This window comes from Vanessa cardui, chromosome 20 (genome assembly GCF_905220365.1).
Source record: "Vanessa cardui chromosome 20, ilVanCard2.1, whole genome shotgun sequence".
In the NCBI taxonomy this organism is placed as follows: Eukaryota; Metazoa; Arthropoda; class Insecta; order Lepidoptera; family Nymphalidae; genus Vanessa; species Vanessa cardui.
Genome location: NC_061142.1, coordinates 10,451,940 through 10,524,028, shown reverse-complemented (window position 1 = coordinate 10,524,028; position 72,089 = coordinate 10,451,940). Strand labels below are relative to the sequence as shown.

At 32.6% G+C, this 72,089-nt stretch overlaps 1 protein-coding gene across 1 annotated transcript; it reads left to right on the top strand.

The window, feature by feature from the left end:
- Positions 1-30,404: 30,404 nt before the first annotated feature.
- On the top strand, positions 30,405-65,739 carry LOC124538562. The gene is made up of 2 exons (XM_047115652.1): positions 30,405-31,298; positions 65,668-65,739. The coding sequence occupies exons 1-2, from the start codon at positions 30,405-30,407 to the stop codon at positions 65,737-65,739; spliced, it is 966 nt and encodes a 321-aa protein (XP_046971608.1).
- The last annotated feature ends 6,350 nt before the right edge of the window (positions 65,740-72,089 follow it).

Genomic DNA, 72,089 nt, shown 5'->3' with positions numbered 1-72,089 from the left:
TTGCTATTAATTTACAAATATTAGTAAGACTAGTTATTGACTATAAGCACTTAATTAAGTTCTGCGGTCGCACTCCAGTAATAAGTAAAGCAATAACACTACTTGTATAGTCTAGGAGCTAACTTCCAAAAAAATATATATATTATTTAAGAATATACACGTGATATATAGCCGTGATGACCCAGTGGTTAGAATGCGTGCATTTTAACCGACGATCGCTGGTTCGAACCCAGACAAGCACCACTGAATTTTCATGCGCTTAATTTGTGTTTATAATTCATCTCATTCTCGGCGGTGAAAGAAAATATCGCTAGGAAACCTGCATGTGCCTAATTTCATAGAAATTCTGCCACATCCAGTCACAGTCCAGCAGTGGGAAATTTGCAGGCTGCTGATGTTTTATAGATACATTTTTAACTTTACCCATCAATAAATTTCAATTTTATTATAAAAAAACGTTAATAGATAAAATATATTATGAGATAACTATTGATTAATATAAATTCGGACTCCTAGACTACACAAACCGCCGTGCCGTTCATTACCAGAGCAAATGGAAATGTTCATTTAACTTACCCGCTTGAAGCACGTGAATCGATTGCAACTTCGCGTATGTGTCGGGAAAGTTTTAAACGTCAAAAAATTCCACATTCGATTTTCAAAAATTTTTTCCTTTTTAATTTTAATATGGCGTTTAGTATAATTCCAGCTAAAAGGTTAGAAATTATCATAAAGACCATATTCATTATATGAGTTTATTTTTTTTATCAAAATAAAATAAGCAATGTATAAAATAGGTATTATAATAATGGCTTCATTGTATTAAAAAATATATATTATATCAGGGGACAAAAACATAGAAAACACTAAAATATATAATGATAATAATAATAAAGCTTTATTTAATTCCACATCCCACAATTGGGTTATCAATTATTAGTATTCATAAATATTATTTTTTATCTATATTACTAAGATGACTTTTTTAACTTTTTCCTCCTACCTTATTCATTCATCGGTCCATCTAGCTCCTAAAACATATAGAATTGCAAAATTATTAAAAAACATCTGAATAATTAACCTAGCTTAGTAGAACAAAACTCATTAATAAAATTGATAATCAACCAATTGATTTTTAATTCAATAGTAAGATACAACGAAACGCAATAAAAGCTTGTTAAATAGCCTCCAAACAACCTCAATCATGTCTGAACATTAAGCTAATCGTACCACTTAAATTAATTCACCTTCTTTCTTTTAGATTACCGCCTCAGCTAGGGCAATAACCTCATCCACTTTTTCCCCCTTATAATTAGAAACAAGTAATGTCCATTTTTTATTTTATTTTATTCAGCTTATCAACACAGACAAGCCAGTAGCTCTTTGTGTTTTTTCTATTCTCTTGGAGTATATACCTGCGCTATATTTCTTTTTCATTACTTCATATAAATGTGTCCTTCCATGTGTGTGTAATTTTGGATCGTTTGCGATGACTGTTTTGACCAGACCATGTAGAGCTCTTGGTAGTAAGGTCCTAATTTTTGGACAGAGTCGGTACAAAAAACTAGTTTAGGCATATAAGTATTTTTTGTTATTTTCTTTCACATTTTATCAAGAAAATGTGCAAGTCAAGCTTGGGAATTACAAATGTAAACCGAATGTTTATTATTAGGTACCTACCCTATTTCTCGGTGTAACTTTCTTAGTATATCTATCTTTATAGATGAACAAGTAAACCTTTGGCAAAGTATTGGTAAAAAATATTTTTTATTATTTTTCAAATGCCTTGTATTGTCTAATTTTGACTTGAATACTGTTATGAATTTAATAAACTTATTTAAAAAGCCCCGGATCGAATTTCAATAGTGGCGGTCAACCTTCCATTCAACAAATATGTAGATGACATGAATATACACAGATATTTAAGACAACATAATATACACAGACATGTACATTCTCCTCATCATCATTTCCGAATATCATATTTAAAAGTGGATACATAAATCCACAGATGCGTCACTTTTCTAGTCTGATGGTTTTACAGGAAAGCATTCTTACCCGACCAATGAAAAAATGAAATACTAACTTTTAACTATAAATGGATTTCCTTGATACAACAAATATTATTTGGAAGCGCAAACCGGTACTCAAACTTGATCCTTTCAAATCAGTAGCCTTCTACACTAACCGCTAGGCTAACAAAATACCTTTATATAGAAAAAGTCAGAGTAGCTTTTTGTATCAAATACATTCGCGGTCAGGCCGAGTCAAGACTTACTAACATGCTAATTCTTATCAGACGTTAGTATACAGCGAGCTATTTAGCAACAATTAATGTACAGTTGACTTCAAGAAATATTTACAGAAAACAAATCTCTCAATCATATTTCTATCACTTTAAATATTATTCTCATTACAAGACTATATACAAAACGAAAGATATGTATATGTCACCTTAAGATTACAAAATTCGTTAGATTACAATCTAACTAGACGAATATTTTGGTTATGTTAGAGTTTTTATAATTTAACTGAAATAAACTTCGATATAATGTAAACTACGGAATCATAACGGTGACATATGATCGGTTGCTTTTAAAATAAGACCGGCCAATCAGGAAGAGTTTGACGTTTGAAAATTTGACGCAGGACAGATTGTAATCTAACGGTCTAACTTCGATAGATTACAATTTTTCGTTAGATTAGAATCTGTCTCGTCATATTGTAATCTAGCGAATTTTGTAAGCTTACGGTGACATATATTTTTATGTAAAACAAGTAAATTATTAATTTGTTTCAAAGGTGAAAAATTGTCTATACGTGCCAAACACTATATCAAACTTTATGCAGAGTTAATTAAAAGTAGGTCTTGAATTGACTGTTGTATACTGTTCATATATTATAAAAAACTCAATGAACTTGTATCCTTTTTTCATGTTTGACTGTACCTCGACGAAAAGTCGCCTAAATTTCAAGAAACTAATGTAAGTAGGCAAGACTACTGCGTGTTCAAAATCAACTTCCATAAAGTAGTCCTACACAACTACCGCGGTCCATAACTTACGTTCATGGTGCAGTGCTTGAATAAATGGATAACAACCATTAACCTAATTTAAACTGGCGTATAACCTAGCCGATTTATCGGCTGGCTAATTTATAGCCAATTCGCAAACGAAACTCTTAAGCCGTATTATCTTTTTGTATTTCTTAACTTTCATGTATGTATGAGTTTCGTACTCATATTGCTGTTTTAGTCGGAACGTATAGAACTTGGCCGAGAAATAAAAATGAATCGAGAAGGCTGTTTTTTGTATATGTTGTGGCTTATAAAAGCTTTACTTGAAATTGTTGACCTCAATTACATGTATGTTATATTTTTTTATTATATTACTAGATTTTCCCGCGACTTCGAACGCGTTGTAATTGAACATCCTAACTAAACATATAATAAAATTGACATTGATGTGTGACTTTGTTATAACTTTATTATACTTATATAATTCTAAAATAAATGTAATCTAAGTTACTAATTACATCAGCAGCCCGTGAAAGTCCCTTCAAAATCTGTTCAACCGTTCCAGAAATAAGCCGAAACAGTCAGACAGTCAAAATCTAAAAGAAATGTTATTTTGGTATATGAGTACTCGTATGTGTGCTTGCTTCCTTTAACTCGGCTGTGCGTCGTGATGTGAGAATTATGATAGAATACTATCTTGTTACTTCGTTTACGTTGTAAAATTTGGTTCCTAAAAAATTGTAACCTACCGTTAGTGGTTGTCGAGATATCGAATGCGAACCGATTTCAAGCCAAGTTTTTCTAAGCCCCCTCTACGATACATCCATTGATCAGTTTTCGGTTTATTCGCATTTTCAAAAATATGAAAGGGCTTTTTTGAATTTATTTATATGTCACCAGTAACATTGTTCCATTCAAGTTCTAAATTAAAAAAAATAATAAAACTAAGTAGGTGCCATATTTCTTTCAAAAGAGGTATTATGTAAGAAAAAAATTTGAAACTCACCGTAGAACACGATGGATTACGTCATAATGTGATATGCGGCATATAGGTACTATAATAATTGTAAAATGTAAAGGATACGCAATCCAGATTCTACCTAAAAGATATGAAAAGAAATTATAATTTAATTCTCGTATAAATTATTTTTATATGTCCTATATAGAATTGATAGAAAACGATTTCCACGCTTTTACATCAGCTAAATATTATTGTCGTGTAAAGTAAGCCTTATCTAATAAATTTTATTAATATTAAATTTGAATTTATTAATAGGCAAAGTTAAGAACTCAAGTTAATTAACTTTAATGAGCTAATAATATTCCACGTATTAACTTTTTGCTGATATATTGGACTATACAATATTTTCACTAAGTTATAAAATCATTAATTAAAACTTTTCATAAAAATCTTATATAAAAAAGTATCAGTATTAGTTATTCTGAAAAAAGTTATTCTTGATTATGGTATTCTTCGAAAATAATGCGATGAATTTTAGAAGACAACGATTCCACAAAAAACACCAGTTATGTTGGTAAAACTTTAACCATATTTAATTTGTAGCTATAATACTAGTATGGTATAGATATTATATATAAGGTTCTATCGAGGTTCTATTAATATAACTTCGTACTTTGAATCTGGAATGTTCTATAAAATCTGAAGTTCTTGGAATTCTGGATTATGTAGATAGTTCAATGAATAAAGCCAGTGTTATGGGTTTTTATAGTTCTAACTTATGTTATAAATGCTAGAGTGAGTTTTTTATACATATTTACTTAGTAATCATTATATATTCTACCGCAAAACAGCAATTCTCATTAATATTGTATTTCAGTTTGAAGGGTGAGTAAACCACTGTACGATAACGCGTACATCTTAACCGATGACTGCGGGCTCAAACCCACCTTCGTGGTCGAGTAGTTTACACCGGTTTTCATGGGTACGCCACTCTGAGGTCCTGGGTTCGATTCCCAGCCGAGTCAATGTTGATTATCATTTGTTTTCTATATTGTCTTGGGTCTGGGTGTTTGTGGTACCGTCCTTACTTCTGATTTTCCATAACACAAGTGGTTTAGCGTAATGTATGTGATGTTGTCTCATATTTATTTATTAAGAGTTACCTTCTATTTGTGTTTATAACTCACACTGAAGCAGTGTGGTGGAATACGATCCTTACCTTCTCCTCAAAGGGAGAGGAAGCCTTAGTGGTGGGAAATTTACAGGCTGTTACTGCTACTACTAAAATAATATCAATAGAGATTATTTTTATAAATTAACGAGTAAGGATGAAGATAGTACTTCGAGGAATATTTTTAATGGAATTGAAGGGATATTAGCATCAGGAGTTATCTGCCGTAACCCACACACAAAAGCATCAATGATTAATTTCCATATATTGGAAGCTTAATTGAAATCAGAAATCGGTGCTACAGTCCGAACAAAAGTGTCCCATAAATTTGATATTCGATCTTTGCCCCGGCCACAACCCACAGACAGCTTCATCATTTTAAAAACATTATTATAATATAATAAGAAAGTTATATCTTTAACTACTCAATTATTATTTTTTTACTTGTAACAATATTGATCGAAACATGTTTTGTATATTTGGTTTAGCTTCTATGTTAAACACAATACTTTTGATATTAAATTGATGCTTATTTTATTTGTGTGATGAAACTTTCTCCTATTGTTGATATTTTGGGATATTTGGGGAAAAGTTTGGTATAAAAAAGGTAGGAAATTTTGTTCTCTACAAAAAGATTTCTTCGGTTTTATACGTGAAACTTACCGTTTCCGAGATATATGCGAAAAAACGTTTTCCAAGATGGCGGCTAACACTCGCGGTTTCGGACGACAGAAACTCGGTTTTATACTTGGGGGGCACCCTCCGACATAATCCAATCGAAAAATCACGTAGAAGGATTTTATGTAGAGCGGACCGATTTTTGGTGCTAAAATTCCTAGACTAATGAATTATAAACACAAATAAAGCACACGAATATTTGGTGGTGTCTACCTGGGTTTGAACCCGCAATCATCGGTTAAGATGCATCAGTTCTAACCACTGGGCCACCTCGGCTCTTCACCAAACCCAATCATTCATCAGATATTCGAATGCTAGGTTGCAAAACTTTGTATATCTGTATTTCGATTTGAAGGATGACTAAACCAGTTTAACCACTATCTCTATTTCCAATGTTTTAAGAATAGATAAAATGTCCGCAAGTGCATTGGCAGTGGTACCCACTTGCCATCTATGCAATTACCTTTCCCCTATGCAATAAATAAACAATATAAAAGTCTGCCCAATTTAAAAAAAAGACTGAAATTTTACGAAAAAACATCTTTAATTGAGTGAAGCATGTTTTGATCTGAATGAATCTATTTGAAAAATGCTTGTTGTACCACTATTGTAATTTATTATAATAAATCTAATATACGTAAATAAAATATACGTATTATATTTATTTGTGGACTTATGACGTAAACTCAAACTCAATCTCTTTGTTTTTAATTATGTTAATTATAATACGTTAATGTACGCGTATGAACACACACACACATGGATCTTCATATATCTACATAGTACATATAAATACTCGATGTATACGTGTGCTTTTTAATGTAGTTGCATATCCGAGTATAAATTACGCGCCTGTATGTTCTATGTGTGTGAGAGTGTATTTAATTGCGTAGGTTAATGCTTCCTTAATGCGTATTAAAGTAGCCGTTTCATTAAAATAGGTAGCGAAATAATTACCATAAATATTTAACTTTTAATGAATTGATACATTCACTCAATGACTACCGAACGCGTAATGAGATGGATACATATTGCAAATTGGAATTGAACTTTGTCACAAAATACCATTTGTATTAATGGTTTTCGTCCTACATATATGTGTTGTAGAGAGTTCACCTGATGGAAAGTGTCTAAAGCCGCCCATAGACATCTGCAACGCCGGGGGCTTGCATGGGCCGGCCTTGAATCATCTTCATAAAATATATCTCGAAATAAATACTTGCACGAACTCTTAAATATAACAGTATTATAACAATGTTTATGGCAGTTACTATGAATATGATCAGATTCGTCTTGGATATCATTGACATTCTAGTTATTCTACAACAAATATAATTATATATGTGTTGTAGAATAACTAGAATGTGTTAATGACATACTACATATTAATATAGTATGTCATTAATACATTTCTGTGCACCAATTTAAATAGTGCCTAATAATCATCTGTGCTTACAATAAAATTGGAGTTTCATTTGTTATATTAAGTTAACGGCTTTTTACTAAATGCATATGTATACACGGTATATATGCCAAAATAACACTGTTTACAAATTTTGTCTGTCTGTCAATTTTTTCGGCTTATCATTGGAACGGCTGGGCCAATATTGACGGTACTTTGGCATATAGCTGATATAATAAGGACTAACATACTTGTATTTTAGAATTATATTTTTTTTGTGGTATATATAAATGGTGGGCGGAGAAGCAGATGGGCCACCTGATGGTAAGTGGTCACCATCATCCATAGACAATGACGCTGTAAGAAATATTAACTATTTCCTTACGTCGTCAATGCGCCACCAACCTTGGGAACTAAGATGTTATGTCCCTTGTGCCTGTAGTTACACTGGCTCACTCACCCTTCAGGCCGGAACACAACAATACTGAGTACTGTTATTTGGCGGTAGAATAACTGATGAGTGCACCCACTCATCAGTTATATAATATATACGCACCGCCTGTGTACGTACCATCGTACGTATCCAGGCGGGCTTGTACAAAGCCCTACCACCAAGTAAAAAATAATGTTACGCAGCAATTTCCAAATACTGTCTAAGTACCACGACCCGCCCACATGCTGTTACGTCGGGTACCTCCTACCATCGACTTAATATCACAAATGCTAATACAGAATTAATAAGTTTTAGTAAAACCTGCTAACTGAACAATAACTTTTCTATTAAATTAAAACGTGTACTAAGTACCAGTTAATCTACTTGCATATAAAGTATTTACAATGTTGTATATTTTCCTTTCGTACTGATTGAAAGTTTTGCGCAGCAGACGCCATTGTAGCTTTTATGAGGGAAAATATTTCAGATATATATTATAAGATCAGATAGATTCAGATCAGATCATAAACTAACCATCTGTGTGAGTAATTGAAAATAATGCATCTGTAGTAATTTTACTATTTGGCAAGTTTTCACGAGTATTGGTAAAATGTATCCTACCGCCGAATAGTAATTATTTGCATTTTTTGGGCGGAGGGTAGGTACCCCACTACACGCACAAGGGACGTAACATTTCAGTCCCTCAGGTTGATTTCAAATTCGGGCAGTGGTGAGAACTTATAATCGGCCTCAATAGCTGAAATGCTTGCTTATCCATATCCTACACAGATAGTTAGTTAATGAGTCGATCGTAGTCGAAGTAAGTCAGAAGCACAACAACAACAACAACAACGGCCTGTAAATTTCCCACTGCTGGGCTAAGGCCTTCTTCTGAGGAGAAGGTTTGTAAAACATTCCACCGCGCTGTTTCAAAGCAAGTTGGTTGAATACACATGTGGCAGAATCCCTGTGAGATTTTAAAACATACAGGTTTCCTCATGATGTATTCCTTCACCGCCGAGCACGAGATGAATTATAAACACAAATTAAGCACATGAATATTCAGTGGTACTTCTCTGGGTTTGAACCCGCAATCATCGGTTAAGAAGTTAAGAAGTTCTAACCGCTGGGTCATCTCGCCTCAGAAGTCTGAAGCAAAGTTTAATCTTAAAGACTAAACATTAAGTGTCTTGTAATATATTGAATATTGTTACAAGAACAACAAACTATTTACATAACCCAAAATAACCTTAATATTATTTGCAATATATACTAATCTATTTCAATCCAAGATTACAATATTCTTATGAGGAAAGCTATTTTAATATTATCTAATACAAATCAAAGAACGCCCACTAAAGAAAAGTGTACAGATGCGAACGCTTTTATTAATTTTAATACATCCAAGGAATAATAACATTAGTCTCGTGGCTATAAGGGATATTATCCTTTGGATTAATAAATGTTAGTCCTGCGGTTGTAATGGGTAGATCAATAATATTTGCCCGTATCTCAAGTTTATTGCTCCAATATCTATGTGGTTGCACAAACAAGCTATGCATTACGCATGTATGGGTTACATAAAATTTTATTCATTTATATTAATATAGTTCATGGATTATTATTTATATCTTTTTCTTAATAAAATCCATGAAAGAAATATTATCTTACAAAATTGAAATTTCCCCAAAAAATTTACATTCATATAAATTTAAAAATGTCGTTCTGAAATTTTGAGATAGATTATGATTTTTCACCTTATCAATTTATTATGATAGTACAATTGCAGGCAAAAAAATTATTTGTATTGCGTGGCATATTTTTAATGGTCAAGTTATGTTAAATAGTCACCACATACATATATATGGGGCTGTAAGAAATGTTAAACATTTCTTGCATCACCAATGCACCATCGACATTGGGATCTGAAATATATACCTACATACTCATATACAGTAACAGTATTCCTCTGGCTCACTTACCATTCACAACGAAACTCAACAAACCTTATTTATTAAGCGGTATCTACCTAGGTAGGCTAGCAATAAAAACTGTAAAAACCGTCAAAAATAATCTGAACCTTTCTTTAAAGTATGTGGTAAAATTTACGATGTAGGGGCTTGAATCGTGGACGGTCATGGATTATACTGTCATACAAAATATATATAATGTTTATAGGAATGTTTGTAGTGCATTTCATTATACTTCCTTATACGAGATTTTTCTGGTGAGTTGTGAGAGTGAATTGCTTTCATTTCAGTATATAAATAGATAAGAGTTGATCAGTGTAATTCTTTTAGAAACGTCAACGTTTTACAACTCAGAAACTAAGTGAACTAAACCACCTCATGTTGGCACTCCATTTTGATACTTGTTTCCTGTATTTTGTAATTATTATAGTCCAAGTTGGTATTACAGTCACATTCTGACATTTCATGCTATGATATGCAGTGAATTTCAAGTTTAGTTTCTAAAGAATAAAACCCCTACAGGTCAACAAATATGGTCAGTTGGACTGCTGTTTGTGCAAATACTTGCTGACTTCCAGGCAGCAAGTGACTTGGTATTTTTAAATGTTGAAAAATAGTTACTATTGAATTTCATGCTGGTATAATCTGCATTCCAAATTGATGATAGGTTTACTTAATATAGTTTGTTAAATGACGATTAAAAAGTGCTAGTAAAAGCCTACTCGAAAAAAGTAAATTTCGTATTGATTTACGAAGAAAATATTTCTAAAAACCTCCAATAACGATCAGTGTATTAAAATGAGTTAGCGATTTTACGTATAAATGTCTTTTTTATACCAAATCGCTGATTTCCGAAAGAGATAACATAATATTTAACAAAACATCTGCTAATCAAAGTTTATAAGGAACGTCAGTCATTAAAATATGATAAATTTCAAGAGTATTTTATAGCGATCGTAAAATGTAATATTAAAATCAAATTAATGAGTCTTTACGAAGTTCTTGAAAGTCAATATTTTTTGTTTATGGTGAAATAATTTTACGCTGATAGTACATTAACGAGCATCTCCTATGTGTTTACGTTAATTTAATAACATCGCTTTGATAAATAGTAGTAAGAAGTAAATGACAATTATCTTTCAGAATTTCTACTTGTAAATACAAGAAATTCCAAAGATGAAAATCTACCTTTAATTCAAAAAAATAATTCCAAGGAGTCTTTACATTTTTTCCAGCCTCGATTGTTCTCGAAGTTAAAGTAGGTTTAGAGAATAAGCAACAAAATCAAAGGCTTTTATATATTGAATAAATATTCCGACTCGACTATTTTGCCATTGGATAATGTGTAACACAATTTATCATAAAAGAAACTTCGCTCTCATAACCCAACTAGCGCTGTAAATCCAGCCACTTGATCGCTCATACGCCAACGCTTCAGCGTATCATTTCACCACAAAGCGGCTGATGGATCTAACAGAGTGGAATATTGTATAACAAAATCTACCCTTAGAAAGCTATCCGTAACCAAACCAAATTTGCATATGACTTGACGCGTAACCCTTCTATCGGGTGAAATGAACTAGACGATTTGGCGCGTGTTTACTTTTTATTTAAGAATATAACATTTTGAAGACATTATAACTTGGACGAATGTTTTTCATATTTTTATAGTAAAACAAGCATTAGATATAGATTCAATTTAATTATATAAATCAGTAATAATAATTACAAAAATATTACAGATATTAGATAAACATTTTAGAAAAGAAATACTAAAAGTCCCAAACCCTAGTTTTCCTTTAGATGATTTGTTTGGTATGATACTTCTATTTGAAAAGCATTACTTTCCGGGAATCCATTCGATATAACGCACAGACATTCTGCAGTTGATTCTACTATGAGATCCGTATACAACCCTCGATACAGTCTCCATTGTATCAATGTAAAGCGCGTAAACTCGTTCACGCGAAAACGAATCTTCTTATCTGGAGAGTAGAGGCAGTAATACATTGACCTGGTTTTCGATATTTGGTGTTATCGTGGATGAGGGTTCATGGTATTCATGGGCAAATGTGAGCGGACACAATAGGTTCTCAGCTGCTTCATATCTATCGATTGTTTAGACAATCTCTGGGCGTGGTGTTCAAACTAGTTTATAGTTCGGCTTACGATATGCGGGAGGAATCGTTCGATATGTACACAATTTGTATGATTCTTTCGCTGGAAGTATGTTTGGACGCGTATAAGTCGATGTATCCACAAAATTGTTTTTTTTTTCTCATTCATCATATTGGATACAGATTGATTAAATCTAAAATATATGCATCGTACTGGTAATTATTTATGTTTGTATTTGGATAAGCTTAAGTACAGATACAAGGGTTGTTTTGTGTCATCTAGAACATGATAGATAAAAATCACTATAAGATTGCAATTGAGATTTTGAACTACATTTTGAACCTAACTATTAACCAAGAAATAATATGTACTTATACCATAAAACTAAAGATGTATACTATACTTAAACGGGTTTATCTTAAGAATCATCAATCAAATCAAATTCAAATCGTTCAAAAGCGTTCAAAATCAAAATCAAAGTATACTTTATTCAAGTGGGCTTTTACAAGCATTTTTGAATCGTCATTTTACAATTAAGTGAAGCTACCACCGATTCGGAAAGTAGATTCTACAGAGAAGAAACTCAGTAGTAAAAATACAAAATCAAGTTAGTTAAATACGTAATAAATTAATATATCCTGCTTGGAAGTAAACAGGTATTAACTCCACGCTTTTTTATCATCTATAAAATCTTGTATCAATGTAATTAAAAAAAAAATTGACGTCAGATTTTGGTATACGATAACATTTGACCTAAGTAAAGGCACATGTTTATCATAAACTAATCTGGCAATTCATATTGACTAAGAAATTCTAAAACTAAGGAAGGAGTCACATTACATTTATTACATGTAGCTATTGTTAAGAATATAATACCATATTAGTAAAAAACAGTAAAAACTATTCATATCCATCGCATTGTCTCTGATTTGATTAGCCACGCCAGAGCGCTATTTTGAAGTAAGATGGCGGAGGCCTTTGTTGTAATCATCAGTACATTATAATATGTAAATAGTAACTAAACAAGAATAAGAACTGATACATATACAGCAATAAAAGTCGGATGCTTTCTGTTAAGTCAGTTATTTAACAATAATCAGTCTTCTTGATTTTCTTTTTTATAATATTAATATTATTAAGTCTATATATCATATGTCATCTTGATAAAATTCAAATAGAATATATAACTTATAAATAATGTTTTGATACACGATAAATACCAACAAACTAGGGCTCCCCTTAAATTGATTATGATAGAATTAGTTAATTATTTCCAAAGATTACCTCGCCATAGACACAGACAAATTTGAATGATGTATACTTTTAGTATTTAAACAAATTACAGTACCCTACAATTGTAATTCTTTACGACTACCGTAAGTTTTATGGTGTTATTTGTCCTGTGTCCATTAGTTTAGTATTATACTATGATTGCACCAACATTATATAGATATTTATGTATTAGACAAATGCAACATAACATAACATCCAGAAAATTTGATAAGGCTCAGAAATGGATGGTGAATAAAATAAAATAAGTCATTATTAACAAAAATGATTTATGTAACTTTTGTAAAGTAAAGTAGTAATGCATAGTTATATTTTTTTCATGATAATTCTTTAAAATTAGTAAAATATCATCTCGTAAATGTACAACTGGTAGGCTTAAGTTGTACTTTCCTTTAATCAGAAGGTTTGAAGATCATTTCATAACACTACTCAAATGCGAGAGCTATATACACATGTGGTAGATTGTCATTGATATTAGACACGTGAAGATTTCCTCACGATGTTTTCCTTTACAAACAAGTACAAGGAAAGCTATAAACAGAAATGAAACACTTGATCATCTCATATACCTGTATGTGTTGTTCAGATTTCAATATCCAAATAATTGCATCATTAGTTCCTGAGATTATCGTATTAAAAAAAACTAATTTTACTTATTTATAATATTAACATGGATATAAAGCAGGACTAAAAGCTGCATAACTATGATATACATAAAAAATTTTTTGATAAAAAATCTAAATTACCGAGAAGAACCGGCAAGAAACTCAGTAGTTACTCTTTTTCAACATTTTAAAAATGAATATAGCATATACATACATATAACAAATCAAACATACCGTTATATAACCTAAATCGAATCTCACCCAATTTAAAAAAAAAAAAAATTTCGAAAAACATAATCATACTTATAAAAATATATCACCTTTATTCTTCTAAATCAGAGAAAAACATAAACGCCCACATGGGAAATACTTAAATAGAAAACTATGCAAAGTAATTACATTAGCGTTCATGATATCTGTGAACTAAAAAAAACAAGTATAAATAACTGAACAAAAGTGAAACACACACTTACCCTTTTTTTAAATCGGTTGAAGGTACAGATACAATAGCCTACACGTGAATTGTATGGACGATTCAAAACATCCAATGCACAGCCTTGTTATGCGAACGGATCCTGTATGTGACATCTTCAGCGTAATAGAAAGTATTAGTGCTACAAATTTCGACCTTACTCATATATATTTAAAGAACATTTTGTAATTTATCGTCCAAACAGCAATAACGATGGTGCAAGTGAAAAAGTCGCAAAGAATTTTGAAATTCAATGAATTTTATTTTATGAATATATTTTTCTTTAAAAGTTGTGTTAGAAATGAAAATGTTTTACGAAATAGTAAAATATGTAGTTCTCTGTTTTAAAGACGTTTTGTGACTTGATATCAATGTCAAATATGTGAGTAAGGAATTATTAAATTTGATGTACCTATTACAAATGCTTTCGAAGAGAATCTCAATAACGATAATGATCTCTCAATATAGAGTATAAGCCGTTGGTTGCGGGCTGCAAAAGTCCGGTCGTTGTGGCAATCTTTGGGGAAGACCTATATCCAGCAGTGGAAGTTTATCGATTGAAATGGTGATGATGGTGATAATAATGATTAGAAAAGGATAGGTTTGATTGTGTTTCAATATACTACAATAGATACAAAAGAGTATTTATTGACCTAATAGAGACCGCTTTGCTAAAAACACACTTGTATTTTTAGGATCGGAAAGGAGTACTATGGAACAGTTTGCCATTATCGTGATACGCAAAACACATATTATATAATTATTGAAATTCCTTTTCAATAATTTCGGAAACCCATTTAATAAATATGTTATATCATTATTTCGCTCCATTGCGTACACATTCGAAATTAATTAATTAATTTTCCTTCCAATATGCAATCCTCTGTTTTGGTCAGCATCTGTCCGTCCCATTCAGGACCTCGAGTGGGTGGGACGCATGCGCAGGAAACACAGAAATTAATATTAAGAAAATATTCAATTTCGCTAACCCTAGATGGACTTATAAACATAAGAGTTATTTTTGATGTTCTGATTGCACATGTCTGTTTAGTCCTGTAATTAGTCCATGAAACATTTTGTCATTTTCATCACGGCCAATTTCAGGCTAATCTCCATTTAATTTTGCGCAGTACCCATAATTTATTGCTAAAAATTTCAATCTTGTTTTTAACGCATTGATTATGACTATTTTTAGAGTAGCAATTATTAAAAGTATGATTTTCATGGCATAATTTTTACAAGTATAAAATTGGTGTGAAAAACGTTAAAACATATTTTTCTGAAAAATGCCACTATAGGACGCCTTTTTTGGTTAATGTAGCCTAAATTCCTGCGAAGTTCGATCAACAAGTATTATTAAGCTGATGTATCATAATATTTTAAAGGAGAGCACAACAAGGAAATACCCACACTGATAACAAAAGCCATCACTCAGAGGAATCGCATGTCATCGTCAAAAAAATAGACAAAATTCTCGAATACAATAGCACATTATTGTCAAGTGACGTTACATAATGCCCGCGGAGTGAAAATAAACGCAAGCTATACATGCGTGAAAAATTGCCCCCTTCAGTCCATTGTCCTGGACCACTCTATTGGGATTTTTATTTTTCTGTTTTACGGCTTCGTCGGCTTTTAGATGCTTTCGGGGAAAACGGTCAAGTTTCCGTCGAGAACGGTTTTACTACCGAGTTTGGACGTATTTAAAATAACTTTTTACGATCGAACGGTATTCGTCACCCGATCACCTGACGACGCGGATTGTAGTTTTTTGACATTGGTTTATATGACTCGCATATCTTTCCCAGCATAGTAACATAGCAAAGTAAACGTAACTATAACTGGGTTTAAAAATTTATATTATCTGTAAATTTTAATTAATATATGTTTACGTGATTCAAAAGTAATGTGTATCCGCAATTAACTTACTCTTCTTGATATAATTATGTATATCATCTGTACTTCTAATTTTGTTTTCGTTTTTGGCATTTTGTTTTGTTTCTCTTTGAGTGGTTTACATTCAGGTCAGTTCCGATTGAACCCGTTCGCTTACACAACAATTTATATAATAAGATTTTACCACATAAAGACTTATTAATCTGTTGCAATAAAATATTCTTGTAATAATAAATGTTTATAGTCTGTAGAACATAATATCAAATATTAGTAAGTTATTTGTGGGTTGTTGGTATTTGGGAGATTGAATAAACGTCAGACATGAGGAAAGCGATACCAAAATAGAGATTACCATCCGACAGACCCTCTGAGTCCGTCAAAGCTTGTTACTAGATAACAGTTGCATTCGAATACGATAAAACCCTTTGCTGGTCCAAAACAAAATATTAACATTTATTCCTGATAATGTTTGAATGTGAAATTTGATGTTGTTTTTATATTTAAGTGATTGAAATAAGATTAAATTGAGTTCTGATCAAATGATAAACTAATATTCGAAACTGGCTCTATGGAAACTGATATCTAATTTATTCAATCTTTATACATAAATATACAGTTTTTTTTTTAAACGAACGTAAAATTGATAACTTGGTATACAGTAAACACATTATTTTGGGTTTATTTCCATTGTACTAGGTTTGTACTGGTCCATGTATCCAATCGAATTTAGAATCCTGTGGTTAAACTTCAGTGAAATATAAATATAGCTTTAACTTTAATACAGTTTTAATCATTACATTAATTATGATATATGTAATTAATAGTGATGCTATTAGTAATGGATATTATTGTCCGAATATCCGATTTTTGATTTAAAATATATAATTAATATGAGAAAATTATTTACTAAAGTTATATAAAATAATAGAATTTAGTATTTTCAAATAAACCACAATGAATTTTTAATAGCAAAACTTACTGTTCCGAATAAATTTTTCATCATTCAAACTATGTATCATGAAATGTGCCTAGTGATGAAAAAATAATTAGAAAACACGATTTAGCTGCAATTGGTGATTGCGATCGATTAAGAAATATTTGACAATTCATTATTAGCTCGAGGAAAGTCACTAAATGCGCGAGGGATTTTTTGAGACTTATCCAAAGCCTTTGATTAAATTTAATACACATACATATGTGGCCAGGAAGCTATACTAATGTGGTATTAGAGAATGTGCACTCGACTTTTATCTTAATATAATTCAGAGGGATGTCGTTGAAGTAAAGTGGTATCCTGAGGTCTCATTTGGTGTGGGGGTTCCTCAAGGAACGATTCTCTAACCATTTATATTCCTCATGTATACAAATTATATCTTGTGGGGAACAAAGTATTTATTAATCACAAATTAAAATACAAATAAGCTTTAATTTTTCATACATACAGGTTTTATAATTATATATAAGCACGGAAACATAACATTTGTATAAATGTATAATATTATTTTTTATCCAATAATATATTAGCAACAAAAACTTCAACCAATAAAAAAAAGTATATTTTCTTACTTCCTGCTATTTCTATGCACACAGAGAACCGCAAACTTACTTATAGATCCGGACAGGATGCTAGTATGGACCAACGATAGGAAACGTTAGATCGTAAGGTGGAACAACGACCTTTACGAGTTTCCCGGTAAAAGTATTTTACAAATATTTCATAGAAAGCATATCCGTTTATAGATGTTTTTTTCATACGAAGTATTTATCTACGGGAACACAATAACCATATTTTTTTATACATGACAAGATTCTTTTTTCTGCATTTCCTATTTAAACGGATACAAAACAAGACCACTCGATTGGATAAATTATTATCTCCAAAAATTATTACGTCAATATTCCTTTAAATTTCGCTTGGTCATGAAATACAACAATGCTTTATAGTGATGTGAAAAGTAAATAAAATAAAGACGCCTTATCTATTGCTACGCATTGTTGTGCGGTATTCCATAGAATAGTCTGTGTACGTAAATAAAAATTAAAAATGTACGACAGTGTATCCCATTCAGTAATTGCAACAAAACGTCGCACGAAAAACTTACACCGACAACAGTGACGATGTGGCGGCAAAACTATTTTGTTTTATATTATTTTATCATTTATTTAGTAAAGCATTTTATAACTTTAACATAGATTAAAAATACAGCTACATTATTAAGTTTTAAAAATAGAACAACAAAACAATCTGCATGTTATTTTCGACACATTATTTGCAGAATATTTCTAATAAATAAAATTTTAACAAAAAGAAAAACCGACTTCAATCAAAACACTATTTTAAAACAAATGAATATGCACGAAAAAGTAATAAAAATAATTGCGTATTCAACATATTTTTTAGAGTCTTCCTAAGTTAAATGAAATGAAAAATATTAGACTACTTAAAAGTCGATTAACGATTATATCATGTAGTTATAGTTATTGGTATATTTGGAGCCGGTGTCAGCCACGGTGCCCTTGCCCCAACAATCAAAAGAAAGAAGCGATACGAGCCCCTTGATTGATCCAGTATATTATTGTGTAAAAGGTAATTTGTAAAAAACATATTTGTTAACGTATTCTCGTATTGTTTTTTGATAGATATACTGTAGGGTTTTATTGGCTGACACCGACTCCAAATATAACAATAATTATAACTACATGATATAATCGTTAATCGACTTTTAAGTAGTCTAATATTTTTCATTTCATTTAACTTAGGAAGACTCTAAAAAATATGTTGAATACGCAATTATTTTTATTACTTTTTCGTGCATATTCATTTGTTTTAAAATAGTGTTTTGATTGAAGTCGGTTTTTCTTTTTGTTAAAATTTTATTTATTTTTTGATTTTAAGTGAAGCTGATGTTGACTAACTAATTTTTTTTAATATGGATAGATTAAGCGTTCCGTTTATATGAGTCAGAAACTACTTCGAGGACAATTTCAAAGGAAACTTGCGAATAAAGCAAAAATAGACTTTCGAAAATGCGGATTTAATACGTCACGCGGCGTGAACTACAAGGATCCCTCGAAAGAGCTGTAATCGAACTCAGCAAAAAAACTTTGAAAAAGACCAACTATATTTCGTACATCATATGACATCACATCACATACACAAAATTTGATTAAAGATAGTAAGAAATTCTGCCCCATATCGCACCCTAACTGCGAGCCGTATAGGAGTTCCATCACTACATAGTATAAAACAAAGTCGCTTTCTCTGTCCCTATATCTTTAAATCTACGCAACGGATTTTGATGCGGTTTTTTTTAAAAGATAGTGTGATTCAAGGGGAAGGTTTGTGTATATAATACATGAACAATATAGCAAAGAAACACTGATAATTTTAGAAGTTTGCGATGTGATGTCGTATATAAACAAATTCTGTAGTATATTTAGTATCAGTATTGCACCCGTGCGAAGCCGGGGTGGGTAGCTAGTTGATTATAATATTCGACTATGATAATTACATAAACATAACCACATTACGGAAGGTGACTCAAATATCCAAATAACCTATAAATAAAAGATTCGACCGAGTATCGCTAACGTGCTCCTCAGAATTGTTCCGTTCCCTTCCGTTCCGTCACTTTGTCATGGATCCTGTGCTCAGAACCTCACCAAACTTTAACCAAATTACCCTTGAAGTATATATTTTATAATAAAAAAAGAATTATCAAAATTGGTTAACGTGATTTTCAGTTATTCACCTATTTGTCGCGCATATACATAACGCAAATTTAAGACTTATGTCGTTTTCACATGGATACCATCATCGGAAAAAAAAATAAAAAAAATGGGACCCCACGGGAAGCACTACCTTTCAAACAAAAAAAAAATTATCAAAATCGGTCCACCCAGTGAAAAGTTATGAGGTAACAAACATAAAAAAAAAAAAAAAAAAAAAAAAAAAAAAAAAAAAAAAAAAAAAAATACAGACGAATTGATAACCTCCTCCTTTTGGAAGTCGGTTGAAAATTTGGTATAAAAGTTACGTAATTATGTAACTTTATTTATCAAGACACGGAGTAAATACACAAGCAAACTATATTACGATGGCAATGTCTGAGAGCTTCCGGATATCCGGTCGGCCATCTTGGAGCCGGATGTAGCGAGATCCCCGATCCCAGGGGAGAGGCTAATTGTTGTTAATGACTTGTATATTGGTGTTGCAAATGTTACATTTCTGAGAATTTATTGGAGTAATATAAGCGAGGATACATGGTGGGATGTTAAAGTACATGATTTATCTAGAGGAGTCTTATATTCTACTTAATTATCCTCTTCCCTTGTTATTTCCTTTTTTTGGGTTAATCTTCAGAAAGGCTCTCGAATCAGATACACTATGAGATCATTTTGATAGAAAGCGCCTGGAGCCATTTTCCTGTTCGCTTGAAGTTGTAGCACAGTGTTTTCAAAGCTATACTACTGCCCTCCTGAAATCCTGATTTTTAATGATTTCGGAAATATCTGAGACCGCGTTTTCAATCACTTGCACGAGAAAATCGTGAAGAAATTGCCAGATTTTCTGACTAGTATAATGTGCTATGGGATTGTTGGAAGATCTCTTCTTTTAATAATGAATGATACAAAAGGCAAGAACTATTGCAGGCCGTTCTAATTTAAGTCATGTAGACCTATCATTAACTTTACTATTCCAAACAGCTACGTCTAGTCGTGGCGTGTTACAACATGATATGTGATCAGCAATTAACAATCCCATGGTTTACAATTCACTCGTAACAAAGACAACAATTACTGAATATATTACCATTATTTATCTGTCCGATTTTAATATAAAAAGTCAAACAAAGTCAACTTGTACATGAAATTTTATTTCGATATGGTCCCTGTTTTTAATTAAGCCATGGGATAATTCATAGTTTTACTTGATATTTTTTATTCCAGGAATACTCTTGTATGTAAAAATGAATGCTATTTTTGTTCGGATTTTGAGCACTCATATATCGTTCATCCGATCGAGTTTAAAACTTTGTACAGTTGTTGTTGGATATATTGTACGGTTTTTGGCATAATACCATCATCATACAATAGGCGACGTGCATTGGATCTGATATTTTACAAAAGATATAAAGGGGTTTCGCATTACATGCTAGATTTTAGTAAAATATATTTTACATAATTATGGAGATGGAGTATAAATTCTGACAATTCCTTTATCCATTCAGACTAACATTATAACTACGAATATCTATTGTCTATCTGTTGCACAGTTAATCCACTAAACCGAATATGATGAAATTTGTTCCGAAGCAAACTTGAAACTTAAGTCTTAAGTGTATATGTTTCCAGTTTTACACACAGTTGCTTTGATTGATTTGAATATTTCTTGATATATTTAAAACGTTACACAAATAAATATTATTAATATAAAGCAATACAATAATTATCAAATAAACAATTCAACGCACCTGTCTAAATACCGCGAACCAAACAAATTGCAATTAACCGATAATCATATCCCTGCATAAGTGGTCAAACGCTCGATAATTCATTGAGGCATATTATGACGTTATTGTTTCACGAAATTATGTCGCATAAATTTTACTACGATTTCATTGTATTGTGATAATTATTATATCAAGGTGGGCATAGGCTAGATGGTATTTCTAAATTGCATATCTTATATTAGTATAACTGAGATAAAAATGTAGATTCAAGCAATCAGATGAATAGCACTACGGCTTTCCATCATCATCCTGCCCTTATCCCAATTTTAGTTGGGGTCGGCGCAGCATGTCTTCTCCTTCCATACTTCTCTGCCAATTCAAAATAAAAAATAAAGTTAAAAGTGATACTTCTTCGTAGTATGAGTTTGTTAGTTTAGTACGTGAGATATTACTTTAGATTGTCTTCCATACATTTACTATCAGTCTTTGAAGAATAAACATACGTATATATTTAGCTTCGCAACTAACCTGAGGTCAATTTATGACGTCATTTCCGGGTTACCGTAAAATGTTACTCTCAATGCGTCTGAAGAAGTATAACCTGAAATATTTATATAAGAACGTTTTCAGAGGCAATATAATAATAGTTACAGCCTGTAAATTTCACAGTGCTGGGCTAAGGCCTCCTCTTCCTTTGAAAAGAAGCTAAAAATCGTACAAGTATGTTTTATTCAGTGCGAAAATATAATTTGTATCAATTGTTTTAAGTTATATATAAAATACACAATTATATAACTCAATAAAATTAAAATACCTGTTTCTATCAGAATATTTATAAATACCAAGTTATTCTGCACTTGATACTGTGTGAAATGTTTTTTTTATTCGATACATCTGCCTAGATCTAGCAGATCCATAGTAGAAAATTTAAAATAATTGACTTGAAAAATACATAGTAAAAGGGCTTTAGTATGAGAGCGATTATACCCGCATGAAATATCCTCCGATTGCTAAACAGAAGCCGTCAAAAACAAACCAAAGTGATCTGCAGTATGACTATTCGAATTTCGATGTTATTACTATTATGTATCAGAGATTGGAAAATGAGACAAAGCCCTTATTTTATTTACCAAACTTGTTTACATACTTTTCACAGCTCGACTCGAGTTTTCATAAGTTAATTTTTTTTTAATGAAGTCACGTGACTACGAAGCATGCCACTATAGTTTGTGACGTCACATTGTTAAACTACGAACAAAAAAAAAGACTATTATAAATCATACATTATGCGATTAAAGGTAAAACACATATTATGCGTTTAATTTCTGTTGCTGAACGATCAGCACTAAATAAAAAATAAGATAATATTATCTATTTTTATATTTTCCGGTAGGCATATGACTGCACTCCATCTGATGGTATGTGGAAGTGGAGTCCAAACGCGAAGACGACCAGTACAGTCAGTAAGAATGTGTTGCACTAGTCGCCGTCGCCATGCCGACCCGCAAGAGGTCCGCATCTTCACGCTTCGTTTGAAGCCAGCCAGGGTATAAAAGGAGAGAATCACGTATTTTTAAAGAAATAAACAAATTAATATTGAACAACATCACATACATTACTCTGATTTCTAATGTAAGTAGCTAACGCACATGTATTTTGGAAAATCAGATTAACGACGGCACCACAAACAGACCCAAGAAAATTTATGAAAATTAATTAACAACATCGACTCGGTCGGGAATCGAACCTGATGAAATCAACCTGATGAAAATGAAATCGACTTCGGATTGGCGTACCCATGAAAACCGGTATACATACTACTCGACCTCGGAGGTCGTCAATTAATATGATTTAAATGGATTTATTACTACGTATAACTTAAATACACGATTCACTATAAATAAACCAGGATGTACTACCGTCAGATTTCAGATTCAGAATTACAATTGTAACGTCAGTGTTCTCTGGAATATTGGTTTTTAAATTATTCCTGTTTTGAATTAATGCAAGTCCAATCTGTTTTTAATACAAAAAATAGTTTTCAATATGAAATAGGGACGCAATTCCAAGACTTATATTGATTTGTAATTCAAATGGTATACAATATATTTGATATTTTACAATGTGCCTATATAGTGGTTGGCTTTACAATAGTTATTTAACAAATATAAATATCAAAGGGCCAATCGTTATTGCAACCAGTGGAAATGATTTTTAAGGAAATTATGTCAATAGTAAAATCGATAAAATTTATCTCGTATATTAATAAACCCGCTTACGAATACAATAGAAATATATTAATCTATTTTCGTTTCGCGTCGCTGATGTAAAACTAAATATACATCTCCAATGCGCTTCTAATTCAGGAAGAACTAAGTTATGATGACAGGCCTATGCCTGTTGTACTGTCTAGCAAGCAACACATTACTCGAAGTATTGCTGTTTGCGTAAAAATTTGATGGTACCTAGTTAGATTCGTTTATTACGAAGTCCTGCCACAAATAATAAAAACAACAACAACACGTAAAAATGCCACTGCTGGGCTAAGACCTCCTTTCTCCTTTTGAGAAGGAGGCTTTGAACATATTCCACCACGCTCTTCTAATGTAGGTCGTGGAATGCACATGTAGCCGAATTTCTATGACATTAGACACATGCTGGTTTCCTCATAATGTTTTCCTTTACCGTCGAGCACGAGATGAATTATAAACACAAATTAAGCACATGAATATTAAGTACCTACAACAAAGTCACTACTGAAATTTAATTAGCTAACTTCTAACTATTTTATCATAAAGTTTCACACGATATCCTCTCGACCTAGTTATTAAACTGCAATCCATCGAAGAGGTATACTCAGAACATCAAAGAATCGTATTGTTGCTAAGGTGTCACAAAGAACGCCTATATCTAGGGCGTCTTGCTATGACCTGGTTATATTTTCTGTCTCTATTTGAATATTGCTTGGATTATTTAAAATTAAATATTACTGAGAAATACTTTATTATTCATAGGTACATTTTTTTTATATAATTGCTCGATTTTATCGATATTTATATTCATATTTCAATACATTTTCAATATAGTAACAATTTCGAATTTCATCTTGATTCTGTATTTCGTGTTTTTGTTTCGTTGTTCTTTAAATCCTGAATCTAAAATAACAAATTAATATTAATAATTTATTTAGTGGGTTTCGCTTTGTATAGACCAGACAAGACCACACCATCTACCCAGACGCTACAAATTACGTGGACGTTAATACTCACTCATCATTTATTATACCATAGAGTCTCAATACTATTCTTTTCGGACACAGGGCATAACATCTAAGTTTCCGGGGTGGCGCATTAGTGATGTAAGGAGGTTATATAAAAAAACTGTACTTGATCATTACTCGATCTGTCAATTATTCTAAATATGTAAATCATAGACAAGATCAGTAGTGCGTTAACTAATCTTTCGTGTTCAAATCGCAGAAAATATCATGAAAAAACCTGCATTCAAAATCAAAATAAACTTTTTTAGAGTAGGCTTTTACACGTAGTTTTGAATCGTCATTTAACAACCACATTAAGTGAAGCTACTACCAATTCTGAATGTAGATTCTACGGAGAAGAACCGGCAACTATCCAAAGAAGTCCATAAACTATTGTGACGTTTCCAGGCAAATACTAAAGTAACAAAATATTATCAATAACTCATATTGATTTAATAAAGACAAGCGTTCCACGTTCTAGCAATAATTTCAAATAAACCTATCACATTATCTATGGATGCATATCTATCAGCTCATTTGTTAGCAATTAGTCACTAATTTGCCAGTATTAGCTTAAAAGTAATTAATATGCAACTTGTGTTCCGATCGAACGAAATATAATATAATGATAATTTCTGATGGAATGCGTTTGGTAAATATTTACTAGGGATTTAATATTGGGAAATTTTTGTTTCATGTTGTTCACTTACAAATCTTTTTTTGTTTACCATTCGTACTATAGTATTTTACATTTTTTACTTTGCACAACAACCAAGAACCAGTGCGACTTAGGAACCTTCAAGAAAAGAGCGCACTTCTTCCTTAAAGGAGGGCAACACACAAACAAGCCCCATGGTGTTATAGATGTCCATGGTCGGGGGTGGTCACTTTTCATCAGGTTTCCACTTATGACATATATATTATTATTTATTTGATATTCATAATTAATTACAGTCAGTAACAGCAATATATTATTGCTAAATTATTACACAAATAGATTTAAACAATGTGTACACAGACAATTTCATTAAAAACTATACTCATAAATAAAAATAAGTCATTTAAATCTGTACAATATAAGTAACGATGTAAGTTGTGAAATATATGGATATTATTAGTCATGATGCATTGATATTAAGTCTAACTTTAATTTGTTATGTAATTAATCGTCATAAAAGCAGATAAATTCTCAGCAATAAATAAAATGTTCCATTCACTGCTCATAATGTTATATTCATAGCGCAATTGCTTTCATAGTAAGACCTAATTTGAATTGAACTTTCTTTAAAAAAGAAACAAATTAATATTTTATAAGCTATTGCATATTAACAGAAATTCATTTTAATTTGAAAAATCTATTTTTAAAAAGTCACTAAAATATTCCAATTATAAAGCGAGATCATCTCTGTCTAGATTTTTATCCAATCTAATGGAAAAAAAAATAGATTTTTTAATAGTAATTCGACATGGCAATTTTTTTTTTTTATGATATATATGGCAAAGGAGCCGGAGGCTCACCTGAAGGAAAGTGACTACCACCGCCCATGGACATCTGCAACACCAGATAGCTTGCAGGTGCGTTGCCGGCGTTTAAGGAAGGAGTAAGCTCTTTTCTACATATATTCTTTATTATTATCTATACATTTAAATTTTCGTACATATTCTTTATTTCGATTAAACCATAAAATTATCTTTATCAACCAAGTTGAAGCAACATATTTCATTAAATAATATTACCATGCACACAAAATTTTGATTGAAAAAGATTTTAAAATAAAACCAATAATACCTTCTAAATATTTAACGATAAAAGGATGAACCTTACACGAAGAGTAACCTAAAAGTGAGTCCACCTATGCTACTATTACGTTATTTTCCAGCAGGGCCGTATGTGGTGCTATCACACCAGAATATCTTAAAAATCTGAGGAAGAAGCGTCAGCCATTGATGCTGGTATCGCACCATCCATGGTCATCATCACCACACCACATTACGTTTTACCACAATAAGTTGGCGCCCACGTGGCCAGTCTGAACATTTCGTAGTTTCACCAATAAAATCGATGCCATCCGAAAATGTTTCGATAAAACATCTAAATTTTGTCTTCATTTTTTAAATAATGAGCTTATAATTTATCTTAGAGCTCAAACTACACTTTTCATTCAATATGGTGTCATCGGGGTTAGCAATATTTAATTGTAGACCTTTCGACCTTTCCCTCTTCTGAACATAGCATTTAAATCTTTGTTCGAAAATTTTTAAGTTAAATAAATCAAAATCACAAATGTCACAGAAATCATAAAAACTGAAGGTAAAAAACTATTAGACTTATAGATACAGTAACTGTATTTAAGTCTTATATCAAACGTAGACGTATATATAATATATTGTAAAGTAAATGGAATACACTAATAAGTTTTGTTACTAAAATAAATATAATTTTCATATTATCATAATAATATAAAATATATACCAAATACGCAAGTTTACATGCAAGTATATAGAATAGGCATTGCGTAGACACAATTGAATAAAAACAGGCTGGCGAAGAGGAGGAAAGTGAGCAAGACGCCCCTAAGACGCGCTAATAGATGTATTACATAAAAACAAACCTTGTGACTTCTCATTCATAATATTAAGCAAAGTCGATTAAAGTCAGACATATGTAATTTTGTTGGTGGTAGTAATTAGTGATAGCCCTTGATATCGACATCATCATATTCTAATAATAATCAATACTCAGTATTGATGTCTTCCTGTTTGGATGGTGAGTGAACCGGTGTAATTACAGACGAACTAAAGTATAGCATTGTCTTTCCCAGTGTTTTCCATTGACAATGTTAGTTATAGTTGATATTTCCCACATTGTTGAATGGACATTCATTAGAATTTACCAACTTACCAATACTTCTCTGTATTTTAATTTTTTAAATAAAATTCCATATTTTAAACTGCCAGTGTCAGTCTGTCTATCGCTCTTTCACTATCAATCCAATGAACTAAATTTTATGAATTTTGTTGTGAAGCAAACTTGAACTACAACAAAGGACATATTGCGGTTTGCCTAACATATAACCAGCCCCTAAAACGCGAGCGAAGTCGCGATGACAACTAGTGAATAAATATATTTTAACTTGACAAGATAGAGTGTGTATTTTTAACATAAAACAGCGTAAGTATAAAACTTTGTTTCATGTTCAAATTAAATATTTATTACACAGTAAGAATTACGAAGGAGTGACGTAATGCCGTGTTTATCTGACGTAAGCGTGACAAACACGGGACGCAGACATAATGTTTGTAGACGTGACACGAATATTACTTGAAAATAAACATGATTTCGAAACAAATATATTTTCGACGCTGTCTATACGCGCTATTAAATATTAACGTAGTATCTATATTATACGAAAAAATAATAAGCCTACAATTTTTTTTGGATGAATTTTCCTTCTTCGCAATCAATAAGTAAATAGAAGGCTTCCATATTGAATAAAGATTTCTGGCTTTTTCAACCTTGACATTATCATAGAAAAATAACCGAAAAATTGTCCGAAAATATTTGGGGTTATTCTGTTTTTTTAATATTCTTGAAAGCCAAATGCAACAAATGGACCTCCTGGAACCGGCTTTACAAATAAATTTATTCCATTACCTATGTAAACCAATCTATACACCAATGTTCCGCCAACCTTGGAATCTAAGTTGCTATATCCTTTGTGCATATATAGACTAACTAGTGAGCCAGTATAATATAGTTAGTAAACCATTCAAGCGGAAATCATCAATCCAGAATATTGATGTTTGGCCAACCAGACGAGGCCTGGTCAAAAACTTGGTTCTAAACAAACATATTCCAACATAATGGTTTTAATGAAATTGTGTATGCTCAGCTTCATATTAATCGATTAAAAATGAGTTTCAATATGAAAAATGTACGGGAACGAAATTCATAAAAAACTTATAATGATATTTGTTTGTTAAAAGTACATCAGTCTAAAGTGATTTTATTTCAGTGAACCAGAAACAGGAAACGCAGTTCCCTCAACTATTATTTCCAAAACTCAATTAAATTTTTGGCAAACGATATATGTTATAATAACATTACTTTTGTCTTATATCAAGTATCGTTCTTTAGATATAATCGCCTATTCGCTTGGAACCGGAATTTTCGTCTTGAGTATTATTATATTTTTCTAATATAAACCAAAAGCTTACACTTGAATCAAGTAGTCCTAGATTTCCGAAGATCAAAGACGAGATGGAAACTCAAGCAGATGTGAGGCCAAAACAAATAATTTTCTGATACGGATTGAAAATAGATTCCGTCGCTCCGAGAGCTCCTCTTTCTAATCCCGTTGAAAATGCTTTTATGTATACGTGTTGTGTAAGGCGTCCATTAAGCATTTGACAAAGGTTGCTGAATTAGCAATGAGTTGACATCGAACTCTTTGTTTGTTTATTTTTTCAGAATCAAAACTTCCCTGTGCGTTCAAATTCCAAAATCAGATTAGTTATCTATACCATGTAATAATGTTGAAAAATTTGTTTGTACGCCTTAATCTCAGGGACTACTGGTTCGATTTGAAAAATAATTTCAGTGTTTGGTAGCTAATTTATCGATGAAAAATATATAACTACGAGCAACACTCCAATCTCAGGAACTATTGGTCCCATTTGAAAAAATATTTCAGTGTTTGATAACACATTTAGCGATAAAGATTATGTTATCAAAATGGAACTAAAATATTTTATTACAAAAGTCGGGACGACCAGCTAGCGAGCGCTTTATCTATAAAATTTTATAAACAAATACACTTTTATGAATCCAATTAAAAATGTTAGATTACCAATTAATCAGATTTATAAGATTACTTATCAATTTAACAGCATTACACATTATATATAGCTTAAAGTTAGTCCTAACCAGCCTCTATATTAATACTAAATGGAGCGTAACAGATAGTCACTATATATGGGCGTATCACACGCTCGCACTCCGTCAATGACAAACCAATGTCCGAGATATGGCTCATTGAACAAATGACGTGCCCGCTTTGTAAGTTTCAGCATTCTGTACTGTTACGCCATTAATATTGTTTAGTGATTTAAACCGTATAACTACAATGAATTTACAAATAAGCCGATCCCCTAAATCCTTACATAACAACAGCCTGTAAATTTCCCATTACTGGGCTAAGGCCTCTTCTTCCTTTGAAGAGAAGATTTGGAACATATTCTACCACGCTGTGTCAATGTGAGTTGGTGGAATTTCTATAAAATTAGACACATGCAGGTTTTCTTACGATGTTTTCCTTTACCGCCGAGCACGAGATGAATTATAAACAACCTGTAAAGAGTGTAAAATTAAAATAATAAAATGAATAAAATCTTTAAGTTTTCAAGAAACGGAAGTGTTTTTAGAAAATAGGAACTAGTATTCATATCCTACTCACACCAACATACACATACAACACACACACACACATACAGACACACACTAACACGCACACACACGCACACACAAATGCGCACGTGCACGCATGCATACACATACATTTTAATCCTACATTTGCTTCTTTTTTGGTAATTACTTCTCTTATAGGATTTTAAATTAACATGGTTATTTTTATTATTAAAGTTATTAATTTTATACTACTTGCAGATAGATGGTGTGGCAATGGGTAGTCCAGTCGCTCCTCTAGTCGCAAACATCTGGATGGCACATTTCGAGGAGATAGCCATGTCAACGGCGAAGGCTGTAAAAACAATTAAACTGTGGAAGAGGTATGTAGATGATGTATTTGCTTTCATAAAGGGAGACAACGATAGTGTAATGAATTGCTTAAATCATTTAAATAGCATCCACAGCAAAATTAAATTCACCTGTGAAATGGAGAAGAATAGATCAATTGCATTCCTTGATGTTAAAATTGGAGTACGTACGGATGGGTCGTTGAGCCATACTGTCTACAGGAAAGCAACGCATACCGACCGATATCTCCATGCTACTTCACACCACCATCCTCGACACTTAAACGCTGTAGTAACATCATTGACCAATCGCGCATACGACCTTTGTGATAAAGACCATATACAATCTGAGCTAGCACACGTTAAAGAGGTCCTACAGCGGAATGGATATAAAGCGAGAAACACAGCTGCACGGAATAATAAGCTACTGCAACAGTGCAGGGTTGAAAGACAACCAGCGTTTATGCCATATGTTAAAGGAGTGACAGATAAGATAGCTAGAACCCTGAGTAGATATGCGGTGAAGACTATCTTCACTCCTTTCAAGAAGATAGGGCAAATGTTGCGTTCGCCTAAAGATAGCTTTCCCCTGGAAAAACCCGGAGTTTATAAAATCGACTGTAGTTGTGGTAAATCCTATGTAGGACAGACGAAGCGTACGGTATCTTGTCGCATTAACGAGCACATCAAGGCGGTAAAAAACAACGATACCAAGAAATCAGCCATCGCGGAACATCTCCTGGAAGCCGGGTCGAACCATTGGATCGAGTTTCATAATACTCAGATACTCTCGACAGAACGCCACTACATACCCCGACTGGTACGAGAAGCCATTGAAATAACTAAATTTAGTAATTTCAATAGAGAGGATGGGTTTCAACTGTCGAGAGTATGGAATCCAATAATAAAATTATGCAAACCCCCGCAAAATAAAAATAAAATAAAAAATTCGCGAATTGATACGGTGAGTTTCGTCTGCAAAACACGGGATCGAGTGTCGAGTGTACATAAAATAAATTCAACTAGTGACAATGGTAGGGGTGACAATACTAGTGGTGACCGGTGTTTACGTAGCAAACGTACAAGAAAGGAGGTAGTTCGATACGGACACCTCTAACATTATCAGCATCTACCCGCACACTTTAGTCTCGTGAACAAGACATTCGTAGACAATGTCGAAATATCGAGCTCCACCGAACAAAAATAAAAAACATGGTAAATATCCCGAAATTAATAACTTTAATACTTCTCTTATTATTCATATGCTTAAAAGGAGACTCCATCAACTTTATATTTAAGTACAAACTTGTTAAAGAAAATAAAGTTTTTTTTTATTTAAACGTAAATTAAGGACATGCATATTTAGACAACTGGCGCTTGCCTGGGTCAGAACCCGCAATCATCGGTTAATATGCACGCGTTCTAACCACTGGGCCATCTCGGCTCTTACTTTTTTATCTCATGAGCCCAAATAAATATTTTATGAATGTTTGGAAATCCAAAACACGCTGTATTACATGTTTAGACATAAAATCGCATCACTAACAACTGTTCTATAATTTTAATTATGAAAATTGCATGCGATCTCTGCAAAGAGTTTAATTAATTTTATGAAATGATAATTCATTATTGCGTGTAAAAACTTACCTTAATAATATTTATGACTTTCATATGACTGAGCTCGTAATAAACCAAATTGTGAAACTAATATTCCGGAGCAATGTATTGCTCCGAATTATTATTATAAATTCGAAACTCTGCTGTAGCTTCTTTTATAACTAGCGACCCGCCCGGTCTTCGCACGTGTGCAACGCTGATACTAAATATACTTCAGAATGTCTTCAGAAAGTCCACCATCGTAGACCTTATTGAAGATCTTTGTGACGTATACACTACTGTACTACATTATTTTTAATCTAGATCTATAGTTCAGCCAGCGTTTGCAATGAAAGCGCAAAAAAAGTGTTTATTTACAACATTACTTACTACGAAAAATAATTAGTGTCTATTATATTGTACATGTATTATACAAATAAACGTTCCCCTAGAATCAATCTATCTATTGAAAAATCGCATCAAAATACAACATTGAGTCCCGAGAAGGACATAGGTTACTTTATTTGATTTATCCCTTAAGGGGGTAGAATGTGAGGTGACTGTGTGCAACTTATTATAGTGTAAATGTAATGTAATGTAACTTATTATATGTAAATTATGCAATTTATTATAGTGTAAAGACAACTAATTGTTAATAATTTTAATAATAATATTCTTACAAATACAACTGACGAGTACTTTCTACTTTTCGTGATCGCAACGTATTCGACAGTTAATCGTTGGTCCACACATGGGAAGCGTCGACGCCGTAGCCTGCGGCCGGTGCCAATATTCAGCCCTTGAACGTCATATAGCTCACGTTTCGTGTACTTTGTCTGTATGTAGTACTTTGTCTCGACTCGCAATTTATATTAGCTTTCAATAATCGATATTTTACTCAATATATAACTAGCGACCCAGGCTTCGTATGTGTGCAATGCTAAAAATACTATAAAATTTTTCTTCTTTCTTTACCGCCCGTTGTACAACACTTGTAATGTACTTCTTTTTTTTTTTTTTTTTTTTTATTTTATTAATTTTATGTTACTTTCTTTTTTTTTTTTTTGGTTTTTGTTTGTGGTGTGCAATAAAGAATAATTCATTCATTCATTCATTTATATTGTAAATCGATACAAAAACTGTCCTCTCGAATCACTCTATTAAAAAACCCGAATCAAAATCCGTTGCGTAATTTTAAAGATATAAGATATAATACAGGCAGCGTTGAGCGACTCTGTTTTATAGTATGTAATAATGATGATATAGCAAGAGCGTTAAACTTACTATAAAATTTAGAGTGAAAATATGGAATCAATCTGTACAGTTTATAAAAACTCTGATCTTGAGATAGTGAGAATTTGTATGGAAATTGGATTTTATTTAAAAGTAAAAGACAGTTTTTATACCGTATATGAAAATTCATCAACTACGAAGTATGGATATTTGTATAAAAGTTCGTCAAAATTTTTTGATGTTAGAAAATATGCAAATGTTTTTTTGGGTATCAGGAGTAAAGGGGTGAATTTTAAGAGGATCTGAATATTCTTTCCATTGTGGTATTCCATTGGATAAATGACTGTTAATTTGAAATTAATTTAATTAGCTCTACATTTTTACTTAACACTCACTTCTCACGTGTGGACGAAAACGCGTGCAGTGACGTGATGTATACATATATATATTTTTAAGGGGTTTTGAAAGTTCGCATCGTAAATGACGAAACGGTGTCAGAGCATGCCTCATTGATCATACATTTTATTTACACGACACTTTTTTAGATTTTTTTTTCTTGATTTATTACTGAAACCAGTATGACTGTTCCAATATTTAAAAATGTTATATCATTCGATTATTTCTATTTTTTTAATGAGTTAATAAGGGAATTGTAAACATGCTTTGTTTTATATCCATATTTCTTGGTGGCACTTCTTTTTATTTTCGATATGTACATATATACTCTATAGTCTGAACTCTATAATCTTTGACTCTTTTCTCTTTGAATTTAACCGATCTTCAGTTTGTACATGATGTACATTATCAAGACTTCTAGGTTTTGCTAGTATGCACATAATAAAGTTATATGAGACTTTTGTGGAGCTCCCGGAGAAGTCCTTTGTCCAGCCTTGTACGTTTTCCAGCTGATTAATTTTTATACCTGAGTATTCAAACAATGAAATTTTATTTTGCATTCGTTACTAATATTAGGAAATAAAATAATTTTAGTTAATTATAATTTATCATTACCAAGTATTTATTTCAAGATGAAAGAAAGACGTATGTAGCTTAATTATTTTGGAATTGGAAAATAAATTTTGTTATTTCAAAGAAGATGTTTCGTGGCATTAAAAGGCATACATTTACAAGAAGTCGATTGTCACAAAAAATAAACTAAATAGGATGCCGATGTTATTAAACCTTCATATATAAACACTTCCAATATTTTCATAAGGAAAAATTCTTTGTTTCATGTTATTTTATAAATATATTTTCCATTATATCGTAAATTTTCTTTAAATCAGGGCCCTTACATCGTAAAAGAGCAAATTTTTTTTTTTCAAAATTCCCGTGAAAGGTACAGCCTGGTACGATGTTCCCGGGAGATCGAGGCTAATTTATTTATCACCGGGACCAGCCCGACGGCCATATTGGTGTCGTTTATTCACGTGAAGAGAACGTTCCGGGTAGCCCTTGATATGTAAGGGGTAAGTTATGATCGTAATAATTTCTTTACTTTATATATATTCTGATTCAAGTAAATGATAATTTATGGCATTTATAATCCGTCACTAATACTTCAAGAGTGCACAAAATACCATGCAAGAGGAGTAGACATAGTCGGAAGGCAGATCCTGGTAATAGCTGGAATTAATAAATTCCATGCAGAAGAAGATGCCACTAATAGGACATGCTAGTGCTTTGATATAGGCTGTCAGTTTCAAAACTATATCCGAGCATTATAATGTCTATATAACTTTTTAATTTTGCAATAAACCAACTAGTACTATTTTATTTTACCGTATTATAATGAATACGAGTATCTTTTAACAATATTATCTAACTATGCCCAGATACTACCTGATTCAGATGAAATGTCAGTCTTCCAAGCAGTTAGTAACTTGCAACGAAAATAAAAATCAAAAACTTAATTTTTGTAATATCTGAAGACCCCTTTTTTTCGCTGGAAAACGCTTTACGCGCTTCCCCCACGTGATGGAAAGTGAGGAGGGGGTGTGGTACCCCCGGTTTCCTTTTACCCACTAAAAAAACCAGCGGTACCCTCTCCGTAATATCCGAAGACCCATCGCCTCCCAATCAACAAAAAATAGATAATTGTTTTTCATATTTTTATTGAAACTTCCAGCATTTCAATAGAAATATGTTCTCTCATCTAAAACGTCTTCAGTTTCAATATTTCGAATAAACAAGTGATATTTTTTCGTAATCCGATGAGACGGGAAATCCAACTCGACCGGAAGGAGTTGAGGCGCAAGTCCAACGGCATTCCGACGGGATTTAAATCATTGCCAACTTCCAGTGAATACAATTCAAGCGTCTCCAAGCCGCTACTAAAAAATCTCGTTGAAAAGATGAGACATATACTTGGTGGTAGAGCTTTGTGCAAGCCCGTATGGGTAGGTACCACCCACTCATCAGTTATTCTTCCGCCAAATACCAGTAGTCAGTATTGTTGTGATCCGGTCTGATGGGTGAGTGAGCCAGTGTGTGACCACAGAATCCATGACAATCTAAATGATTAAATAAAAATCCGTTGCGACACAAAAATAAAATATTGAAGATTAAAAAATGTAACCATAGGTACTGGCAACAAATCTGTGTAGATATAAATATAACAATTTAAAAAAAGAACTAAATAAAAAAATAATACAGACATAAAAAACAGCTCATTACTCCTTTTCAAAACAATGTACATAAGAACTTCTTCACCCAATTAGAATATTTATTAAACACTCTACAAGAACAGTTACAAAACATTCGCGCTTTCTACTTAAGTAGATTCCATTCGAAACAAGTGAAGCAGGTCAAGAGAGAATCAACTTATTTAATTTGGCACGGAACCTAAGAACTTTCGTTTCGGAATATTAAAAATTTCCACTGTTCATTATCGCGGACTTTCCAGAAGGTTCTACGCCCGCCCTTGATTAATTAGAAGTGATGGCCGGTTGTGAACGAAAGTTTATCGTAATTTTAAATATTAAGTCTCAGGGCGTCAGTTGTTATTGTAGGAAATTTTCTAATGTTTTTTAAATTTCAAAGAACTAGTTCTAAATTTAATTTTAAGAATCGATTTTTTTTTCAATTATCTCTCAAAATATCGTGGAGTATATCGTTTGAATGACGTTCTGACGTCGTCATCTTTTAATTTCGGATTTCAAGTCAAAATTTACCTTAAAATAGTTTAACAATTGATAGTGCTTCGAATCTTTAATGTGTTTATAAATGAAAAATATTAGCGTGCACTGTTTATACATGATCATACCGTGAAATACTAATAATAATATCAGTTGCTTCTGTTCATTGATTTTAATAGATTTTTTTTAAATAGATAAACAAAATCAGTCCAAAATGTAAGGTATACAACTACAACTAAATATTTTATCTTAAGCCAGCTAAGCTGAAGCTCTTGGATTTAATTTGAACGCGTTGTTCCAATTGGTTGATATTAATGTGGGCGCTTTTTCTACCAACACATGCAGGTTTCCTCGCGATGTTTTACTAAACCACTTAGCTCAAGGAAGAGCGGTTCCGTTCTTCATCAGATTAGATAAACACTGACCATCGTGACTCGTTTCAATCATAGCAGGCAATTAAATAAGGTAGGTATGTATATGAGAAAAAAATGTATTGACATGAAAATTCAGCATAGTCGCAAAACATCTAGTGGTCCCGCACTAGGCAAGCCTGTCTTGAGGGTACCAGCTACCGGTAACAATTTCATGTTATTAACAGAAGCTCGGACTATATTCTACGATCCCATATGAATATAAGAAATAGAAAAATATGTAATACATAAATACAAACAACAACATATAAAACAATAAGTGAAATAAAAATAAATGTAAGAATAAGTCGTATAATTGATATTAATATGCATTCATGATTAAGAAAAGTAACTCTCACTCGAAATTCAATTGAACCATTCATACTCACACATAATTTACACACACATACAATCATTTATGGACGAGTACACACATAACTACTCTACCACACACACTCACAACTAGTTTGTGTCGCCTTATTTGCTTTAATAATTTTATTCTTTTTTTTTTGGTGCTTTAATATTTTATCTATTAAAATTATATCTTGCTGTTTCTGTTAACCAATATTAAGTTTGCATAATTCAATTTGAAACAATAATTGTTGACGCTATATGTTGTATGAAATGTTATTTTGTGAAATAAATAAATACTGTTCTTAACGCACGTGTAGGCCGATACGTTTTATGTATAAAATAAAAAAATGTTGTACACCATTGGATCTCGATTTGTTTATGAATTAAAATTCAAGTGTTTTTTTGCAAATACATTCTTCGTGGAATATAAATGGTACAAAGCTTTCAATTGAAATAATTATTTCTCAAGTAAAATGTTAAATGTAAAATTTAAATATTGCAGAAGTATTAAAATTAAGGCTTGAGGTTACGGTCTCATAATTTATTTGCAGGCAATTTCATATTTACTCGTTTATTCTGATATTAATTATACTGAAAACCGCTTAGAATGACTAATTCTTATTTGTCAAGAGAATCGCGGAAGTCTGATTACTTGAAATTATCCTATTATTTTCATAATAATACTCTATGTACTTTGTTATTATATAACAAAGTCTACACTAATATTATAAATTTGTTACTCTTTTACGGACAAACCACACAGAACTAAATTTGACGAATTTTTATATGTGATAAAATTTGAAATCCAAGAATCATTTCTTGGAAATGAGCTATATCAATGCATAGCATACAAATACATTAATACCAAATACAGGTATTGCATTAGTATCTTTTTTGTTTGATCTGCCTGATAAACTTTTTACTATAGTCATAGTACAGAATAATATGATCTTATCTTCATGTCATGTGGTAGGACTCCGAATTTTTGTTGTTTTGTATATAATAAGTATACACTACACATCGCATTTGCGCCAATGAGCTATACTTAGTACTGCCTTTTAAAAGTAAACATCAAAGCATTGCGACGGAATATGTCATGCTCGATCGGTAAAGCAGATTATCGCTCATACTGAGCACACGAAAATCGATCTTAAGGTGACGAACCTTTTCCTACCCCGACTATACCAAAGGTGGTGATATAAGGAATTTCAAATATTTTGCTCTTTGCTTACTTCTATGGGCATCAGAAAGTCCAAGTCTAACTACAAATTGTATAACAACAGAAACCTGTTAATTAGCACTGTTGGGTTAAAGGCCTACTCTCCGTTTGAGGAGAAGGTTTTGGAACATATTCCACCACGCTGTTCCAATGCGGGTTCGTGGAATACACATGTGGCAGAATTTCTATGAAATTTGTCACATGCAGGTTTCCTCACGATGTTTTCCTACGCCGCTGAGCACGAGATGAATTATAAAGATAAATTAAGCACATGAATCAGCGGTGCCTGCCTGGCTTTGAGCCCGAAATTATCGGTTAAGATGCACGCGTTTTAACCACTGGGCCATCTCGACTAAAAATCAAAATTTATAAAATTTCGTTTAATCGAAATTTTATAAAAAAATAAAGATATTAATTTGCGTATACGAGTTAATTTTTTTGAGCTGTTACTTTTTTTTCATGTCCTTAATACGGTGTATGGATTGAATGGGTTAAGATTTAAGATTTATTAATTAAGTTTATTGTGTTTATTAACATGTATCACGGTCGGTTGTGTACGCATAGAACATTTAATCCTTGGAATAACCTCATGGGGTATAATTAATTAAATGTAAAATAATGTAGACCGGAGAACAAAATTTAATGAACTCGTTAAAATTTCATTAAGCACCTAACAAACAATTGAGTACAACTACGTAGTAACACTGATTTTTTAATTGACGATATAATTAGGAACATAAATAAATAATAAATAAATGTTGGACGATATCACATACGTTACTCTGACTCCAATGTAAGTAGCTATAACAATTGTGTTATGGAAAATCAGAAGTAACGACGGCACCACAAACATTCAGACCCAATAAAACACTGAAAACTAATGAACTTATAGGCATATCAACTATTTTTAATGTACTTTTACTTATTTATTTAAAATGCTTTATTGCACAATACATGGAAAAAAGGGGAAATACAAAACACAAAATAAGTACATGGTGCGCATGCGCGTCTTATCGCTCACAGACAACCTTTGGTGATAGGAGTTTAGCATTAAAACAGGTAAGTGAAGAAAAAGATACAGAAGAAAGAGGAAAAGTACAATATAATAATATTTATACTAAGATATAGCAATAAACTACACATAAATACATCATAATAATACATACATTGAAATATAATATATATCAAAATATATACATATATCAAAATGTATATATGATATTATGTTGTGTTTAATTATAATAAGAAAAACGTCTAAATTAGCAAATATTTTCTACTTATGCGTTCCATCAAATATATTTTTGTACATTTTATCTGTTTATTTAAAATAGAAACAATCGACAGTCATCGATGTATAATATAAGAATGGCATAATATGATTAGTATATCATAAGACATGTGTCATTTTGTACACGGAAAACGTTTTTATAACGTTTAAAATATCGTTAGCCGAAAAGTTGAATTGTCTCTCGGTGACAAACGCTGTTATTTAATGGTTTGTGAAATTGAACACCTTAAGAAGTTCCACCGTATTTATACTTTGGGGTAATTTTATTCCCATGCGTCAAAGTCGGATTATATTTCCTTAAAAGTTTTATCCCTATTGACATGCGGAACAAACTTGTATGCGTATAATATTCTTATACGATTTTTCCAATTTAGCGTTAAAGGTTCTTAAGCAAATGATAAATCAAAATCAAAATAAATTTTATTCGAGTGGGCTTTTACAAGCACTTTTGAATAGTCATTTAACAACTGAGCGAAGCTACCACCGGTTCGGAAAGTAGATTCTACCGAGAAGAATCGGCAAGAAACTCAGTAGTTCCTCTTTTTTAGCATTTAAAAAATACAATCATATTAGTTTAATACAATTATATATGTATATAATGTATCCTGCCTGGAAGTCAACAGGTATTAATTTCAAGCTTTTTTTATCATCTACAAAATCTTGTATCGAATACTATGCTTTTTTAACAATGTATGTTTTATAAACGATTTGAATATACTAAACGGTAAAGTTAAAAATCATTCATTTTACCTTTATATACTTTATATAGTTTTCTACGTTTTCTTTGGGTGCGTAATTCTAATTAAATAGACTTCCTTAGAGAGTGATTAGCACTGTCCATGACATCTGCAACACCATTTTCTTCCCAAGGTACCCAAGTCGTATCGGTATGGACCGCCGTTGAAAGCTGGTTCCACAGAGTGGTCGTGCGAGACAGAAAATGTTCGATCACTTTGCTTACGGTGAAGTGAAATTATATACATTATTATATTATGTCTATTATAATTTATTAATATAAGACACACTACCGCCAAAACTAGACTAGTATACTGTCATCATACCATTCAAGGCATTTACGACGTTATAAATAAAAGTGACATTATGCATACCATAAATTAATGAAAGTAAATATTAGTTTTATCATAAAAGTTGTATCTTTGAACTAAAAAGCGGATTTGTTGTAATAATAATAATTCATTTCTTGATCGGCGATGAAGGATAACATCGTGAGAAAACCTGCATGTATCTAATTTCAATGAAGTTCAACCACACGTGCATTCACCAACCCACATTAAAGTGGCGTGGTTGAATTAGCTCTAAAATCATCTCTTCAAAGGGATAGGAGATCTCATGGTTGGCCCCTTCTCATATCCGAGAAACAATTTTAAGAGCCGGTGCCGCTGCGGAAAAAGCTGAAGCCAAAAAAATAACTATATATTCGTGTATTATATCTAATTACTTTTTTGTTCCATTTGCTGTCGAAACGCCCCTTGGTGGTGCAAAAAGCTTCATCAAAAGTATAACACCTCGCCTCATTGCCTCCACTGGTGACAGTGGGGTGGTTCGTTTTTTGCCCAGAGGATCGGAATTGCGATTCAACGGGGAAATGCTGCTAGCATTCTTGCCACCATTCCACGCGGTCAAGATTTATACAGTAACTAGTTTTAGTTCATATTTGTATATACATATATATTTAAGCATTTAATGTTGTTAATTCTTATGTTAATAAATGATGAAATTCTCATGATTTTTTAAATATACTTATATAATTTGAATTGAAATAATAATATTTAGTACAGCTTTAATTTTTAAATAGTATAATTATTGATTCGGTTATCGACACTATATAGTGTCTGTGTAGTGTGTGGGACATCTGTGTAGTGGGACTCCCGTCACTTCCTCTCGTGGCGTGGTGCGGCGACTGGTACTACCTGGCACGAGAAAAACAAAAGGCGGTTGATTTTGAACGGGCAGGGCAGAAGAAAGCTAGATTCGTGGATCGGCGGTAAAAGGATACAATTATATACAATAAGCGGGTAAATAATATATGTATCGATTGGTAAATTAATATAGTGACATAAATTAATGTTATGTTTTATTACACAATGTTTTGTTTGTTACTTCTGGAATTACAGAATCCATGTTTTTAAAGCGTCGCCAGGGCAATGGTTTACGGGCCACCTAGCGATGTAATATTCCTTGGGCTATTTTCGTAACCATTCCTAACACAAGTGATAAGCTTATAAGGAGGTGTTAATAGAAATATTAGTAATTTCCTAATTAACTAAGGGTACAGCTGGGATTCTTTAAAAAAAAACCCTATGAGTGTGGTTACGCAAGAAACAATTTAATCGTATGCATTTTGGAAAAATTAAATTATTAGTATCTAAATCATAATAGTATCTTCTTTGTATCTGTTAAATGATTTTGCACAAATAAACGTATATATTTCTTAAAATATTAAAATGGTCAGAGTCAATTAATCTTTACGATTAACATACATTTGATATAAAGTCGATTGCTTCATAACATATGTCATATTTTCCTCAAATTATTGATACTAATTTGCCTTCACTTCCAAATACAAGAACTAATATAAAAACAAGTGATATATACCAAAGATAGTTTCCTGGACTTAAACCTGCTATCTTCGATCAAAATTAACGACTTTCAACCCCTGAGCCATCATGGCTCTGTATGCTCAGCTATAATCCCAGCGAGAGAACTCGTTTTTTATCTCCGTAACGTAAGATTTTTTACCAACAATGAATGCGTTCACTCTAGACAAAGCACACTTGATAGCTCTATTTCTGTAGTTTTTACACAGACGCCTAATTGGAGTGGTTCCGGAGCGCGACTCGCAGTGAAGCGTATTAGGTCTTAAAATTTATTATTTTTAACAATGTTTTAAGCTAGAGATTACCTCTGTAATGCTAAAGAAGTGTAATAAGATTTCACATTTGTTACAATATTGGTTAAGGCTGACTACAGAAAAGTAAAATTTTTATTATTACATCTCAATAATGTAACTTTATTTTACGCCGATATAATTTTACCCCCTCGGAATGTTTAAAATCAACTATGACTTGCCTCCTCCCTCCCAAAAAAGCCACAAGTTTTGCAAAAATAAATACATATTATAAATATAAGAGGCTAATACTGAGCGCAGAAATGATGACGGTAATAATGTAGGTTCACAAAAAATATTTTTTATATATTACGAGATGGCTCAGTGGTTAGAGGGAGCCGTGATGGCGCAGTGGTTGGAGGGAGTCAAGGTGACCCAGTGGATAGCGTACATCTTAACTGATGATTGCGCCTTCAAACCATCGTGAAACCATCAAAAGAAAAACATCGTAAGGAAACCTGCATGTGCCTAATATCGTTGAAATTTTGCCACATGTGTATTCCACCAACCCGCATTGGAACAGTCTGGTGGGATAAGCTCCTATCCTTCTCCTCAACGGGAGAGGAGGGCTTAGCCCAGAAGTGGGAAATTTACAGACTGTTGTTGTTGTTGTTGAAGTAAAAAAAAGAATTAGTAAGATAATATGAAGATTCTTCATATTATTGTTATGTTATTGTTACCTGAACTTTGTGGACTCAACGAATGCTTTAATAAACATTATTATTCTCATTTTAACAACGTGTTTTATTTCAGAAATCGTTGTTTTTATTTATTTCCCAATACAATATTGGAATTATATACAATTCCTAAAAATTGTACACATTTCTTTTCACGCAGACGACTACTAGTTTTGTATATATTTTAATTTTGGGACCCTTTAAATTATAATAAAATATAAAATTTAACGATCCAGTAATATATACTGTTAGCAAGCTCATTATTTACGTCAATGAATGTATGACACACGTATTAATTTATAATTGTAATACAATAACCTTGGTTATATTTGTGCCATAAAGGCAAGAACACATCCATACATACATCTGGATAATATTCTGTTCATTATTATTTAAACATTTCTTGATATTTACATTGGGATAAGGGCAGGAGCTGAGCCAAAATATCATAGTCGTTAGAACGCGTGTATCTTAACCGATGGTTGCAGGTTCAAACCCAGGCAAGCACCACTGAATTTTTTAGGCTTTATTTGTGTTTATAATGCGTCTCGAGCTCGGCGGTGAAGAAAAACATCGTGAGGAAACCTGCATGTGTCTATTTTCATATAAATTTGAACGAAATGTGTATTCTATCAAACCGCATTGGAACAGCATGGTGGAATATGTTCCAAACCTTCACCTCAAGGGGAGAACGGAGGGGTCCTCAGCCCAGCAGTGGGAAATTTACAGGCTGTTACTTTACTTTTTTTTACTTACGTATATACATTACTAAATGCTAGTTGCCTTGCAGAGTTCATTTGAGTTAAAGCTGAGCTATGCATAAATTTTCTTAGAGATTGCTTACGTTATAAAATTAAATAAAATCGAATGGCACCTTTCGTTTTGATTTTTGTTTCGGCTGTCATAGAAGTAGACATTGATAGAAATCTAAATGATTTATTTCATAAGTATGATAAACATAGATTCACGTAAGATGAAATGGCTCACCCGATGGTAAGTGATCGCTACCATAATCAATGCGCCAATAAACATACAAACTAAGTGAACACAATAATACTAAATATTATTATATTTAGTATTGTATTGTTGTGACGACACAACCACAATAACAACACACACACACACACACACACACACACACACACATACACACACACACACACACACACGCACACAGGCACGCGCACACACACACACACACACATACACACACACACACACGCACACGCGCACACACACACACACATACACATACACACACACACGTCAAAACCAGTACGCTATTCAGTTAACTTGAAAAATATCGATTGTATTTAATAAATGAAAGTACAGGTTTTTGTGATATATGTTGCAAAAATATCTTAGTAATCGGTACCTAAACAGAGGTCCGCACTCAGCCGTATCATCTGTATATAGATTGAGATCTCGTTATATACAAATTTAACTTTGAACCAAATATTGATAAATGCTGATCAATTATAGAGCTTGTAATATTATGTAGATATTATGTGAATAATATTATATATTTAGTAGATATGAAGCTATCGACCATTTATCATAAATCTCCTTAATGAAACTAAAATACGTCTAATCATTTTTGTAATGTCACCCTGTATACAAATACCATTAAAATTGGATCGAAATCTTTTTTTTTTTTTTTTTTTTTTTTTTTTTTTATGGCATAGGTGGCAAACGAGCAGGAGGCTCACCTGATGGAAAGTGACTACCACCGCCCATGGACATCTGCAACACCCGGGGGCTTGCAGGTGCGTTGCCGGCCTTTGAGAAAGGAGTAGGCTCTTTTCTTGAAGGTTCCCATGTCGTATCGGTTCGGAAAAACCGCCGGCGAAAGCTGGTTCCATAAAGTGGTTGTGCGAGGCAGAAAATGTCTAAGAAATCGCGCTGTTGTGGATTTTCGGACATCAAGATGGTGCGGGTGAAACTTAGAATTTTGACGAGATGTCCGAAGGTGAAATTCAGCAGCCGGGATTAATCCGAACAATTCCTCGGAACATTCCCCGTGAAAAATTCGGTAGAAGATGCAGAGTGATCCGACATCTCTACGCAAAGCCAAAGGATCAAGGAGATCGGAAAGGGCTTGATCGTCGATAACTCGAGCCGCTCTACGTTGGATGCGGTCAAATGGAAGGAGCTGGTACTGGGGAGCACCCGCCCAGAGGTGAGAGCAGTACTCCATGTGAGGCCGAATTTGCGCCTTGTAAAGTTTTAGGCGATGGGCCGACGTGAAATACTGTCTCGCCTTGCTGAGCACGCCCAGCTTTTTTGAAGCCAATTTGGCTTTGCCTTCCAATTGACCGCGGAACTGAACGAGGCTCGAAATATCAACGCCAAGTATTCCGATACTACCTGTAGCGGCTATCGGAATGTTCTCAAATCGTGGAGATACGACAAATGGTGTTTTTTTAGCGGTTAACGCGCAAACTTGCGTCTTTTTGGGGTTGAAATGGACTAGATTTAGCCGGCCCCAATTCGAGACTTCGTTTAATGAAGACTCGATTTCAGACACAAGTTTGTTCCGGTTCTCTTCGACGTTTTCCCGAGAAATATTAGCGCGGCCGGTGTATAAGGTGTCAACGGTACTGTCGTCTGCATAACAATGAATGTTCCCGATTTGCAACAATTTCATTAATATCTATGAAATGTTAGTATCAAAAGTATAACACCTCGCCTCATTACCTCCACTGGTGACAGGAGAGCTGGTACGTTTTTTGCCCAGAGGAATGGAATTGCGATTCAACGGGGAAATGCTGCTAGCATTCTTCCACCATTCCACGCGGTCAAGATTTATACAGTAACTAGTTTTATTTCATATTTGTATATATTTAAGCATTAAATTAATTCTTATGTTAATAAATTGATTTCCATGAAATGTTTGATTTTAATATTTGCAACTTTGAAGTCGGCAATTATTTTTCATCATCCTCCTGTCCTTATCCCAATTTAGTTGGGGTCGGCGCAGCATGTCTACTCCTTCCATACTTCTCTGTCAGACGTCATCTCACAAGTAACATTTTTTCTAACCATATCGTCTTTCACAAAATCCATCCATCGTTTCCTTGGTCGTCGACAATTATTTTTGTTAATTTATAACGAAATCATAAATTAACAAAAATAATTGTCGATGTAGGGATGGTATCAGAAATGAGGTGATCCGTCAAAGAACCAAAGTCATCGACATAGCCCACCGGATTAGTAAGCTGAAGCGGCAGTGGGCTGGTCATATTTGTCGTAGAACCGACAACCGTTGGGGAAAACGTGTTCTCGAGTGGAGACCGCGTCTCGGCAAACGTAGTGTAGGACGTCCTCAGGCAGGTGGAGTGACAATATACGCAAGGCGGCAGGCAGGAGCTTGATGCGAGTAGCCGGAGAAAGACCACAGTGGCGTGCACTAGGAGAGGCCTATGTCCAGCAGTGGACAAAAAACGGGCTGATGATGATAACGAAATTAAATTAAATAAGATTGATTATTCATTGTCTGTAAATAAAGATGGTTTGCTTTACACTTAATTCAACATTGTAATATGACAAATTAAAAGTGCTTTTATAATCCTACTTGAATAAAGAATAATTTGATTTTGATTTGGTTCTGCATTAATGAAATGTAATACTACAAAAATCGTGTATGGAAATGTATTTCCAATGTCCAATTGTTAATTGTCCAAATGTAAATTTTATCCATATGAAGAAAATGATTTGATACCAATATAATTTATACCCATTTATACCCAACTATGACCAATATTATATATAATAGCACTCTTGAACAATTCAGCTTTCTACCTACAGGTATAGTTTTTTCGAATTGATTCATTATGTTCTGTATAAAAACAAACAAATTTTACCTCTTTACAATATAAGTAAAGATTTACAGTTTACGCTTACCGACTTTATGTATTTAAAAAATCACCCTCAGATTGGTTTGTATGGAAGAGATGGCTAATTAGTCCGTCCCTACAAGGAATGAAATATTTATTTTGTTCATTTAATTAATATATTCAATGATGCACTGATTAACTGTTTTGCTAACCCTACACGTCTATATGAGTTTTACACTTGAATGACACTATTATTATTACAACACTTTGCAAGTTTAATATTTATTTAGGATTTACGATGGACTATCGTCCTAAGAATACAATCTGAAAACTTGATGAAACAAAACCAGTTAACTTGCAAAATATCGATTTTATTAGATAAATGACAATACAGGTTAAGGATATTTTATGTAAACTTGGTGTTAGGGCTTTGTGAAAACCTACCTAGGTAGGTACCACCCACTCATCAGATATTCTGACGCTACACAAATGCACGCAAATTTGTTGTGCTCCGGTTTGAAGGGTGAGTGAGCCAGTGTAACTACAGGCACAAGGGACACAGCATCTTAGTTCCCAATGTTGGTGGCGCATTGATGATGTAAGAAATAGTTAATATTTCTTACAGCGTCATTGTCTATGGGTGATGGTGACTTACCATCATATGGCCCGTATGCTTGTCCGCCAACCTATTCCATAAAAAAAAAAAAATATATATATATATATATATATATATATATATATATATATATATATATATATATATATATATATATATATATATATATATATATATATGAGGCAGGTAACTAATTTCCCGCAGTTACTCATAAATATTACATATTCAATACATATGAACAACTAATTTAGTGAAACAGACTATGTATACTATCTGTATGTATGACTAAATAAGGCTTACATAAGGCCAATAAAGTTTTCACTGTTACGTTAAGACACGGAGTGAATCTGGTCTTAGTGAACAAGGCACATCTATGAGGTTGCCAAAATGTTGCCAAAATATTGAATATTAAGTACCCGTGATATACTTTTTATTTCAATCACAAAATTACGCCTTATTATTGTAATAATTTAGATATTCGAAGAACTGTTTTTTGTCTCCTATTTCCATACAACCTCCTGAAAGGATGTATCTCAAGGTCACAAACCCGGAATATAAATCAGGGGACGATTCTACTAATGGTTATAATACGATTCCGATTACATTACGATTCAATTTCGACGTTCAAGTAGATCTTTGTGTTAGCAGAATAATAGGCTGACCGGAATGTTTATATTTATTTAAAATAAATAGTCGTTAGTAGAAACGGCCAGGACACTAAACCGTTACCAAACCTATCTCTGAAACTCTTTGGACTTTTTGTAAGTAAGAACTCATCCAACGATAAAACTAGAAGATTAAAATCGAGTCGATTTCATTTGTATAAATACGAACTACAAGTTTTTATAGATTGACGATTTAATTTTGTAGAAAAGTAAAAATATATTGAAGAAAAATAGTGTATTCAATTCATCACGTGATCAATAATGGAAATTTTGTATTGAATTATTTGGGAGCAAAGTTAAAAAAAAATCGACAATTGTCTACAATGGCTTGTTTCAGGATTGGTACTTGTACTTTTCATAATCAATACAATAATTTCATATGTGCAAAGTAAAGTCATACTATATTATTTTTAATTAATTCGAAGAAATTTAAATGGTAAATAACCTTTTTGTTATATAAAATATATAAAAAAATAAGGTAATTTAATTTTTTAGTAACACAAATTTGCATTGCGATTCCTTGCTACGAATTATCAACGTATCTCACATTTGAAATGGTGATAACCACCTCACATTGACACGCCATTTTGATTCTTGTATCGTATACATTTAATAACTATTATAGCATCGCATATCACATTCTCACATGTCACACGTATTCTGAGGTTTCGAGGTTCTTCTTACAAAATAGCTCTACTGAGAGTGATGATCAAACGAAATCGATGATTAATCGCGAAGTGCTCTTTCAAAGATTGCTTCAATTTATTTACTACAAATATAAATTAATTTTCGAAGCCTGTCTGACTATATAGAACAATTAATTAATCAACTTTAGGGCGAATAGTTTTGAGCTATAGCTCGGCTAAATGGAAATGTATCCAATCAGTCGAAACTTTGATAAGTAAGTCCTGCCTAAATGTTATTTAATTTCTGTTCCAATATATAAATCAAATGTTTGAAATTTACGTACAGTTTATTGCCTGCAAATTGTTCTAGAGTCTCGCTTCCACTACATTTTGCAGGCTATAGTTTGTTTGTAGATTTTTTTGGTTTTGTCGAAGAGGGAGAGAGGGAGGGTTTAGCCCAACAGTGGGAGATTTACAGAATATTATTGTTGTTGTTTTGTTGTTGCGCTCATGGTGCTCACTGCAGCCCATACGAGAAGGGAAGTATGTCACACGTCCAGATCATATCATGGTCAAATAACGTTACATTTTATACATTATCCTAAATACACTACATAGGTATGGAAATGTGAGCACTACCAGCTACCATACTCGACCCTGTAACTGGGAAAAACTCAAGACAAAACCCCAATAACGTTTTATTGCTTCGACCCGGAGTGCTTCGTCGCTAACAAATCAACCACTGTTTTGGATAGACATAAAACAGATCTTAAATGAACCAAGGAATGAAACTCCAGTTTGAAAAATTTATATTTGAAATGGCCTGTATCGTTTTGTTACAAGTGTATGTTTTCATCTATAAAACCTCTTTATTTGCTTTATTTTTAACTAGCTATACCCGCCCGCTTCACTGGGCATTAGTCGTAGATAAATAATTATTTTATTTCACATTATGCGTGTCATTATATTCTACAGTCAATCATTTATAAACTTTCCCAAGGTCCTTTTGTAGAAGCGTATATAATTTTCAATGAGAGAAAATTATTACGTCAGCCTTCGGATTTTATTAATGCAAGTTCTTGATATTAATATAGTAATAAACATACGATACGATTTATAAAAAAAGGTTTTAATACCACACTAATGTTTAATGTTAATGAGTATAACAAAAAATTAAGTATATAAGCTTAATATAATATACAAAGAATTGAAACAAAATGGATAGGAGTTATACGTATATAATTGAACTATTATTTGATGCTTATATAAAAAGGTTTTTTATCAAAATAACAAATAAAAAAAACATAGGGCTTAATGAAGTTGTTCCATTAATTCCATTAATAGAATTAAATATTAATGGACGGTACTCTGTGATAGCGTTGAATTCGTTAATAATCTACCCAATTTTTTTCGTAAACGCGTTATTGCTCCTGAGAGTTACTGGTAAATAATTAAAATTTATAAAAGAAATCTAGTATTATCATGTCTATAATATAAATTTAAATTATTCTTATTTATTAAATTTCGTCTTCATTGGATTAGCTGTGTTAAGATGCCAGATTAAAAGTCACATTTTACATTAACGGCCAGTAAATTTTCCACTACTGGGCTAAAGCCTCCTCTCCCTTTGAGAAGAAGGTATGGATCATATTCCAATACGCTGTTCCAATTCTGCAATCATCGGTTAAGATGCAGACGTCAGGGCCATATTGGCTCTTATACAAAATCTAATGAATTACGCGTTAAGAGTTATGTACTAAAAATTGATTTCAATGTAGTCTATATCTTAGTAAAGTAAAGTAACAGCCTGTAAATTTCCCACTGCTGAGATAAGGCCTCCTCTTCCATTAAGGAGAGGGCTTGGAATATATTCCACCACCCTGTTCCAATGCGGGTTGGTGGAATGCACATGTGGTAGAATTTCGATGAAATTTGACACATGCAGGTTTCCTCACGATGTTTTCGTTCACCGCCGAGCACGAGATAAATTATAACACAAATTAAGCACATATATAAAGTGGTGCTTGCCTGGGTTTGCACCCGCAATCATCGGTTAAGATGCACGCGTTCTAACCACTGGGCCATCTCAGTTCAGTCTATATCTTCTTAGTCTATCTTAGTCTATATCTTAACTGTATTTTATTATTTTGTAATATGATACTGATGAAAATATAGCGAAAATCCTTTGTCTCGACTATCAACGCACAGGCTAAGTCGAATAATATGGAAAGTTGAACCTTGAAACATACATGATTTTATAAGATATTTTAATTATGAAGAATTATGTAAATATTGACTGACTCCTCACCCTCATGAAATGTTTACAAAGAAATCTTAATCTGTGTTGTGTACAATCAAACCCATTATAGCTCCTCGAGACTTGAAAAAAGTAGCATTTTTCATGATACTCAAATTATATTCAAACAGAATTTTAATCTGAATAGGTTAAGAGTTTTATAATATTAGTATAGATTAATTCAGTGCACTTGTTTTTTTGAATTTCGAATCCCTACAATTCGGGACGACAGCAAGTATTATATAAATCTATACAGCTCAATACGGGATCATTATCATTCCTCGCAAGAACTAATTCACGTCTCGTATATATAGACCCTTATTCCCTTTCTCATGAAGTACTTTGATTTATTAATTTGTCAGCATATTTCAATAACTACACTGAAAACTACAACAGCAACTAACAATACTTCATGAATGTTCAAGCAATAAACACGAGATCAATAAAGTACTGCATGATTGAACTAGTGTTAGTTTAAAGTTCGAATGTGTTTTCAATAATTCATTATGTCTCGAGTTTAGTTTCACACGATCCTTTCATTAAATCTGAAATGTTTCGTGTGAAATATTTTAGAGGAATCCAACGGTTGGTATTCTATCGCTTTCATTAAATAATCATTATCCGTTTCCATTTGACACGAGTTGTATTACATCCACGTATCCTAATTACTAATTAATCTTAGATTATTATTAATGATGGGGTGAAAGTAAGTAGTAGTATTCGAATATACGGTACATACACTAAAATATATTTTTTTCTTTTTTTCTGTCTGTCGGTTTTTCTGGCTAATATCTGGAACAACTTGACTTGAAGTTGATATAATAAGTTGGAGCTAAGGGTATTTGTTATTTAGATTGTTTTATAAAATAATAATAAAGTCACGCTGCAATGTCCAAATACTGTCCAGGAATGCGCGCAGCCATCGCACATGACACCACTTCACGTCGAGTGAATTGGTAGGAGACCAATGACTTCATTTCACAAAATCTGGCTAATACATAATTAATAAGTTATAGTAAAATCTGAGAACTGAACAATAACTTTTTGTTGAATTCAAACGTTTTCATACAAAGTCGCGGGCGGAATATAATAAAATAAAAATGTACACTTTCACATAAAAGTCAACAATATTTAACACTAATTACAATGAAATGGGATCACTTTGGCTATAAAAGCCTAAGAAATGTCATCAATACAGTACATAAACTAAAAGTTTAACGTGTATTTATTGGAGATCAGGTACCTACTCATTAAATAGCTTATATTCTATCGCTAAACGGTAATATTCAGTCTTATTTTTTAGTTGAATGGGTACTTATATAACTACAGGAAAAAGAGATAGTATTTTAGTTTTCAAGGTTGATAATGCATAGGAGGCGACAGATTTATTAACATTTCTTACAGCACCAATTTTGTAGGCAGTGAGCTGTACTATGTACAGTCAGGGTAAGCAAACCTTGGCCAGTTTTTAAGTTTAATCCTTTATCAAGTCGCAAACTCTTACTACCTTTTGAAACAAACAACTGCATATAAATTTAAACTTAAAGTACTCTTCGCTAGATGTGACTTATAATGACATTATGACGTAACATGTCATTCTCGATCGGTAAAGCAGATTATCGACCATTCTGAGCACTCGAAAATAGATCTTAAGGTGACGAACCTTTTCTTATTTGAAGGATGCTTCATATAAAATAGTATATGATACTATGTTTGAAAATAGAACCGAAAACTTATACACACACGGTGACGTAACTTGTTTATAGTTTAATTACTTCATGCTAAAGTTAACCGATGTGGAGAGGTTCCTTACATCTGATTAACAGTCACCCTAAAACATTACACGTTGCTACGAAGTGTCTACAGCGTCGATTTAAACAGCTATTTAACGTAGCTAGATATGTACGTGTAAAAGGTAAAATAATATCCAAAGCTTCACGATGCATAAGCTGTGATGGCTCTGTGGTTAAAACACGTGAATCTTAACCAATGAGCTTGTTGATGAAATCCGCTGTACCTCTATGACGTATTTTGATTTGATTGTTAAAATGTTACATATGTTTTTGTCTGTCTGTTTGTTTGTTTAGGCTAATCTCTGGAATGGTCAAGCCGACTTTGAAAGGACTTTCACTGGCAGAAAGCTGAAGTAACAATAACTTTTTTGTTAAATTAAAACGCGCACCAATTCGCGGGCACATATAGTATTATATTATAATTATCTAAGGTAAAAAAATCGTTTCGTTTATTCACGCCATAACTTAAGAACGAATTCAACGATTTTATTTACCGTTTCTTTTAAGTTTCCAATTCTATAAAGATCGTTCAGCGGAGAGAAAATTATGCAGAAAATAGTTAATTTACATAAAATATATAAGCTTAATGCCATTCATCCAATCTACAAAACTATAGGTCTGATTGATTTGAGGCTAAGCATAGTTACTCCTTTCGTAATGTCTTAATAAGAGAGAAAGTTTGGTAATTCAAACATCATGGAAAATTCTACGAAGTCAAAACAGGCTAGTGTTGTTTAAATTTTATTTATAATCATAAAAATAATTAACGATACTTTGATTTTTTTAATTCGCGGGAGATGACACTTGGGACAATATAACGTGCAGAAATGTTTTAAAACTTTAAAGAAATTAAAGCGAATTTGTATTAAAAATTGGAACGAAATATAAACTCGACACCGCGATTTATTTTTTGTTTTATTTATTACAGTTTGCAGAATCCTCACTCATAAGTAAAACATTATATTTAAAGCAACATTTTGATCTTTATGTATGTTATTTATAAAGGCTGTTTCGCGTTTCTAGTAGTTCTTCAGCTGTTTATTTTCGAATCGGGGTAATGACGTCACCAAAATGTTATTTTATTTTTTATTTGGCAACAATTTTGTCTCTTAATAATTTGATCTGTGTTGACATAGTGGTTAAAACTAACGAATTCTTTTAAATTAATGTGCTTCATTTGTATTTTTTATTAATCTCGGGCCCGACAGTAAAGAAATACTTCATGAGGAAACCTGCTTGTGACAAAGTATCTGGTAAGTATATCAAAGAGTAAAAGAAACCTCTTCCAATATGAAATGGAAACAGGCTGTTACTTTTCTTTCACTTCTTAAAAACTTAAAGTTAACGGATATTAATAATAAAATAAATAAATAATAAATATGAGACAACATCACATACATTACTCTGATCCCAATGTAAGTAGCTGAAGCACTTGTATTATGGAAATCAAGTAACGACGGTACCACAAACACCCAGACCCAAGACAAGAAAACTAATGGTAATCTATATCGACTCGGTTGGGAATCGAACCCGGGACCTCAGAGTGGCGTACCCATGAAAACCGGTGTACACACCACTCGACCATGGAGGTCGTCATTAATAAGATGGTTTAATTAAGATAGATCGTTCGTGTTTTAAAGTATATGTTTTTCTTTTTACAACAAATTTTAAAACAAAAACGATATAAAAAATACGTTAATAGGAAAGGAAATGAAAATGCTTTAATGATCACAATATGGAACATCAATTTTACGTATATGTGACTACTGGATGTCTTCTTCTAGGGCATAAGGTGCCCTTTTGCCTTTAACTTTCAACTTCACCAGTCATTTTATGACATTTGTTGTCCACTAGACTCTGCAAGTGCCTATTTAGACTAAAGATATTTATGACAATCTTTGTTCCTCTCTCTTTCTTCTGTATTATAATCACAATCGTCAGCAACATCAGGATTTCTTAGCTTCTTTCTGCTACTCATGCTTCTGATTTCTTCTCTTATTCCATTCAATTTGTCCGATTATAGAACACAGTACCCAAATATGTTGGAAAAATTACTTCTAAAAGTACATTTAAGATTCGTCTACGTGAGAACATATTATCAGAAAGCCTCTAGTCCTTGCCGATACGATTGAATGCGATTGTATCAATATCTCCAACTTTTGGCATGTTCACATTTAATTTGGTCTTTTAAAATAACGATCATACAAATGAGGTTATAAAGCGTAAATAATTTAAAAATATGATTTATTAATTTTCATTTATTTTGAATTCTAGAAACTAGGAAAAATATATATTATTATTAATATTACGTACTCCGAATATATTTTCATTTGCACTGATGAATGTGAGTTTATTAATTGACGTACATTCTGAAATGATAGGATGATAAATTTGAAATGTTTTTAAAGTACCGTTCATTTAAAAAAACGATATCAAATATAAATAATTAACTTAGTTACGATTGAATAAATGGAACTAGAATAAAATTAAATATGTTGAAAAATATTGTAAATTATTAATTGTTTAAATTTGAAGCAAAGTGCATTAGTAAGTTTATCTCTTTAACGTTTAAGTTTTGGAGATTATTTGACCTCGCTGCTCCAATGCGGGTTATATACATACTAGGTAAGTGATAACGGGCGGCCAAAACATTTTCGAAGGAATTACGTTCATTATTATAAAACTATCGTCATTTCCGTAATTGTAGAATGTTTTATTTATTTGTTGAATAGTTAAAGCAAATCATTAAAGAAATATTAATGACATGTGTGCTTTTGTTTGACAATACACTTGTCCAAAAGAGCTGTGCCGCGCTAGCTGCCACGTGGGAGTCAATATTATAAATGTACCGTATCATTGAGCCTTGGCTCCAACTGATTACTAAATATTTGAAAGTAGAAAAAACCACGTTGGAAGAAATTTACAAGCGATCCATCAGTTACATAGTTTGTACATGAACTGAAAAATGACTGTGATGAATGTTTATTACAAGCTCCTTACGATTTTTTCCTTATAAATATCAATACCCAAAGTTCGAAATAAGTATTTTTTCATTTATAATTCTTTATTGCACACCACAAACAAAAACAAAAAAATATAAAATAAAATACAAAAAAAAAGAACTAAAAAAAAAAAAAAAACAAAACAAAAGAAGTACATTAAAAGTGTTGTACAAGGGGCGGACTTGTGGCTTTTCAACCGACTTCCAAAAGGAGGAGGTTATCAATTCGTCTGTATTTTTTTTTTTTTTTTTTTTTTATGTTTGTTACCTCATAACTTTTCACTGGGTGGACCGATTTTGATAATTTTTGTTTTGTTTGAAAGGTAGTGCTTCCCGTGGGGTCCCATTTTTTTTATTTTTTTTCCGATGATGGTATCCATGTGAAAACGACATAAGTCTTAAATTTGCATTATGTATATGCGCGACAAATAGGTGAATAACTGAAAATCACGTTAACCAATTTTGATAATTCTTTTTTTATTATAAAATATATACTTCAAGGGTAATTTGATGAAAGTTTGGTAAGGTTCTGAGCACAGGATCCATGACAAAGTAACGGAACGGAAGGGAACGGAACAATTCTGAGGAGCACGTTAGCGATACTAGGAATCTTTTATTTATAGGTTATTTGGATATTTGAGTCACCTTCCGTAATGTGGTTATGTTTATGTAATTATCATAGTCGAATATTATAATCAACTAGCTACCCACCCCGGCTTCGCACGGGTGCAATACTGATACTAAATATACTACAGAATTTGTTTATATACGACATCACATCGCAAACTTCTAAAATTATCAGTGTTTCTTTACTATATTGTTCATGTATTGTATACACAAACCTTCCCCTTGAATCACACTATCTTTTAAAAAAAAACCGCATCAAAATCCGTTGCGTAGATTTAAAGATATAGGGACAGAGAAAGCGACTTTGTTTTATACTATGTAGTGATGGAACTCCTATACGGCTCGCAGTTAGGGTGCGATATGGGGCAGAATTTCTTACTATCTTTAATCAAATGTTGTGTATGTGATGTGATGTCATATGATGTCCGAAATATAGTTGGTCTTTTTCAAAGTTTTTTTGCTGAGTTCGATTACAGCTCTTTCGAGGGATCCTTGTAGTTTACGCCGCGTGGCGTATTAAATCCGCATTTTCGAAAGTCTATTTTCGCTTTATTCGCAAGTTTCCTTTGAAATTGTCCTGGAAGTAGTTTCTTACTCATATAAACGGAATGCTTAATCAATCCATATTAAAAAAAAATTAGTTAGTCAACATCAGCTTCACTTAAAATCAAAAAATAAATAAAATTTTAACAAAAAGAAAAACCGACTTCAAACAAAACACTATTTTAAAACAAATGAATATGCACGAAAAAGTAATAAAAATAATTGCGTATTCAACATATTTTTTAGAGTCTTCCTAAGTTAAATGAAATGAAAAATATTAGACTACTTAAAAGTCGATTAACGATTATATCATGTAGTTATAATTATTGTTATATTTGGAGTCGGTGTCAGCCAATAAAACTCAACAGTATATCTATCAAAAAACAATACGAGAATACTTTAACAAATATGTTTTTTACAAATTACCTTTTACACAATAATATACTGGATCAATCAAGGGGCTCGTATCGCTTCTTTCTTTTGATTGTTGGGACAAGGGCACCGTGGCTGACACCGGCTCCAAATATAGCAATAACTATAACTACATGATATAATCGTTAATCGACTTTTAAGTAGTCTAATATTTTTCATTTCATTTAACTTAGGAAGACTCTAAAAAATATGTTGAATACGCAATTATTTTTATTACTTTTTCGTGCATATTCATTTGTTTTAAAATAGTGTTTTGTTTGAAGTCGGTTTTTCTTTTTGTTAAAATTTTATTTATTAGCCATCTCTTCCAGACAACCCAGTCAAAGGGAGAATCCAAAACCATCGGCGTAGGCGGTGCAGTCATAAACTTACATACAAATAGTATTACCATATTAATTATTATAAATAAAAACTTCAACGAAGATAAACTAAAACTAGTATAACCTTTCAACGTTAAAACAATTTCATATTATTCTGTCAACTTTACACTAACAAAACATAATTTTAGTTCATGAATAAGTAGGCTAGACCGAGCCAGCGAAGGCTAACCCGTATAACCAGTATACTCCACAAATTAGGTAGTAACGTCTTGAGAATGTCCCCAGGTAAATGTTACACAAACTTGTAATCTGCATAGCTCGGCGTGGCTAGTAGTAAATAACTACTGAAATATGCCGTGAGAGAAATATACGGAGTGAAATAACGATCGAAATCGCAACGGTATTAAATGCTTTTCTAATTGTATGCATTAAGGAATAACGTTGTAAACACAACGACACGTTATTTGAAAGTCGACCTTCTGATTATATACGTTGATATATAAATTGATCAAAATTCTTTTTTAAATTATAAATGTAATGGCTTACCTAATTAAAGTTTCATCGATTTTAATTAAATGCACAAATATTTTCAGATAAATCTATTTATTCAAGTTCGCTAGTTATAATATCGACGTACGATCACAAATATAATTCAATGTGTATTTTTTTGGTACCTTTATTCTTACATTATCACACACACTAAGACATATTTTAAGCAAGAGTCATTGTCACTCACACTAATACAATTAATAATTGGAGGTGGAGGAGTGCGCTTTTTTGAGCGAATAGACCAGCTGGTGGCCACTGGAGGGTCTACAAAAAAACAATTTTTTCATTTATTTTTTTTATCTTACTTTACGAACATATGTATTGCATTATCTTAACAAAATACTTAAGTATTAAAAAAAATACTAATTTATTATTAATAAAGCTTAGTATAATAACTAGTACTGTAAAATTCAAACGAGTACTAAACCATCAAACGAGACCTAAGTTATAAAAATAAAATTAAAAAAAGGGTTTTTTTTTATTTAGGCCAAACGCTTCGTGATTTTACGACATGAAACGACGTGAGTCCCCTCCGACACATGCCAGAGGTCTGAATATTTGAGCGCGGGCGTATCTCACGCAAATTATGTTACGTGGTACATGCGACAGTTCTCCCCCAACGTGCTCGATGACTTATTAATTACCCACCCAATGGGATCCCAATTACATTGGTCCGAGTTACTCATAAATCTTTATTAAGGACATGAACGCAACATTTTGAGTACTAGCTAGTTTGTGGAGTTCGAAAAATATGTTAAGACTTCAATAAGGTATAGAAGAGATGTTACTGCAGTGCATTTAAAAAAAGTAAGCTTTTACAAGCACTTTTGAATCGTCATTAAACAACTATATAAAGTGAAGCTACCACCGATTCGGAATGTAGATTCCATCGAGAAGAACCAGCAAGAAAATCAGAAGTTACTCTTTGTTCAACATATAAAAATAAAAAGTCATGTTAATTAATAAAAATAATTTTCATTTATTATATTTTTTGAGCGCTGAGATGGCCCAGTGGTTAGAACGCGTGCATCTTACCCGACGATTTCGGGTTCAAACCCAGACAAGCACCACTATTATATATGTGCTTAAATTGTGTTTTTAATTCATCTTATGCTCGGCGGTGAAGGAAAACATCGTGAGGAAACATGCTAGTGTTTCATCGAACTTCTGCCACATGTGCATTCTACCAATTCGCATTGGAACAGCGTGGTGGAATATGTTCCAAACCCTCTCCTTAATGGAATGGGTGGCCTTAGCCCAGCAGTGGCTAATTTATAGGCTGTTACTTTACTTTATACTTTTTTTTTATGTGCAAATTGTATTTAAACATATTAGAGGACATTTCGTTGTCTGTCATAGTTTACAAATGCCAAATGTCAAAGTCGAAATGTGCCGATAATTTTGATCATTTTATTGTTGTTCAAATATTTTGTGTATTAATATTTTGTCCTATTTCGACTAAGCGAAGTTCATATCAGTTTCGTGCATCAATTTTGAATAAATTAATGTATGAATTCAATGGGAATGTAGATTAATGTTAGAGCAATTTAGTTTAAAATGACTTTAAGATTATATTGGATAATATAAGTAAGTTTGGCCAGTGAAAAAGTATCGAAGGTATTCGAAAATTTGACTAAGAATTTACAAATATTCATATAAAAGTCTGATAAAAGATTTCTTACGTTGATGCTTCCTAAGATAATATGAATTTCATAAATCCATTAAATTGTTTATTTTTTATAGTTAGGCCAGAAAAATGGGCCATCTGATGGTAAGTGATCCCATACCTATTAACGCTGCAAAAAATATTAAACATTCGCTATACCAATACACTACCAAGTGGTTTTACTAGCTCACCAACTCTTCAAACCCGAACACACCCATACTAAATATTGCTATTTACATATTTAGCGAAATAAGTTTAATAGGCTTATTAAACTAAATTTCATCTCTTATAAAAAAATCATCCAGAAATATTGGAAACATTTCACCCAACTATGCCCAACCATACACAACACCATAATCATCACATGCGCCCGACATCCAACGTAAGTTGTAAGCAAATGTTAACCGCTAGTAACTAAATCAACAAGGCTGGCAACGTTAGGAAATACATAAATCTCATATAAGATATTTTATAATTATTCAACAAGCTTATGAACCTTTAACGTATTAACACTCACACACACACACACACACAAATGCAAGTATGAAATTCAAATTTTTCAAAAATCGAATAATGATTTTCCAAACCAATAAAACTGATGTTATATAACCTCTTTGAATTGTGCAGCGTTAAATAAATGGCAAGACGTAAACAGCTTACGATGCATTAGTGTACAAAGCAAACGTAACGTTGTAAGGGCGACCAAATTCAATGGGCCAAATTGCGGTGCGACCAGCTCTGCAAATGGCTAACCATGTTTGTGGAACAAGTGATAAGCTGCTAGTTACATAAATAGATACATAATATATGATCTTCTCAACCTCCTTCAAACGACACAGTGTTGGCCAACTGGCACTGACTTTTGAAATGGTTACTTTTCCTTTATAATTAATATCGTGCTTGTCGGTGATGAAAAAATGTAAATTGGATTGAATTGTGACGTATGTGTATCTACTGATTACTGATTTACTGCATTGGAGCAGCATGGTGGAATAAGCTCCAAGCGTACTTCTCTAATGGAAAGAAAGGTATTGACTTTGACAAACATTTGCTCAAATTCAACGAAAATTATTCTATTAAGGATATAGTTTTGCTATTTGAACTCTTTGTTTAAAGCTCTAATATATTTTCGTAATATATTCAAAAATTACTACTTAAAATATCACTAACAAGTCTAGTGAAACATGTTACAAGGTTAAAGAATGCAATATGGAAATCATATATTGTAATATACTTTTACTTTAGTTATAATTTTTCTTTCCGCTGTCACTTATGTTATTGTACCACACATCTCACAGGAAGACTGTAAGCTGTCGGGCGCCACAGGAAATTGCGCGGGGTGCGGGGCAAGTCAACGCTCACCGTGTTTATAGTAACAACACTAACTTACTCCGATGTTAGTGCACGCTAGATTGTGCCCTGTCATCTCATACCCTAAGTTATTGTGACGTATGTTGTCTAACTTTATTTCGTGCGGTGCAATATACCTCTGAATTTGGTCGGGTTATTTCTCATTTGTTTGTTGTACGGGTAATCAAATTATTAGTTTTCATAGAGGCCTTATTAAATTTGTTTCTGTATTAATATGCTGGATTATGTTTTTTATATATATTTTTTAAATAAATAAATATGAGACAACATCACGTACATTACTCTGATCCCGATGTAGCTAAAGCCCTTATGGAAAATCAGAAGTAACGACGGTACCACAAACACTCAGACCCAAGACAATATAGAAAACTAATTATAATTTACATGACTGGACTGGGAATTGTCGCGGGGACAAAAAAAAACTTTTGTTGGTTAAATTGTCGCGGGGACAAAAAAAAAAACTTTTGTTGGTTAAGCAAATTTAATTGAGAAAAAAAAAAATATTTTATAAAATAATCTAATAAACAAAATGATTTTAATTTACATAAAAAATAATCATCAGGGGGTGAGGTCGTTGACGGTATCTGGTCATGAACATCAACAATTTAAAGCTAATATTAATGAGTTGGCATCTTTGAAATAAGAACGGATAAAGCAAGCTCAAACCCACGAATGGAATGCATCAATAAAAGCCGTGCAACCAAAATAGCGGCAGCAGCAGAAGCAGCAGCACTGGACATGCAGCAATTCCTCCGACGAAGCAGATGCTCGAACTCAGCAACAATTCTCAGCTGAGTCCGTCCAGCAACACCGTAGTACTTCAGAATATACTTTATTTAAAATTATATATGTATTTAAATACATATAAAAAAAACACTCCCTGTGAACAAAACAACTTATTACCTATCTTGCATAAGCACTAAGAAGGTCCTAAGAATGCCTTAGACACAGGTACAAGCAATAAAGAGTTATTAAAATTCAACAATAACTCATAAGATTGAAGCTATTGAATTGGATATTTAAAGTGTCAAAAATGTAAAAATTATTGCTTAATTTGCAATAACACAAAACGGAAAAACAAGAACTATATTTATTTTAACGAAATAGTGCCTCTAAACGATTTAAATCAGTATACGATTCGACTTAGGTCATCCAATACATGGACAAGGTCTATGTTCAGTTTTTGAGTAAAATATGAAGAAATTAATAGAAATAATTACTGAGCCATGTAGGATATTGATTAACAAAGGTTATTAATGCATGAACTCACCTCAGGAGTGTTTAATTAAATAAATATTCGGCAACGCCTGTCAAATAATGCACGTGGCCGGTATTATACGACGACTGGAATTTAACGAAAAATATGATTAAATATCATTCTAGAAACCACTAATGTGCCTCGATTAAGCAAATATAAATTGTTTTACTTACGGTTTAGTAGCCTAAACCTCTTAAATATATATAATATAATAGCTTGACGACGTATGTAACCCTCCGTTTACGTAAGTATATAATTCGTGTATAATCTGAAACGAATGCAAAACCAATATACGAAATGTAGAAACAACATATTATATTCCAATATTCCAGAATATTCGCTGAATATACTCACGAGTAAAAAAGAATATATCGTTTTAAAATACACAAGTGTCGGTATGCGACCGGCGCCTGCACAACGATAGAATGACGACGCAGAAAACGCAGTGTTGCCGTTCCACGAAATTGACAGATAATAAAGACAACGACGGTTACGGTTCAAAAAACGAAGTTTTGTTATAAAACCGATAAATGTTTATAAAAATAAATACTATAATTTTAGTAGAAATAAATTATAGAAATAAAAAATTTTTTAGGGTTACAGTACCCCCTTCCCCTGTTAAAGAATTCACGCAGGGAATTCGTCGGATGCCCTCATCCGCATCATCACCACAGAGTAAACTGAAAAAAGGAAAAAACAAACCACAACATCTAGGAACATCAACATGGAATTAATAATTCCTTAACATCAACCAACTGAAACAAGTATAAATTCGAACTTCGCTAACGGACTGCGTAACAAAGTGAATTCAACTTAGCCTAAGTACAAGAATACGCATAAGAACTGAAAACAACAATCATGTTTGCAGTCTTAAGCAAAACACCAATGATGTCACTTTGAAACTGTGAACAAGTCTATACATGTAAACAGTTAAATAGCAAAACTTACACTACAGACACATACAACCTAAATTAAAAAAAAACAAATTAAAATATGCTAGTCTTCTACACTACAGCAATTTACTTATAAATCTAACAGTTCTACTGATGGTTCCATAACTCACTGCTAGTGAACCATAATCACTTAATTCAGAATAACCTAACTAAACAAAGAAAAACTTACTGCACTATATTCAAAGTAATAAAACCTAAACACAATTCAAACTATACCAAAGAAACCATTCATCAGGGCAAATCTTACACGCTAAAATCTTTACAACCCGGATTTATTTTATAGTAACTAAACCTAAAGACAATTCAAACCATTCTAAAGAAGCCAAACGTCAGGGCAGATGTTACACTCCGAATAAACTCAGCAGCCCGGACTATTTTACACTAACGAAACCTAAAGACAATTCAAACCATTCTAAAGAAGCCAAACGTCAGGGCAGATGTTACACTCCGAATAAACTCTGCGGCCCGGACTATTCTTATAAATCAACTACTCAAAATAATAAAAACGAAACAACTAATCAACTATATCAGCACACTTAAAATCTTTTATATGCCACTTCCCAAGGTACTTTCCCTTATCATCTTCTAGCTCATACACTAAAGGAGATAATTTACGAATAACTTTACATCGTTCATACTTAGGAGCTAGCTTAGCGGAAAAATATTTCGGAGCTGAACTTTGTTTGTATGTTCGTTTCCAAACAAAATCACCAACCTTAAAACTAATATCCCTACGACGCTTATTATAATATTTAACGTTTTTATCATGAGCTTTCTTCAACTCATTTTTAACATTAGCAAAAACATCTTTCAAACTACACAACTTATCAACATAATCGTTACGCGAACCAAACGTCAAACTGTCTAGTTCAGAAAAATCGGAATAAACTTGACCATCAACGATAGCTTCACGACCGTGAACTAACATAAATGGAGTAAACGAAGTAACATCGTTCACTGAAGTATTAATCGAAAATTGAATTTTCGGTATATTGACATCCCATGTACGATGATCAGAACCCACCAAAGAAGAAACAGCAGTCATAACTGTACGGTTATAACGCTCAACAGTATTGTACTGTGGACAATACACAGGACCTAAATGAATTTGCGGAATATTATATTTATTAAGTAACGATTGTAATTCATTACCTACAAACTGCGAACCATTATCAGCAATAACTGTTTGGGGAATACCATGAACCAGGAAAACATGATCTTCAAGCCTTTGTGCTATAACTTTGCCCGAAGCTCGCCTCAAGGGGAAAAGTAAACAATATTTAGTAAAACAACAGACCACAACAAATAGAAAAGTATTTTGTTGTCGAGACATAGGCAGTGGACCAACTAAATCCATGCTGATACACTGAAAAGGACGACAACAAACCTTAGGGCTACCAAGCAAACCCGGAGTAGCTTGATTGGAATATTTATAAGCTTTACAAGTACTACAACGTGACACATAATCGGATACGTCCTGATACATACCAGGCCAATAAAAACGAAGTTTAACTTTTTTATAAGTTTTTTCTATGCCAGGATGAGCAGCTAAAGTCGAATCATGGTTAGAACGAATGACATCTTCTCTTAATTCTTTCGGTACTACCTCCTTCCAATTAAAATCACTACTAAGAGAAGTTTTACCCTTAGTGTAACGATAAAGTTTATTATTATTAATTTGAAAATTTGGACAAGTCTGAGGACGCTCCTTACAACGAATAAAAATATTATTATACCAAGAATCATTCGTGGAACCAGAAATAACACTAGAAACAGGAACAGAACGTGATAAAGCATCTGGTACAATATTTTCAGAACCACGACGGTGCTCAATCGAAAAATTATATGGAGATAAACGACATCCCCAACGCTCCAAACGACCAGTAGGATTCTTCAAATTTAAAAACCATTTTGAACTAGCATGATCCGTAATAATTTTAAAAGGTTTACTGCCTTCCAAATAAGGTCTAAAATGTTCCACAACATGAACGACTGCCAAAGCTTCACGTTCAGTAGCTGAATAATTTCGCTCTTGACTATTCAAAGACCGACTACAATATGCAATTGGATGTTCTTCGCCGTCAATATTTTGAGTTAACATGCCACCTATACCAAATTCAGAAGCATCCGTATGAACGATAAAAGGTTGAGAAAAATTAGGACAAGCTAAAACAGGTGCAGTTGTTAAAGCATTTTTTAACGCATTAAATGACTCTTCAGCTTTAGGTGACCAAGAAAAAGGTAATGCATCCTTACGAGTGGATGTTAAAGCATTAAGTGGACCTGCAATATTGCTAAAATTTCTTATAAACCGTCTATAATACGAAGCTGTTCCCAGAAATCTCTTAACATCTTTACGACAAGTAGGAGTTGGAAAATCTATAATTGACTTAATCTTGTCGGGATCAGTTCTTAAACCTTGTTCGTCAACAACATAACCTAAATACTTTAATTTCTTACGAAAGAAACAACACTTGTTTAAATTTATGGTTAAATTACCTGATTTTAAACGATCAATAACCTTTTTTAAAAGACTGATGTGTTCCTCAAACGTCCGACTAATAACAATAATATCATCTAAATAAATGAAAAGTTTACCATGAAATTCTGGACCAAACAAACGATCCATTAATCTTTGCTGAGTAGCAGGAGCAGAAGTTAAACCAAAACACATAACTTTAAATTGAAACAATCCACGATTCGGGACAGTAAAAGCCGTTTTTTCTTTTGAGGCTAAATCTAGAGGAATCTGCCAGAAACTCGATTTTAAATCAATAGACGAAAGATAACGAGAATCGCGTAAATTATCTAAAATATATGTTATATAAGGAAGAGGATATGCATCATGCTTAGAAACTGCGTTCAACTTTCTACTGTCTAAACAAAAGCGTAATGTTCCATCAGATTTAGGAGCCATTGTAATTGGATTATTCCACGGACTGTTACTCCTTTCTACCACATCCATAGCTAGCATCTCATCTAATTGACGATTCAACTCGGCAAGCTTCTCTTGTGACATCATATAATATCGTTGCTTGATGGGCGCAGCGTCTCCTGTATCAATCTTATGAGTTATAAGATGTATTCTACCTAAACCCTTCTTCTCCGACGAAATATCTTCAAACAATTTATAAACCATATTAGCCTCATTCTTCTGCTCTTCAGACAAAGACTCGAACGGGTGTAAACAATTAACTGCAGACACAGCAAAATCCTTTGCAGCACAAAAAGAAACAAGACAGTCCTTCTCCAACAAAGCTAATACATCCGGCGCTATATTAAATACTTTCCAAAAATTAATTCCAAATATTAAAGAAGATGATACTTCGGGTATCACATAAAATTTAACAATACGTGTCACATTGTTAACGGTAACGGGCAAAAACATATAACCGGCAACATCTGAATTGGAACCATTTGCCGTAACAATAATCTGCAAATCATCTGAAGGATGTAAAGTACCTAAACCAGAAAAATAATCAACCGCACTGCCTCCTATTATAGAAATTTCAGAACCTGAATCCAACAAACCAGAAACAAATAAGTCATAAATTTTAACTTTCAGATAAGGTCTAACGCTAGAATCATTGTGTAATGAATTAAGGACTGCCGACACTTTAGTTCGATAAGAATTGAAAAATAATTTTACTACACTACACCAATCTTTCCAATCCTTTTCATTGAAATTAGGATGACAGCCCTTCCTTACAAGTTTTTTGAATTGTTAGAATTACATTTGGGACAGGTCTTAATCGTCTTCCCCTTTTCTCCGCAACGAAAACAAACAACCTTAGGTGGAGATTTACACTTAGACAAAGCATGTCCCTCCGTACGACATCTAACACAAAACTTTTTAACCACTGAAGTAGCAGCACATGATTTAGATTTTGAGCAACCCTTGTAAGCTAGATCAGGAGCTACCATTTTCTCCGACATACGCGGCGGTTCAACAAAAGCATCTGCACGGTTTTTCGCATGTTCTAAACGACGGCAGTACTTCTTCAAATCAGTCCAACTATTAATCTCAGTAAAGTATAATTGGTTGGTATAAAAAGGTCTGATGTTATTTTTGACAATTTCTAATTTTTCTACGTCAGTGAGCGGCTTTCTTAATCGTGAAAAATAATTTTGCATTATACTAAGGTATACAACAATCCCCTCATCAATTCCCTGAGTCCTAGAACGAATCTCATCCAACACTTTTCTATCAAAATCAGGTGGTAAAAAATCCTCCAGTAGCAAGTCTTTCAACTCTGACCACGAAGTAACAGTGCCACAAATTCCTCTAAACCAAGACAAACCACTATCTTCAAACAAATCAACAGCTGAATTAAAAAGTTGATCAAAAGATATACCACGAGCCTTGCATAACTCCTCCACGCGTTGTATAAAAGCAACAACACACGACTTACCATTAAATTTTAAATTAAGTGAATTAACATTTACGGAACGACTACAAGAAAGATTTACTTGAGGTGTAATCGTATTTTCGGTATGACCAGCTACATTTTCAGAATCAAAATATTTTGCATGGTCTTCTTCAGATGGAAAATACTTATTTTCTACTTCTTGGCTACTTTTGAAAATGGTGTATAATTTGTCAAATTTAAGTGTTATATTTTTTAACATAGAACTACATTCAATTTTTGCCAACTCATCCTTCTCATTAACTGGAGTTAATCTACCTAACCGATGATAAATATGATTACCCAAAGCGTTAATTCTATTCAAGGTCTTAAGTTGTAAAGGCGACTTTGAAGTGGTAAGACTAAACAATTCTTTTAATTTTAAAGAAATGATTTGTAACTCCGAAGAGACATCACCGTCATAATCAATAATTTCGTCAGTTAGAACTTCCTTAGAAAGCTTGCGAATTTGTGAACGCAATTCATCTACAGTATCAGCTGGAGTACCACCACGTATTTCAATCTCATAAACTAATTCGTCCTTATGTAATAAATTAAAATTAATGGGGCGATCTTCCATGGTAAAGCAGTATTATATAAATGCAATGTATAATGCAATAAGCCAAAAGCAAGATTAAATGTAATATAGTAAATGTTTAAATGAAATTATTATGACCAGAAACCGCAACACTTATGAATAATTTTCAGTTAGACTTAAAATAAACTAATAAGCTTATCTTAAAATAAACTTAAATTAACATAAATACAAAGATATATAAATATCTTATATTATAACAAAAGCAATATTATTCAAGAAAGAATGTAATGAATAAGATTGTTGTATGCAATTAAGTTATAAAAGCCAACTCAAATAAGTTTAGAAAAAAATTCAAAATAAATTTCTAAGTTCATGACCAAAATTTTTGGGAGCAAAAAGATCACAAAAATGCCTAAAATACCGTCAAAAGCCTCATACGTTGGGCGCCAAATTGTCGCGGGGACAAAAAAAAACTTTTGTTGGTTAAATTGTCGCGGGGACAAAAAAAAAAACTTTTGTTGGTTAAGCAAATTTAATTGAGAAAAAAAAAATATTTTATAAAATAATCTAATAAACAAAATGATTTTAATTTACATAAAAAATAATCATCAGGGGGTGAGGTCGTTGACGGTATCTGGTCATGAACATCAACAATTTAAAGCTAATATTAATGAGTTGGCATCTTTGAAATAAGAACGGATAAAGCAAGCTCAAACCCACGAATGGAATGCATCAATAAAAGCCGTGCAACCAAAATAGCGGCAGCAGCAGAAGCAGCAGCACTGGACATGCAGCAATTCCTCCGACGAAGCAGATGCTCGAACTCAGCAACAATTCTCAGCTGAGTCCGTCCAGCAACACCGTAGTACTTCAGAATATACTTTATTTAAAATTATATATGTATTTAAATACATATAAAAAAAACACTCCCTGTGAACAAAACAACTTATTACCTATCTTGCATAAGCACTAAGAAGGTCCTAAGAATGCCTTAGACACAGGTACAAGCAATAAAGAGTTATTAAAATTCAACAATAACTCATAAGATTGAAGCTATTGAATTGGATATTTAAAGTGTCAAAAATGTAAAAATTATTGCTTAATTTGCAATAACACAAAACGGAAAAACAAGAACTATATTTATTTTAACGAAATAGTGCCTCTAAACGATTTAAATCAGTATACGATTCGACTTAGGTCATCCAATACATGGACAAGGTCTATGTTCAGTTTTTGAGTAAAATATGAAGAAATTAATAGAAATAATTACTGAGCCATGTAGGATATTGATTAACAAAGGTTATTAATGCATGAACTCACCTCAGGAGTGTTTAATTAAATAAATATTCGGCAACGCCTGTCAAATAATGCACGTGGCCGGTATTATACGACGACTGGAATTTAACGAAAAATATGATTAAATATCATTCTAGAAACCACTAATGTGCCTCGATTAAGCAAATATAAATTGTTTTACTTACGGTTTAGTAGCCTAAACCTCTTAAATATATATAATATAATAGCTTGACGACGTATGTAACCCTCCGTTTACGTAAGTATATAATTCGTGTATAATCTGAAACGAATGCAAAACCAATATACGAAATGTAGAAACAACATATTATATTCCAATATTCCAGAATATTCGCTGAATATACTCACGAGTAAAAAAGAATATATCGTTTTAAAATACACAAGTGTCGGTATGCGACCGGCGCCTGCACAACGATAGAATGACGACGCAGAAAACGCAGTGTTGCCGTTCCACGAAATTGACAGATAATAAAGACAACGACGGTTACGGTTCAAAAAACGAAGTTTTGTTATAAAACCGATAAATGTTTATAAAAATAAATACTATAATTTTAGTAGAAATAAATTATAGAAATAAAAATTTTTTTAGGGTTACAGAATCGAATCCGAGATCTCGGAGTGAAAACCGGTGCACACACCACTCGTCGTGTTTGTGGAGGTGAGGTGGAGGTCGTTGAAGTTTATATATAATAATTAATTGTAAAATATATTGACTAATGATCTATACTAGTATAACTATGATTTAAATGTGAAAGGAGAACTGTATGTCTGTCTGTCTATGCCTGTTAAATGGCCACGTGAAATGGATTTGATGACAGTTGGTAGAAAGCGAGCTGTAACTAAAATTTTATATAAGAAACATAGCACAGAACGAATTTGAGGCCATTCAAATTTGACGGCTCAACCGCTTCTGCGAGCTGCAATAAAAATACCTTCCATAAAAAATGTTACATAATTGAGTCTCATTTATATTCTCAGCGTAGTTTTCACTTGCTTTATTTTCGTTGTAGACTAAGAAATATAAAGACTCGGTACAAATTAACAGAATAAATTTCGACGTCTATTTATAATGTTTAATAGTCACAAGTAAATTTAGTATATCCCAATCGATGAAGGACTAAAGATAATCAAACCATAGTTTGACCAATTGTTAATAATTAATATTTGCTTCACTGTCTTATACAAAGCTATCATATAGTCACTTTAATTTTACTTCCAAAGTTCATTTAATCGATAAACCATAATTAATATTATATGTATATAATTCAAAGTCTCCACAAATTGTGTCACGCCAATGTCAAAGATTGTATATATAGAGGAATAAGAATTCCTCTAGCGGTTGAAATCCATACTAATATTATAAATAGGAAAGTAACTCTGTCTGCATCGCTTTCACGCCACAAGACTGAATGAATTTTGGTACAGTCATAGGTTAGAGCTACTTTTTAATTAGAAAAAAGTATTGTAAACAAAGAGATCTTACATCATTGTAATATTTTAAGTTAATATGTAAATACATTCATATTTTTTATTCAAAGCCGCGGGTAACAGCTAGTATACTATAAACGCAATGGCAAAATTCTGCATTTAACTAATGAATATATTATTTTAAATCCTATACGTAACGTATATGCAACTTTGAGACTTACGAAACCTATTTCAAACACATTGAATATTTAACAAGCCTTTTAGACAATTCTACCATTGGGAAACGAATTCTTGAATGACTACATTGAAGCAACGGTTTATTTATTTAAAAATAGAATTGGCTAAATGCATACACACAACATACATACATAATTGTATTTAACTAATATGATTGTATTTTTTATGTTGAAAAAGATTTTCAACATTTAAAAAATACAAAGTCATGTTAGAGTCCTTTAAAAGATAGAGAAATGGAGAACCAACGTGAAGGCTTAGGGTGACGTACGTCCTAAATATAGCCCTTGTTCTACGAGAACATATATATATATACA

Coding starts and splice junctions, on each gene's coding strand:
- LOC124538562 (XM_047115652.1), top strand. CDS start 30,405: ATGGGTAGTCCAGTCGCTCCTCTAGTCGCAAACATCTGGATGGCACAT. Junction 31,299..65,667: donor GCCACTACATACCCCGACTG/GTACGAGAAGCC, acceptor CAATATTTTCAG/AACCACGACGGTGCTCAATC.